The sequence below is a fragment of the Diadema setosum genome, chromosome 21, assembly GCF_964275005.1.
Source record: "Diadema setosum chromosome 21, eeDiaSeto1, whole genome shotgun sequence".
NCBI classification, from domain to species: domain Eukaryota; kingdom Metazoa; phylum Echinodermata; class Echinoidea; order Diadematoida; family Diadematidae; genus Diadema; species Diadema setosum.
Window position 1 is genome coordinate 6,479,300 of NC_092705.1, and position 60,948 is coordinate 6,540,247.

Genomic DNA, 60,948 nt, shown 5'->3' on the forward strand with positions numbered 1-60,948 from the left:
GAGATCGTCACCTTTAGTGCTTACTGGCAGTAGAGATTACTCATGTTAACCAACCAAAGAGGAAAATGGCATAAATTCAAAGCACAATTTTTTGGTTTCTGGTAGCCATGGAGAGTATCTTGATCAGATATTCTCTCATCTTCTCATGTTAGACTTTAACAAAGATAAACTGCAAATGTTGTTTAAATTTGTTAATTGTCCCATTAAAGAAGTCTAGATGGTATTACAAATGTTGCATAAAGGTGATTGAGTTTTCAGGTACCATTGAACTATAAAAATCTTGAGCTTCTACTTCAACAGATGTCATGATGAATAGCTTATGTTTACACAATATCAGAGGGATTGCCTAAAATATGGTGCATATATCTTGTGTGTATTTTTACACTAACAATGCATTTTTTTTTTAAATTATCCAGATGATATCTCTGTGGCAATTTAGAAGAAATTGTTCAATTCATGTACATTGTAATGAAGGCAGTAAATACATTATGCAGAAGAGATGACTGGTGAAGGCAGACATGCTCTTTAAAGCGGAAATCCACATACACACACAAAAAAAAAAACTCCCAAAGAAAGTAAGAAAAAAAAAACTACAGAACATTCCAAAAATGATAAAAAGTGAATAAGAAATAAAGAAGATGTGACAGTTTGAAATTTCAATTTTTTAAAGCATTTCTTGACCAGTCCTTATATTCATATGAGCGAGTTGATGATGTCGTACACTCACAATATTTCATATGTATGTTATATATGAATTTCAGAAAATTTTTTACTTTTAGCTAATACAGGTAAAGGCATATTCCCATACTAAAAACATATCAGAGGTAACATTTGTTCTCTTTTATTTTGAGTGGTTGTATGGCAAGTTTTATATTTATACAGCTGAAATGTAAAAATTTTTGTCATTTCTCTATGTGAAATTAATAAGAGATTGTGAGAGCATGACATCATCAACTTGCTGATTTGAATATTCATAATGACTGGTCAAAAAGTGTTTAAAAAAAAAATTCAACACTTCAACACAATGGCATAACTTCCTTATTTTATCAGATTTTGATCAAATTTTGAAGTGGATTTCTTCTTTCATGGCTGGAGATATCATCAATCCCCATCTCAACAATGTCACAAGCAATGTATACAGTAAGGTAATGACAAACTGGTGCTAACAATAACAATAAAATCAAAGAAACGTATCAACCTTCTCAAAAGCTACTCCACCCTTGCTCAAATGTTTTTATCTTTGCCACTATACACCACTCACATCAGCTCATCCAGCCTTTAATTTCTGATTTTATTCATCTGTATTTTCTAAATTTCTCAGAAATTGAGAGATCATAAATATTAGTTGAGCTCACAAGAATTTGAAGTGGGAACACTTGACTAGAGGTTCAACCCTCCCCCTAAAGTGTCCCTGACTTTATCATTTTGAAAGTTGAGATAACAGCATAATATCAACAAAATTTTATAGCAAGCAGGCCCTCGATGTACCGGCACTTGTGAAAAAAAAAGTATGTTTAGTGGAAACAGAAGTTGTCAGTTACAGGGAAGTAAAAATCACAACGTTAAAAATTTCAGTGTTTCAGCTTTCCATTCATGTGGAAAAAGAAAACTTTAAGATTTGAATATTGGATGCTATTTCACATGTGTGATTGGCTCAGCAGTCTGCTTCACTACTGCTGGGACAGGACAGGGAGGTATCACCTCCCTGGACAGGACTATAGGTTTGGCATTTCCTGTGTTGCCACAGGGAGGTGTCAATCGCATGTCATGCGACATATATATAATAATTATTACATCACATTATGTATTATCCTTTATATATCACAATTCTGCTGTATGGTGAGCATTCTCCTTGCAAAAACTCTCTCTTTAGTAAGTGATTTCCCTTAGCAGTATTATAAAGGTATATCTAGGTAGATAGATAGATAGATAGATAGATAGATAGATAGATAGATAGATAGATAGATAGATAGATAGATATACTCAGATACTTCAATAGACAGATGATACATCACCCACCAAATTCTCTTACACAAAATGTCAAGATATATTATCATATTCATTCTTGCTACAAGCTGTGCTGTATAATAGTTCTACATGTAGGTGCCTACATGTTAGTGGCTTTTTTCTTGAACTTTTTGTGTGCCACATTCACGCACGTGACTCAGTCGTCATCTTGCCAACTTCGCATATTTTGCTCAAATGCACAAAAGCGCATGAACTGATCGATAGATTGTGATATGCTACAGTGCATTGAAAGCATCATAGCCTTGGCTTTGTCCTAATATTTACATCCCATCAAAGCTTGCACAACTTTGCTGTATTGCATTTGATGCAGTTTTTGGTCCCCTGAATTACCGGATAAAAAACAGACAATGTTTTCCAAAGGCACTTGTGCGTTGCAGTCTCAAAATAATGTCAGTGGCACACAGGCAGTTTACACCATGGCACACAAAGATAGGTGCAAACAACTTTTTGCAAAATTACAATTGGGTTTGTGTTTTTCTCTCCACAGGGTAACTACTCCAAAAGCAACATTTTTAGATCCAGTGAGCTTGGATCACAAAGGCAAATCTGAAGGGGATCTCTGAAAGTTGGTTTGAAAAACTTTAAAAATGGCTCACATTGCATTTAGTGTTGCCATGGAAATGTAGTAAACAAGGCTGGCTACCAGACTTTAGCTAACTTAATTCCCAATACTGTACCAGCAGTGGGACTTGTGGTTGCTAGGCAACCATAGGCTGCAGCAATATGATAGTTTTGATGTTTGGGCTCATATAGTCTTCTCATTCATACCACACCCCAGCATGTTGTGGCACAGAGTATTGAGATGTGGAATAAAATAATTGAATCTGTGGAATACAGGGGTGTATTCGCAAACTACCGCACTGAGACTTTTACCATTAGTTGCAGATATCACAATCATCACCTCTCACTTAATTTATACATTTTTTTGTTAATTTATACATATTTCTTTTCTGTTGCCCTTGTTCACCTGTGATGTCAGGTATTAAATATCAGTCTACAGCCGTGTCTCACTAGCTTCAGGGTAAATGTCTCTTTGTCCATCAATTCAACTCTCTATTTTTCCGTATCTATCTAGCTACTGTATAGGCCATATTTGTTGTAAGCATGATATTATTCAGATTTACATTGTATACCCCTTACCTATAGGATAATTTACAAAGAACTACTCAAATGAAATGAGGAGTATTATAATTAACCTTTTTTTTTCAGGAGAAAAGGTAGTGAGATGAGATAAAGTACATTTTCTTTATGGGAGGCAATATTTTTCATAAGTGCCTAACTCTGCTAATATCAGTCAACTAGTGAAATTTGTGACAGTAAAAGATAAACACTGCAAACTATACCGTACGCACAGTGTCTATCTTCATTGTTGTACTGTGTATGCAGGGATGTCTTTTCCAGAGCTGTTGATTGCATCTTCATAATCAGCAGCAACAACAACAACAACAACAACAACAACAACAACAACAACAACAACATCAACACAGAAATAACTCTATGATGAGTGGAGCACTTGTACTGTGTGTATTGACAGAGCTGCCAGCTTGTTTGCTTTTACAAAATCTAGTATATATTTCTTCATCAAAGTCAAGAAAATATAGGCCTGATTATTTCTTTTCATGAAAGAAACAACTCTTTTTAGGATGTATTTTGAATGCTTTTTTGTGTGCAATTTTTCAATTTGTAAATGTGACAATGAATTTTACTTAAAAAGAAGAAAAAATATATATATACATATATTTTTAGTATGTATCAATATTTTATCTTTTTTTTTTTTTTTTTTTTTTTTTTTTGAGAGGTTGATAGCCCAGTATATTGCATTCATCCTCAGCTCCTCTGTACATTACTGAAGGGGAAAATAGAGTGAATGTCCAATCATACCTGGGCAGGCTACATGAGATTGGATAAAGGTGTGCATACACTGGCAACCAAATTATGGCCTCTACCCAAGGAGGTGTGTCAATCCCACCTCCCTGCCTCTACCCCATGCATCTCTATGGCAGTGGATGTGTGCACCTTACCCTCTCACCCGTAACCATGATCGCAATAATCATAATAAAAAAACAACACTACGCAACTAGTGTTTTTTCTGGGGAAAACACCTCCTGAACTCACAACAAAGCGAGGCTGACGTCCCCTACTGTGATCCAGACAATCATGCGCACCCCCTTGTCCCCTCTTCTCCACACCTATGGGGGTATGATCAACAAAATCCCCGGGGAGGAAAATTCATCTGTTAGATACAGTGCTTCCTTTAAAGGTAGGGGATACCTTTCACAGACCTCCCAAAATGCAGCAAAACATTAAATATGAACCTCAGGGGACTTGGTTAGGCCACTGCTGAGAAATTTGGAAGTCAACAGTAATCTACAATTTGAATAATGCACAAAACTCAACTACTCAGTAGTTCTGTGTGTCAGCCACACTTAAGCCTTTTTGTTGCAGTCTTCTGTATTTTTTATCTATAAACACAAATCTAAAAGTAAGAGCTGATGTAATAACATATAGAGTGTGTGGCAAGAATGTATATAGAAATGTTTGTGAGTTTTGATGAACTTTCTTCACAAAATATACATGATGGACACACATGCAGTGCATGGGTCTGCAAAGGTAGCCTAGTAATGTACTGGAATTTACGGTGAGCCCCGAAAAAAATTCAATTCAAAATCTAACGGTCAATAAAAATGTACTAAATGTTACCTTCCACTTTCAATACTTTATGGGAGTTTCTAAAATGATACTCTCTTCAACATACCACTGTATTTATAAAACTCTTCATTTAAGGCATGCAAATGGGATTCCCTACCTTTAAATAAAGTCTGTACCATGTAATATTTAGAGATGAATGCCATAACTTATACTCTTTTTACTTCTTTTGATGTTATTAATGCACGGCTCTTATTTTCAGCATGGAAGGGTCCATGTTTTCATCATAGATGCATTTCAAGGGGGGCACCACGTGATCTTCACGTGTGGATTGTCATGCTATTGTACCCCTACAACAGTCGTTTCTGGAGAAGGGGCACTGGGGTCGTGATCTCGCCCAGGTTGTTCTAAAGTGAGCGGTCTGCCAGGTGGTGGAGCTAAAAATTAGGGATTGACTGATGGATGAGTGCAGTATGGATGTCGTTAAAAGTTTGCTTAACCCTCTGTGTGCCACAGTACTTTTCTGTCCGTTTGTTTGTTTGTTTGTGAAATTTGAATCATTGGCATAGAGAAGGTTAATAGGCTTCACTGAATTCAGGCCCTTTCTTTGAAAAACCATGGTAGATCCACAAAATAGTTGGTGATGTGAAAAAAAGGTGAGACTTACATGTTCTTCTACTTGGAGTCCCATACATGCACACCCCAAATTAACTCTTTAAGAATGTGTGTTTTTTTTCGATGCGGTGGAAAAACTGGATGCAAGAAAAAAAAAACACTAACTTTTGCGACCTGCATTAAAAGGATAATCGGTCCTTCTTGATTTTTGTTGGATACCCCGGGCTTATTTGTCTGTGGTAAGAAAATAGAAATGTAGCAACAGTTTCATGCCAAAGGTACATAACGAAAGAGAAAATGTAGTCTTATAGTGCTCAAATATGTCTTTCCAGATGCCCATAAAATGTTATGTCAGTATGCCAGAGTTGAAATGGTAATATAGTGCTAGGGGCATACATACGTCCATCTTGCCCAACCATTCAGGAAGTTTGAGCATGGATCTATATACATGTAGCTCCATATGGTTTGAGGTATAGCTATGTTTACCTACTTCATGGAGTATGCATGTTTCTTCAATGTTCGTTGTTAATTTTACCAAGAATTTTTCTACCAAGTCAGGAAAGCATGTAGCATATGTCTGCAGAATAGTGATGAGGTCTTTTAAGTTTCCATCTGATGAGAGGAACACACAAGCATGTCACTAAAACAGTTAAATGATGATGATGACTTTTCCAGGAACCAAAAGAATGATCTCCCTGACAATGCTTTGATGAACAGTTGATGTGTGTTTGTGATTCACTACATTGCTATGTCAACACCATCCTCCTACCCCCATCCCCTTCCCACCCCACCCCTGCCTCCTCATCCCTTCTTTCTGCCTCCCCCCCCCCCCCCTCTCGATCACAAATGATGTCCCAGTCTGGATAAAGATGGATGTTTGTGGTAGGACACCGTGCATGCTTCCATCCCCAAGTGTCACAAGTGGATCCTGGTCTGTTCAATATCAGGCAATCATCCAAGAATGATGGAGGCAGTGGTATGTTCCATGTCTGGAGAGCGAGAGTCATGCATTCTCTGTTACCCCCTCCCCACCCCCAACTCCCCCCCCCCCCCCCAATCCTCTGCTAAGCTGCAAGGAGCAGGATGCGGGAGACAGAAGAAGGTCAATGCCATTGATGAAGAGACAAAATTCATGGAATCCGGGAATCATATGAGGTCGAGAGGATTTTTGAGACAATGGAAGAAACAAACATAGAGTTGGAATTTGAGAGGTATCTGTGATTGATTTGGCTTCAGACAGGCAGAATTATGATGTAGATAAGTTCTTACAGCTGTGGTGCTGCTAATGACAATGTTGTGGTGATGATGTTGACTGAGTGGTCATGGTGGTGGTAGTAGTTGTGGTTGCTGTGGTGATGATCAGGGTGCTTGAGGTACGTGTGGATACCAAGTACACTTGTAGTAGCTATATGATGATGATGGTAATGTTCTATAATCTGTTTGAGATATGAAGTCTTCCAAGCTGATAAGGCACTGTACTACTTCTACTGGTGATGATGATGATACACTATTTAGTTGTGTTCTTTGCTAGTTAGGTTTATGGTGATGATATGGTGATGATATTAATAAGAGATGATGAGTTGGTGGTAATGGTGATGATGAAGATGTAAATAATAATAATGATGGCAGCCATTATGATAAAAACTTTGATAGCGAGAGTGATGGCAGTAATGAAGATGGTAGTGATAATGACGAATGTTAGCTCATTACCTACCACTTTTGAATATGATACTTATGAGTGTTCTGTGTCAGTATAAGGATGATGGTGATGATGATGATGGCAATGATGATGATGGTGATGATGATGATGATGATGACGATAAGATGATGATGATCATTGTAAGATGACGATAAGATGATGATGAGAGCTGCAGGGAATATTGTCATTGTAGTGATATGGAACTGGGTATTGAGAAAAGAATGCAATGAATGAGGTTGTAAGACCATTCTTGTGGTTACTTTAAAACATAATATATTCGCGGCACGAAACTTTCGCGAATTGGAGCCGACGGCCTTTTTCGTGGCATGAAATTTTCGCAAATTGCCACTGGCGTTCATTGCATATAGTGTAGACAAGAAATTTTGCGTGCATTTTAATTTTGCGTTAATCTGTAAGTTTCTATCAAATTGTGATAATGAAGACTTTTCAAGCACTGCTCATAGATGTTATAAGCACTTAATATTATTCATTCATAGCAGATAGGATAATGTCTTGCATTGTCTTTCAAACCATATAACAAAGCATGTAGATGTTTATGCTTAAAAAAGCAGAAATCCAACCAAATCAAGTTAAGCAACATCGAATACTATGAAATGAAGGTTCATCACATTTTTCCATCCTTACAGTCTGGATACATTTCATGTGTGGTTTAGCATCTCGACCCTTATCAGAGCCATTTCTAATTCCAACCAGAGAAGTTTGGCATCTTTCTATTTATGCTGCTTTCAATCTTGGTTTAATGGTTGCCATGGAGCACATCTCAGACCCTGGTAGCTGTTGTAAGAGTCTCGATAGCGGTGTGCATGTGAGTGCTACGTGTGCACATCAAGACTTTTGTGGGATGAACTTGACTCTCGGGCCCATAAATCGTCCCTCGCCTCAGTCTTAATGTTCGAGTAACGTACACGTAGCTCTTGAAATTCCTGCAAATGAGCATGACGCCAAAGTGTTCCAGGGGGATCACGACTTGGAGGCGGATGGAATCGAATGCCGTCACTTCCACTCCAAGAGGCCGTTCTCGTGGTCGTGAAATTTCTTCCACCCTAAGCCTTGGAGAATTACTCTGCATGCTAAGAAATTACTTACCAAACATGGACATTTTTTTTAAAGAACATCAAACCTCTCAGTGACTAAATGCTGCCCGCAAAAGTGTTTAGTGTGTGTGTGTGTGTGTGTTTCAATATGACATTGAATCATGAAACCAGCAAAACAAAAAGGTTGCCACATGCATTCTTGTTTATTTTGAGATTCTCAGCATTGAATTAGAGTGCGCATACTTGTCAAAAAGGCCATAAGGTTGACCAATTTCACACGCGATGCTGAAATCTCAATAGGCTTTGCATAGTGTGACATCCCAGGTTCTAGAAGATAATGTGTTTTGCTAGCACATAAACACAGAAGTTGAAGTACGAAAAAGTAATTATGTCAGTGAACAAGGATTTCTTAAACTTCAAAATTCCTGCTGTGTCATGGTAAGGCCCTTCTGTTGGACTGGGGTTCATTGCAAAACCTGAGTGGGCTGGCTAAGTTTATGAATAGGTAAAGTTTTGGAGGATTGACTGAGTGCTGATGAAAATGCTTGACAAGTTATATCTATTATAAGTATCTGAGCACATACAAAAGGTTAATACTGTAAAAGTGGAAATTTTTGCGCTTGACCTAGTAAGATGAATTTCACATGCTTTTGCATCCATGGAATCATAACTCTGAATAGTCTTGCATATAACAAGCAAAATAATTTACATGCTTTTATTTTTGCACTATTTTCTTGTTGCACAGAATGTATGCAAATTTCCACACAGCAAAAATATTGAACTAAATTTTATGCTTCAAAAAATCCAGATTTAGAGATGTATAGAAGAACACATAAATTATGAAACATTATACCCTTTGATGAAAGAAAGAAAGAAAGATATTATTCAGAGGGGTGAATACCCTTTGTTACTCGTTGTACTTTATAATTTTCATCTTGAAATGATGCTAACTTATCTCTCATGATTTGGTGTGCAACTGTGCATTTAAATATTTCATTTATTTAAAAAGAATGTGAAAACATATTCTGTTGAAAAAAAAAAATGGCAACAAAGTTTTAATTTGAATTTTGGCATGCAGGAACAATAAATCATATATTAAGCCACTTGATTATTGTGCATTTTGAATTACAAAGAAATATCTGACGTATCCTTCGTGGTCACTTTTCCTCATAATGACAATAGAACAGGAAATTAGTGTCTGCTATTGCTTTGCTACAGTTTTGCACGGAGAAGTGAAAGTACACAAACTTGAATTCCTATCAGCATCAGACAATATTACGCCTGTTTACCTTGAAAACATGCAACAATGTATTACATGAATGTTCATGTAGGTGCCAAGTTATTTTTAGGGAAATCTGACAGTGTTTTGTTCCTGGACGGTTCCTGTTTTGGGAATTGTAGATTGTTGTTTTTGCTGTTTTGTTGTTGTGTTTTGTAAGGAGAGAAGCTTCGACATGATTTCCATGCTTTTTTTATGAGGAAAACATGGAAAGTTCAGGTGATAGGCTTGTAAAATGCTGATATGCCAACTTTGCACATACAATTTGTATAAAGACACAATGAATGAATTGACACACATACGCACACACACACGCACACACATACACCAACAAACAAACACATATAGCAGTGGCGGATCCAGAGGGGGGTGCACCGGGCGCGCACCCCCTCTTCATTTTTGTTAAAACAAAAGAAATACGAAGGAAAAAATGGGGGGCTTAATTTTGTAAAGGCGCCTCCCCTTTACAGAATTCCTGGATCCACCCCCACATAGCACATGTGTGTGTGTGTATTCTAGCTGTAGGTCCTACACAAATTTGAATTCCAGGGTATCGTTACACTTTAAATGGTAATACAGCTAGATCCCAGTTCTTCCCCACTGCAGCTGAAGTATTCCTTTCCAAGAGATTGGATGATTCATACCCTGCACCCATCTGCATGATGCATGTTTCGTGGAAAGTCAGAACAGACCAGAACACAACAAAGTAACCAAAATGCTGCCTCGGTGAGGTCTTCCATTTGCAATGACTTGTTCGACAAGCTGTTGATGGACACAGCTGTCTCAGTCTGTTCAATAAGTATTCTTGTGGAGTACATCAAGAGTTGTTTGTTTTGTTTTTGTTTTTGTTTGTTTGTTTGTTTGTTTGTTTGGTTGGTTTTTTGTTTTTGTTTTTGTTTTTGTTTTTTTTTTTTGGGGGGGGACAAAAAGATGGGTGTTACAAGACACTATGCAGCTGGTATGATAAGGGAATCAGCTGTAACACACCATGCCTTGGATGGGTGTGATCCTCACCCTTGGTAGGCCCAGTGTTCATCATCAACATCGTCAACATCGGGATTCGAGAGAGTATGTGGTTTCTGGAAAATCATATCCTCTCACTGGTTCACTGAAATCAGTGCTTGCCACTCCATGTGATATATCAGTGACCTTCTTGAGTGATTCAGAGAGTTATAAAAGGAAAAGAACAACAACAACACTGAAAAGAAAAGAAATGAGGCAGCTAGGGCAGTGACACTTGAGATTTCCTGTTATGTGTGCCTACTTGTTTCACTTCTGCTGCTGCCCCCCTCCCCCCCCCCCCCCCCCCACACACACACACACACACGCACATTCATAAAACTTTCTGTACCACTGTTTCAGGGAATAAAATTGTCCATAAAACCACACAGGTTTGAAAGTAAACATCTAGTCATCTTGTATGCAATGAATGATTAAGTTGAGAGTGTATACAGATTTAACCTCTTTTCTCCCCACTCCCCCCCCCCCCCCAAAAGAAAAAAAAAAAAAAAAGAAATGACACATGGCAATGATTAGCTAAGTCTTGCAATGAGTAAAATTATTTGTTTTGACTGTAATGGAAAGGTATTTGATATGGGGGTTCTGAAGCATTCTGGAATGACAAGATTTTTTTTTTTCCAAATTGAATCATAGTCATTATCTGAATGTACTCAACTGTACCACTTCAAGATGTAAATGTGTATTTTCATTTAATTGTCTTTCACATATGTTTAAGCTGTATAATAATTATAATAATTGTGGCCTTTTATAAATCACTGAAGTCCATCAAAAGTGATGCTCATGTCGTCATGTATGAGATATTTTTTTTTTTTTCTGGGTTGATATATTTCACAGAAATCAGTAGCATAACAGTGAACCTTGAGTGGAAAGAGCAAATAATGGAAAGATATAAATAGCTCAGAAGACAAATACTTCCTGCTTGTCAATATATCTGCTCTCAATTCAATATATGATAATGATACGATTCCACATTCTTATTCTAGGCCCTATATATTATTTTTTTAATCCATTTTTTCTTCCTTCCCTTCCCTCCGTCCTCCTCCTCTTCCTCCTCCTCCACTCATTATTGCAGGAAACTGATTCACGGCCTACTCGTGATCGACAGAACGAAGAGGTTAGGTTGCATGCGGGCCGGATCGGCGGACATCAAGAATGCAGAATGGTTTGAAAACATCGACTGGGATCACGTTCGAGAGAGACAGCTCACGGTAAGAGTACCTCGCACTTGACGCTTGTCGTTCGATGTTCTGTCAATCCCTCTCTCCCATCAAACCAGAATAAATCAGAATCATGAATAAAGCTCACTATTATTCATATTTCTGCGTATTTCAGTTATTTGATGAAAATTGGTTTTGGAATGGCCGAGATATCCAAATACAGAGAGATCTTAATAAAAAGGTTAGGACCACTTTGTGTACTTTGTTTTGGATATCTCAGCCATTTCAAAAGCTTTTTGCATCAAATGTACTTTGAATTTCTCTTAGAATTGTATGCTCTGTAATATTTCATAAGTAGTTTCTGATTATCTTGCAAAAAGCTAAAATCTGAATCCCCCATCTCAGCCAAAACTATGCTGTTTTGGATATCTCAGTCATTTCAAAACCGCTTTTCATCAAATGTACTTTGAATTTGTTATATAATTGTATGCTCTGTAATATTACATATTTTAAAGTAGTTTGTAATTATCTTGCAAAAAGCTAAATCTGAATCTCTCATCTCAACCAAAGCTATACCATCCCTTTAAAGTAGGTTTCATGTTATCTGAGACTTCATACACTCAGGCACATTTCATTTGCACCGTGTTTGCCACGCAATCATCCTTAATTAAATCTTAAGCTTTATGGCAGTCTAATGATAAACATAAGGTCTTATTTCTACCCAGGATGTCCCCTTTAACATAAGCAATTTTCTCTGAGACGGGCTCTGCTATTATAATTACCCCAGCAATACTTTAGGTGACACAACATTTGCTCCTGCGATAATTGCTTCTAATCAGTCTTATTTTCTCCAAGGTCTTAGGGTTAGGGTTGTGAGAGGGTTTGGGGGTTTACTTTGATGTGAGGATTAATACTGGGGTTAGGGCAATGTTTCTGAGTGGATAGAATTTATGTCAGGCTTAGCATACAGATATTTCATGGGAGCAATTGTCACAGGAGCAAATGTTATGGAACCATACTGTGCAACCATTCAACCCACTTCCTATTTGTTGCTGAGTTACATTTCAGTTAAGATAAATTTTGCTGTGGAGGATGTAGATTGTCGTCATGTTTTATGCAGATTGCAGCTAGAGCCTAGCCCTCCAGACAATGGTCCTCATCATCTCTCTCATTTACAAACACTAGGCCCTTTCACTCAAGCCCAAAATAAATGTTTATTTTTTTTCATTAAATAGATTTGTGCAATGCAATACAAAAACAGAGAAGCTTGTGTGTGTGCACACACACTCACACACACAAATCGCTATTGCAATTCAGTGCAAAAATTGTTTTGTCTTGATGCGCTATATGAATGTAGTATTATTTTTTTGGGTTGGGTGGGTGAGTGGGGTAAACGCTCACAAAAGTTTTCCTTGCATGTTGTGCTTGAATGTCACATGAAAAATGAAAATGAGTTCTTTTTTTTACCCCGTGATGCAGCTTGCCACACTAGATTCAAGGTGTGCTCTATTTTATTTTCAAGCCGTTTGGTTCGGAAATTTGAATGCCTGGCTTGCTGTTAAGAATGAGATTTTTTTTTTTTTCTGCCATGTATGAATGGAGGCAAATAAGAACAATTTGTCCACCATGATAACTCTTGTGCATGAAAATGACTGTTAAACCCTCATATTATGCTCATCTCTTTCTAACAGCCCCCCATCGTTCCCAAACTATCTCACCCCGGCGACACGAGAAACTTCGACGAGTATCCCGAGGAGAACTGGCAGTCTGCCCCCTCGGTCAAGGCGGACGTTCTCAAACTCTTCAAGGACTTTTGACAGCGTTGAGGAGGAGCCATTATGGTGCATGAATCTGTCGCTATGACAACGACCAGCACATGAAATTCAAACTGAAACATGATTGCAGAGTTACCCCCTGGCAGCTTAAGCGGTTGTGTGCTTTTTTCTTCTTCTTCTTCTTCTTCTTTTTGTTTTTGCTTCAGACTCAGTGCAGAACTCTTTTTTTTTTTGTAAGTGTGTGGAGCATTTTAAGCAGGAACCTCACTCGCAGAATTTCGGATGGAGATGCACAATTGTGGATTTTGATGGTGGAAGTCTTCTGCAAAGATGCTTTCGATGTCATCATCCTCCCTAGTGCCCAAGTGGAAGAATGCAATGGATCTCTTGAACAGAAACAACTGAAAGTCCCCCAGAGCACTTTGGGGAATGAGGAAACTTTTAATACTTGTACAACTAACTATATGCATATGAAAGATATTTGTGTTTTGTTTTATTGTTGCCAGTGTGTAAATTTTTATGTAATGTATTATCAGTGTTCAGTACTGAAGAGGAACTGTAGAGTAGATGAATTGTGTTTTGGAAAAGTTTTTTTACTTTTTTGTGTGAGTGTAGTTTTCTTAGCATGCTCTAAAAATGGAAAGGAGATGGACTTTTTGAAAACCTACAGGTAGTGATAAAGTAGATTTGTATACTGTTTAGTGCCTATTAAAGAAAAATGCTACCTCTACTCCTACTTTTCTCAATGAAGTATCACTATTAAAAATGAGAATATCGTGATACATGTCATTGAAGAGCGTTCTAAATTTAGCTATCATAATGGTCCTCTTAATGCTGAGATTTTTCTTTGGAATAAAATAGGTAAAGCACTGTGCTTTTTGTTGTAAAAGCGAAAGAATGACATGCAGTGAATTATATGTAATCAGTCCAGAGCTTTGGCTAACTCTTCATTCTGTTTTACAGGAAAATTTAATTGAGCAAACATCGCAGAAAATTGTTATATTGTGCTGCTCGGTCACACCATGATATTAGCAATCTCCAGTGTAAACAGTTCTACCAAAAGCATCAAACTTCTGTTTTTTCTTGTTGAATGACATCACAAAACTGCACTGAATGACACCTCATTGGAGGGATCAAAGGTCAAAATGATTACATATCCCCCCCCCCCAAAAAAAAAAAAAAGGGTTATCTAGACAAAATTTTATTCAGATCTAGCTGGAAAGTGTGGGCTGACAGTACTAAATATATCGTAATCTATTTGACTAGCTCGTAAAATTCCCTAAAAAGCAAGTTGGAAATCTTTGAAGAGCAGCCTAACACTGCTGAAAGATGTTATTAGCCCTGTGTTTGCCGAGGAAATTTCTGGTCAGTAGGATTTCCTTTTTATAAGTAATGATGATGATGATTTTTTTTTTTTCCTGAAGTAAGGAAATCTGTTGGTAGTTTGACAAAAGCAGCTCAAGTTTGTTTTTTCTTTTCTTTATGCCAAGAGAAGATATGGGGCCTTGATATAATGTATACATGGTTTGGGGTATTTTAATGATTATGGTGCATCATTGTTCCCACTTGCACAGATCATGATTTTGTGAGCATCACAAAAGATTTTCAACATCGCCCATAAAATCTACACATACATGTAAGTAATAAGTGCATGTAAGTCTCTGAAAAATGTCTTCCTAAGATGATTTTATGTCAGATTTGTCCTGTTCTGCCACAGCAACTGAAGAAGAAGTACATTTTATGTATTGCCCTAGTTTCAAATTTTCCGTTTGGAGTTTGTGTATCAAACATGATAGTATATTTTGCCGCGGTGGTAATTTCGTCAAAAGATCACCATGAAATACAGTCTTCACAGTAAAGATACTGTGTTTGTGGCACTATGAGCATGGTCTACTGAATGTGGACATTAAACACACTCATTCTGTAAGCAATGCTATACTTTGAACATGCCTAATTGTCCAAATGACAAAACAGAAAGTTATAATCATGCTAATTCAAGTTTGGGAAAACCACCTTCAATATTGATCAAAATTTAATTCATTTTTAAATTTTTTTGCTAGTATATTCAGAGTAAGCACACATTTGTAACAATTAGTCCTGTTTTCTTATAACAGATACACATTTGTATGTGTGTGTGTGTGTTTTGTGTAAATACTTTTTTTCCAAGTTTGTACATTTTAATCTCTGTGTTAGATACTGTGATAGATGGAAGGTTTCCATGTATTTATTAGTCTTGCCAATGGGAAAACAGTGTGATTACGGTACGACTCCTCATTCTGTAAATGTAGTGTAAGTCTAAGCTGAAACTTTTACTTGTTGTACACTTTGTATCATGCCATGGACAATTTTGACATACCCCAAACATACTACCCATTTTAAAGTGCTGAAAACATTATGTTATATAAGACTAGGTGGAATTGTGTCTGCTAGGTCCATAAAGAGGCCGCACTATGTGACCTAAAACCTGTTGCCATGTTAATACTCAATTCAAGTCACCAATATATTTAACATACAAACTGCTATATGGGGGTTTGACTGAAAAAATGTATAGGAATTTGGATTGTTTAAAAACTGAAAGTTTGATATCTTGAAACTACCTCCTGTGCAAAATTTTAAGGTCCAAAAATATTTGAAAATTTTGAACGTTTTGGTTTTCATGAAGCATATTTCAGTGGTGTCCTCAATGTCAGTAATCTGGCCATTATAAAAAATTCTTCTTTTACCTAGTGGATTCAGATGCTAAGTCTCCCACAAGCTTGGATTTCAACTTCCAAGCTGATATCATCAGAATTGTGTGTTCATCTGCACAGCTGCCAGCTTTCTCACAGCTTCTGCGGTGTGTTTTAAATGTAGAGAGTTTCTTTAATTTATTGCAGTGATCATACTCAAGAAATGGTTGCGCTGTACTGAGAATTTATGTCACAATATGCATGTTTGTTGTAATCACCATTTTCCACCATAGATTTCAGTGATGGGGCCCAATGATTGTGGAATTTGTACTCTGACTTTGTTCAGAGTTTATTGTATCCATTTTCATTACAATGAGAGTACCATGGAAAGTATTTTGAATTTTATTCTTCTTCCAATACAGCAACTACAAACCAAAAGTGTAAGTGAGCCCTCAGTTCTTTCCCTTTCACTCCCTCAATGTCTTCTTTCAGTCAAGCAGGGCTTTGCTCCGATGCTGACATGTTTTATTTATTAGTGAAGAACGTAGGAGGAGAATCAGGGAGCTTTTTAGATTTGCGATGCGGATGTTTGAGACCACGATTGCATTGGCTGCTCTTCTCTCTCCCTGTGGCACGTTGCAAAGTAGCTTTAGATTACACGAGGACGCAGTCTACACAAAGTAAAGCGGCGCCCGTAGGATCATTGCATCAAGTAGCTTTTTCGCTCTGAATTTAAGCAGATGTAAAAATGGCCCAGAACTGACCGTCCAAACTCAGACGGTGCGAGGTCGATTTTTATGAGCGAATTTACACAAACACAAAACATTTTTTTTTCCTCTGGACGTCTACAACGTGAAAGTCTAAAGCTCCCTACTTTCTTGATGGATAACTTTTCACATGATATTGATATAATAACTCAAAAAATCACACTGCACAAGGCTTTGAAGACAACAACTCCCCAAATGATCAACCCAGTGCTAGCAGAGAAAGCTGTCCATGCATTTGTTGATGTACATTAAAACTCTTTTCATTACAGTCTCTAATTTGTTACAGATGGGCTGATTTTGCTATAACACAAGTTTTCCATAGCTTACACCTGCCCAAGTATACTTGGGACTAGTCTTCAACAAATTAAGCTGCAAGGACCTGGAATTCTAGGATGGCGTGATGATCACTACCATCCTCGTTACAAAGATCGACGATGTAAATCTTATGCGATTGTCAATCAAAGTAGATCACATATTAGACAAAAAGATCCGTCTGTCTGGAGGAGTCTTTTTTTTTTTTTTTTTTTTTGACGTTATCACTCTCCTCCGGAGACATGCATGGGAGGGGATCTGTGAAGCCAGACGCAGTCTTCGCAGAACATATCCCGGACGACCAGATACAGACCGATCTTTCGGTCAAATCACATATCTGCATGCAAGGCTTGCAGCTATCTGGAAAAAGCAAGTCTCTCCGCTAGCTAGCAAAAGCAAATTATAAGTCTTTGAAGGATCTGTTCAGATGATTCTACTTTGGATTTGAAGATTCCAGTTTTAAATATGGTGGGTGTGATTGGACAGTTAGTATGGGAGCAGTGCAGGAGACACTGATTTAAATATTTAGGACTCTTGATTGTTATCTTTTGTTTTAAATAATAGAAATTTTTTAAACAGACTAACAAGGGATTGTAATCAGTCTTGTGGATGTGTGTTTACCAATTATAGCAGGATTTCACAGTACTAGCATTAGGTGATTTCTAGTAAATGCGTTTTTACATTTAATAGGGCTTGGCTCTGCGACTCCATTCAATATTGCTTGTGATGCAGCGAAGTGTTGTGGAAAAAAAAAATAGTTATCATCTGCAAAATCACTTTTGCAGCTAGCTCTTTGGCCAGAGTTATTGTCCAAGCCTGTAAGATGGACAGGATTTTGTGTCAGATTTTATCAACATGTCATCCCCGAGTTTTTAGTTGTTGTTGTTGTTTTTATATATATATATGCTTGGTTACTCAGTGCCTTGCGGGAGAAAGAAGAAAAAAACATACAAGAGGCGTATAGGTTTTGTAATGCTGAGTTGCAAAGAACAAAGGAAACAAATGACTGCCATGTATAGAAATATGATATGTTGATATTGGAGAAGATCATTGAGTATGATCTGCTCTGTATGCTATGTGAACAGATTTTTTTAGGTATTTCATTATTTGTTGCCACATTTTAGGGTAAACAGATAATGACATTGATTTGTAATCACAGTTTATATCCAGTGTACTGTATTTATTTTGTGTGTGTGTGTGTTGAGTGCCTTAAATTACAAAAAGCATTGTTTCTTGAATGCTTTAGGATGCATTTATGATAAATTTATCTGACATGTACTGTATCAGACAATTCATGATTATTGAAGAATGGACTTTCTTTTTTTTCTTTTTCTTTTTGGAAAAAAAGAGACATTTCAGATGTTCTAGAAGCAACTTAGATTTGTGTGTATCTGGTGTTGGGGGTAGGTTTCTCCCAATTTTGTGTTTTTCTCAAGAAGATACTGAAAAGTAATAAAGATTATATCGGTTGATGACAGAGAAAAATCTGTCACCAAGCAACATGTCCGATTCATTTTTGTTTTCTTTTTTGTGACTCTTTTTGTGCCATGTTTCGCATGCCTAATTCAGTCGACGGTGTGCCAAGTTCGCATATTTTGCTCAAATGCACAAACCCACCCAAACCAATTGATATAAATTGCCAAATGCCAGAGTACATTATACAGGTTCAATGATTTAAGTTTCACTCTATTCCTCCCTATTTCATTCCTCGCACAGCTTGTGTTGCTCAGTGGTTGAATAGCTGTGTTCCATATGTTTGTTTTTTTTCTTCTTTTTTTTTAAATTCAATTGAGGGTATCGCCAATACGTAGGTGCCGTGCGCAGAGCAGCGTTTTAGATGCATTATGGGATAGCTCATGGGACAAACTTGCCCCGGTTTTGGCTGCACATGCACTTACATCACGCCCTGTCTTTATAAAGAGGTATTTTTTGTTGAAGATTTCTTCGCTTTCCATCATGTGACCAGCACATTGAAGCCTTGCAGTAGTGAACCATGACTCTAGTGACCGCAAATCAGTAAAGCTTAGACACTTTCAACTCTTTCAAGCTGAATTATAGCCACGAAAAAAAAGGGCTAACAACAGAAAAGCAAACAAAGAACTCCATTGAATCGTATGGGAACTGCGACTTCGCGTGAGACAACCGGAAGCGAATAAGGGACCGAGGAATCCCACAGTGCACCTGTGACAGAGCTCTTCGGCGTGCGCAGGAGTTTTTTACGTCATTGGCGATAACGAGAATTCTGTTTTTGTCTCGGCTGTGCACATGTGTTCCAAATTCATGCCTCCTAGACATGGCAAAAACAAAACGACACTGGGCATTTGCAAGAAAAATAATCCTAGCTTTGTCATACGATTTACATCACAGCAAAACTGAGGAATTTTTTCTCCAACTTTGCTCACTGCATATCTAGCATTTCTATGAAAAGTTACACAGTTTTTAAATGCAGAATGTTTTCCATTCCACCCCCAAGCACTTCATTGCTTCCCTATAAAATCACCGTTTCACACTCCAAACCAAACCAGTTGAGAAACCTGGCATCTCTGCTTGAGCCAATGTCATTTGCATTTGACACAATCCATGGCCAACTGTAACAACCTATTCAGCCAATTATTTGGACACACATTCGTGTCCACACGGTCAGCAGGTATGAATGATTACCTCAAAATAATTATTGCACACAGCATTACGAAAATCTCCACATTCTCGCATTCTACATCATAACAGGTACGCATTTTGTTACTATTGTACCATACTATAACAACATTTGATGATAAGACACCACTGTCATCAAAATGTATCATCATTTATTGTATCAAAATTGTGAAACAAATATCACAAGCCTTGCTTGAAAGACAGAAATCAATTCTATGCTTAATTTGTCAAGTGGATGTAATCATACAGGAACTATAAATGTACAATATTGTATGCATAAAAAGTGCAAGCTCCATGATGTTCAGGCCTGAAATGTAAAAAATTAGAAAATAATAAAAAAAATCCACAGATCTTTCACTTTTTACGTAATATTCAAAACTAATGACCATTATCACTACTGTGTACAATTCATAATCACCTGCATGTACAATGTGCCATTACTTGTCAATATTCCAACAGTCTTCCATTGCATTGTAATTTTCAATCTCTTTGGTATTAATCAAAAACTAAAAAACCTGATGATTACACTGTTTTGTCTACTTGTTCACCCTTTTTTCACTCATTTGCAACCAATCCTTTGTGCAGAGATGTAAAAGAAAAAGAAGGCAATGTACAAACTTGCAGATTATTGTACATCTTATTTCCAGCAGTTGCATGAACATGATTGCAACATGATACAGTAGTTTCCTCTTCCATGCAACACAGAGCCTCCAACGAGATCTTTCCCCATTCTTTGGTGAGATATGTGGATGTGTTGGCAAAATATAATTTTAAATATACTTAAGGATAATTCTGAAAATAATATACAAAAAATGCTGCAAAGCATCAGCTCATGAAATATGAAAGTTCTCAGAATAGCTATTCAAAAGGTCATGTACTCGGTGATCAAATGTCAAAATATGTGACAACGTTTTTGATTTCATGAACTTTATGCGCTAAACATTTCAACTTGGCAATAACATGGCTGAATGAAAGATATATAAACAATAGTATGAGAAATTACTTTCTTGTTAATTCAATGTCATAAAAGAATTTGCACAGCTCTCTTCTTAAATACATAATATAAAATATCCAAATCTGTTCATAGTTTAAAGAATTGACAAACTAAAATAAAGAAATTACATGTAGGCCTATATGAATTGTGTGCTCACACAAATTGAGTTGATAGAAGTAGGGTGTGTTTTTTTCCCCAAGAAATAATGCATACACCATATATTTCATGAGATTTTTACTTTAAAAGTCATATATTTCATGAGGGCTTTTTTCCCACAAATTTCACACGTCAGGGCGCTCTTTGCAAATTGAACCACACATGAACATATTGCAAATAACACATTATTTGTAACTCTTATCCCGACATGAAAGTGGCGTGCACACATACATTTTCCCCTCCATTTCGGTCCTCCCAAATCATGGATTCTACCACTATCGAAATTGTCACGAAGTCCCCATTAGTGACAAATTAAACTCAATAAATACAGTCAACCTTGCTCAAGGCGATCTCCATAAGTCGAGTTTTCTCGTAGCTATTAAAGGTTGAGTGTATAGGGCGTATACAGTAAATGACAAGTATAATAAGTGAAACCTCTTGGTAATGAGAATAATATAACAAAAAGTGGATGATGTGAGATGTACAATGATATCTACTGTCAGTACAACATATTCTTAGTATAACTTATCAAATCCTTTCAGTACATTTGTTCTAAAGTCAATATAAAACTCATTGTTAGTAAGGTTTCACGATCACATTTGTGCTTGGGCCTTTCTGAACCATATCAGGATTTTTTTTTTTTTTCACTTTTTTGTTTTTTCAAACATATCTTTTACAAAAGCAATGTCAGCTGATGCAACATGGCATCTGTTCATCATGTTTCAACATGCATGATTCAGAAGTCTGCTTGTGACATTGTTTTCTGCGTCCATGATCTCCATTTTTAATTCCTCCCAATCACCACAATACCTGAGACACACAAATTGCAGGTACACACTTTGACCTTCTCTTTTCTGTGTTTTTTTTTTTCTTACACACTACACTAGGAATGTTTTGTTTTCATACGAAAATAATGATTCTATCAAAATAAGTCATACAATGTGTACAACTGTTTCACATAGTTCGTCTAAAACATTTGTGCAGAAGTGTCGCAAGGAAGGCCTGAAATAGTTACAAAACATTAATTTCCAGATATGGGCACTTCTACAATCTCCTCACACCAGAACTTCCACTGGAGTATAATTTGCCTTGCGAATTTCCCAGCAACCACAATGTTCAGAATGTTTGTCACCAGACCAATATTTTTTCTTGAAACATCTCTGAAATTTTGATAGAGTCAAGTACTAAGGAGATTCTATACTTTAACACAAAACCAAAATACAACAGGAACACTTTGCATAAAACCAGAGAGTTTTGAATTTCAGAACATTTAAAGGTTTTGAAATTCTGACAGAAACAAACCATAATGACCATTTTTTTAAGTTTTAGTGAAATTTCATGCAAGACTTAACAACCAGACCCCACAAGGCGTGTGTGAAGATATCAACCTCTGGATTTTGAAATACGTCTCAAAGTTCTTCCTTTTTGGCAAAATTACCTTACTATCCAGAATTCTCAGTTTTTATGTATTAAATGCAATTTCATCAGGCTATAACGGTGAACCATAAACTCTACACCCTTACATTCATTCCACCATGCAAACTACCTCTTTCTTGGAATATGTTCATCGGGGTACCCCAATGACTCGTCACATCTCATCTTTCTTCTCTCTCCATCACAGTTGCTTTCCAACATGGGCCTTGAGCAAAAAAGTATAAAAGTTATAAAAAAAGTAGGGCTCCCTCTGCAGGGCTATTGAAGCACACCATGTCGAGACAGCGCCAGTGTGTGGGGATTGTAGGAGTCTGGAAGCTGCAGAGAGATGAAGAAAACAGTAACTATATGAGACAGCATGTACAATACAACATTAATAACAAATTTCACAGCAGTGTTTATGCTCACAAGAGTAATGGTATGTTTTGAATAGAATAGTATGTTTGTCTAGAATTCCAGAACATTTCTAATTTGCGGTCACTATTAACCCATTAAGGACAGGCTGATTTTGCTACAACATGCATTTCCCATAGACACTTGCCCGAGTATACTCGGGACTCGTCCTCAATGGGTTAAACATTCATTAAAGACAACTATGATGTGGTGTGGAATTACAAGTATTTGTGCTTGAAAGGAGACTAGGAAAACCTTTGTGAAGTACACAGATGCTAAATGAAAAGTGGAGAGGTGACAGAAAAACTATATACTGTAAAATGAGGAATGTTTGCGTGCATTTTAATTTCATGAATTTCGCGAGAGCCAAGATACGCGAAATCAAAATGCACGCGAAAGTTCTTGTCTACACTATATGAATTGAATGTTAGAGGCAACTCGCGAAAATTTCACGCTGCGAATAAAAGGCCGTCGGCTCAAATTTGTAAAAATTTCATGCCGCAAAAATATCAGTTTTAGAATATTGACAAGGGGGAATAGAAGGCAGAATAAGAACTGGGCAACAGCACTTTAGCCATAGACAGACAGGAGGAAGAGTGAAAAGGGGAGAGGCACTGTGATCAAGAGAACGAAACTTACCTTGGCTCCCAGTCGGGACAAGTATCTGTTGCGAAGGGCGAAAGCGCTCCGTGGCGTGATCGCACCGGATGTGCTCGGCATGTCGGCTCCACTCTTCTCCCTGAAACGGTACAAACGCCGCAAGACATCAAAACCATCACCAAATGTCATAAATGCATCAAAGTGATATCAAAGTACATTGTAACTTGAGACCTGCACCTGATAACCGCTACCAACTGCTCATTCTTTTCATTTCTATCAACATGTGTGAGTCATAAGATACAAACATTGATCTGCAAAGCATAGAGGAAATTGCATATAAGTGTACACCACTTCATATACTGTCCAATAATGTGATCAACAAGGACAAGGAAACATACAATTGACTTCAATCCAGGTATCAAGAAAGAATTATCAAACAAACTGTAAAGAATTAGACACAAAATATTTTGAAATCACTGTGCAAAGTGATTGCTTGGCAAAGTTATAATATGACAAAACATAGTTTATCACCTATTTAAAGGGGAAGGCTAGTAACTGATCAGTGGGAATCAGTGGAAATGCTGGGAGATGATTGTTCCAATCCTTATGGGATTCATTCAAGAGTTCATTGTATATCTATTGTTGTGTGAAAATGATTTGCTTCAGAATGGTCTCATATTCAAGTAATGTGCAGTTTAATGCTTCCAGGTTAGCGTCCCTGGTCAGTGACGGAGCATTAATCTGCACATTACTTGAATATGAGACCGTTCTGAAACAAATCATTTTCACACAACAATAGATATACAATGAACTCTTGAATGAATCCCATAAGGATTGGAACAATCAACTTCCAGCATTTCCACTGATTCCCACTGATCAGTTACTAGCCTTCCCCTTTAAGTACAGGAGAACTTTTTTTTTTCCAATACAAGATTACGAATAACCAAGACACATTTATTGCTAGACATGCCTTGTGAAGACATGTACACAACAAGGACTCTCCTTCCAATTCTATGCTGATCCTCCGAGATGCACATAAACACACCCACACACACATCTCCATGGCAACAACGAGGTCATACTCACTGCGCCAGCTCGGCCTCCTTCTTCGCTATCTTCTTCCTCTCGCCCGTGGACATGTTGAGGGCACCTCCTCTTGAGGAGTCAATAAGGTAGAGCAGCACACAGCAGATCATGGCCACTTTGAGAAGGAGGGAGAGGAGGAGCACCATCAGGGTAACATCAAATTTTCACTAAAAACTAGGTTACCTTTTTTTTCCCCTCAAAGTTTGTATATCTATCCCATCTACTATCCAATCTTATGGTCTCCAGATATCAACTCTAGTCACAGTTGACAAAACAATCCTACGAATCCCACAAACAAAAACACACATTCTCATATGCTGGGTCTGTTGTCTGGAATACTTTACCAAAACAACTATGCCTATGTGTTTCAAAGAAATGTTTAAAAGGAAAATTTAATTTATGATGTTCTTATATTTTGTGAATGTTGTATGTTAACTGTACAGCACTTTGATTAGGTCTCTGTAAAAGCGCTCAATAAGAAATAGTTATTATATCCCTTTTGCAAATGTCACAAAATATCACACAGTTGAAGAATAATATCTCCCAACATCGTGTATGAAATCTTTCTGTAATACACGTCTAAGCGTTTTGTTTTTGCACATGTCACTGAGAATATGCTCCCCTTATAAAGTTTTGTACAAATAGTCATGGTTGGGCTTTGGGGGGTTTTGCACATAAATTCACTGGAAAATATATACTTTTTAATCCCCCTCCATGATACAGAAGTTTCCAGTTGTATGATTTTGAGGAAAGGCCTACCTCTACAATATTGCAGCTTATGAAAGGAATCTAATTTCAAGGGTTACAAAAGGGACACACAAACTTTAACCCATAGCATCTCAGAAATTATACTTCTGTGGTTTGGTACCTTATCTTTTTATTATAGATTTTTACGACTCATTATGCATGTTTCAAATATCAAGAATTATAACAACAAAAAATCCTTTCTTGAGCCCTACAAAACATGTGGAGGGTACATGATCTTAACAGAAGGGGTCATTTCAGAAAAATGATTTCATATTGAAAAGAATGCAGCAAATGAAGAACTATTTTAGCACTGCTGTCAAAAAGCTGCAGCCTGCATGTATCCAGAGGACATCGTGTCTACACAACATCCTAAAAAATAATGATATGAAAATCTCTTGATTGCCAGAAGTTTACTCAACATCCTTAGAATTAAACAAAAAAAAAATTCCCTTGCTTGGTAGGAACGAGACTGCTGTCTTGTTCTCGGAATTCAGATTCTGTCTCTGTCTGGCTTGAGAGTCTTACCACACAGGCAGGTGAGGTTGAAGACCTCGTAGAGCAGGTAGCCGTTCCCGTCCACGAGGAGTCCAGCGATGACCGCCACCACGGCCAGACCAAGGTTCTGGATGGACTGCATGCTGCATGATTGATGCAAGGGGACAGGATTTAGTAGATGCGGTATGAAAATCAATAGTAATTTGAGTTTGTCATTCCTCTATTATACAACACCTAAAGAGAATTGAGCTTTCCAATTGGTTGATTACTCATCAAGAGATGTGCAATTAAAAGTTCCATTGCACGCTGTTGCTGTCAGCCTTGAAATTTTGTTTGGGAGGTCCCGATTCGCGAAAAATTAGACTCGCTACACATATGGTGCATAGAGTATCTTCTATATAAAGAAATTTACTCATGGAGAAAATTTATTGCCATTATTATCTTTATTTCGCAGCACAACGAATGCATTCATTACAAATATAATTGTAATTATGACTGTTATTGTTTCCATCCACCCCCTCACCATTGTTGAAGTCGCGATCATCATCACCACCATCACCATCATCATTATCATAATCATCATCACCATCATAATAATCATCACCATAATTACTATTGAACCTTGAACCTTGGTTAAAATCACTTTCAGCAGCTCTTTGAAGTTATCCCAAGATGGAATTATTATCATCATCTTCATCGTCATCGTGAGAATCACCATCATCACCATCATCTCCATCACCACCATCGCCACCATCGCCACAAACGCCAACATCGCCATCATCACCATCATCATCCCTATCACCATCCTTTCTCACAAAACCCTGGCAGTGCTCACCATCCATACGACGTGCCTAGTTGATGCTCGGGCATGATGAAGGCTACTATGGGCCACAGTGCACAAGCCAAGATGGAGTAGGCAATACCCATTAGCGTCTGATAGCAAGAAAGACAGATACAACATTAAAATATATACCGTATTGCTGATGGCAACATATTTGGAGAACTAAAGGAAGGGCATATAATGAATAAAGGAGGAAAATATTGCATATTATAAAGCATCTTATTAAGCACACTGAAAAAGCATTTCTGCTACAGGGGATGATAACTGTTACATGTTATCACTCTACATTGTCTTGACAGAAATATATTTTTATTTGATAACGTCCAATAGGTTAATTATAAAAATCCTTCAATGGTACAGCTAGACAATTTAATCTAAAATTTAGGGACATTATTCAAGTTGTTTATAGCTTATTACATCACGAATGATTATTTGATGTTACTCAACATTAACTGATACAGTCGGTTTTTGTTCAGGCATTCAATTACAGCTTCTTTGTTTTTTTGATGTACATTTTCGCATCATACATATCTATCAGTCAAACTGCATAGAACATACTACATGAAAAAAGGCTTTATCAAGAAACTAGAAATGTCGCTTTGGCGACTGGTATGCCTCCGCCATAATGCATGATTTTCCCAATAGGTCTAGATAGTACATGTGGACAATGTGTGATTACATTTGCACAAAATTGGCAAAATATTGAAGTGACAAGTTTGTCACAAATGTGTTGAATGTTCACCTTCCTTGACCTAGGTTTAATTGGATGAATAGGAGAGCATGTATCTAGGGATTTAAGGACTTTAACTTGACTTTGACCCATTCATACATTTAGGCATTGAGTAATTTTAAAGGTACAGGTGTGGAGAAAAAGTGCAATTTCTGAATTGAATAGTAAATTGTTACCATTTTCATCTGGCCCTTGACCCTAAAATTCATAAGATAATCACTTTCAGGTAGAACATGCATAATATGTACTAAGTTTCAAGATAATTTGAGCCACTTCGAGATATGTAGGAAAAAGTTAGTTCAGCACTTTCACTTGATCTTTGACCTTTTGACCTTTGAGGCAAAAAAAAGAAGAAAAAAAAACTTTCCAGAGAAATTCTATTAGGTTACACATGCATACACCAAGTGTAAAAAACTAATAACCCTGCTGGCATTGCATAAATATGAGGGAAATAGTAAAATTTTGAAGTGTTGCACTTGACCCTTGACCCCTGACCTTTGACCCCATGAATCCTACATTCTCTAGATAATCACTTCCAGTCAGTACATGTATATACTATGTTCCATGAAGATACCTTGAACAATTTTCCAAGGCACGGAGAAAAAAAAGAAGAAGTTTGATATTTTTACTTGACCTTTTGACCTTTGACCTTTGACCCAAACTTTCACCAGAGAATCTTAATTGGGTAATACATGTATACACTAAGTTTCAGGAAAATATCTTCAGGCATTCAATAGATATGGCGAAAATAGTGAAATTTCATGTATTTGACCTTGACCTTTTGACCTTTGACCTTTGACCTCATGACCCAAACTTTCACCAGAGAATCTTAATTGGGTAATACATGTATACACTAAGTTTCAAGAAAATATCTTCAGGCATTCAATAGATATGGTGGAAAAAGTGAAATTTTATGTATTTGACCTTGACCTTTTGACCTTTGACCTTGAGCATGTGCACCCAAAAGTTGATAGGCACAACTTCACCCCCTAATACACATACATGCCAAGTTTCATTAGGATACCTCAACAGGTTTTGATAGTTACCTTGTCCACAAAATTCATTACGGACGGACGGAAGGACGGACGGACGGACAACCCGAAAACATAATGCCTCCGGCACCACAACGTGGCGGAGGCATAAAAAACTTAAATAAAAATGACTAAGTTTCAGCTCACCATTGTGACAAACGGATTAAGAAACGTAAAGGCAAGAGCACCATGAGACACCAAGGTTAACAAAATGCCAAGGCCAACCCAGAATATATTTTTGCCTGTTCTGTCGACAACGAACCCCAGAACAGGTGATGCTGCCGCGGAAATGAAGTACACAAGGCTGTGCGGGGAAATGTCATAAAAGAACACAAAATTAAAGGGGTTGTGGAAAGTGGAAAAGGAAGGGGGAAAAAGACAGAACATACATGTTTACATGTATTATATCATTTAAGAACAGTTAAGAGCTTGAGGAGACTTCAATAGCAAGATGATATTTACACACTTTTTTTTTTTTTTTTGAAGTTTGCACATGTTTTTTAGCATAATTGGAGTTGTCAGTGTATGGATTCAGCTATTGAGGAGAACTCTGCCAAGAAGTAGAACACTCGGGTCATATGGTCCAGACTGTGACCAATGGGGCCTAAAGGGAGTTCTGCTAACAACTTTTCGGGTTTGGAGTTCAGAAATCTCCCACCTACTCTCAAAGTGGTCTCTGTCACAACAGACTGCATGATGTTTGTTTCAGAACGACCAAACGATGTAACAGAGCTACACTTGTAGAATAGAGAAATTTCATCCCACAGCGTATCCTTTAACGTTTTCCTTTATAAAATAAATAAGACTGCAATCATGAAGATTATTGTGAAGACTTTGGGGTCACTGTGTTACTAGAACACAGGGCCAGAAGATTACCTCCACTTTACCGAGTCTCTGACAATTCAGAGAATTTGCAAATCTGGGTGATAAGTACAAATGGTCTCTAAATTTCTGATTTTGTCACTACTGCTGTGATTATGGCACTGCATCTGGACCTACTCCCAGGTACAAGCTTTGTCCCCTTTGCAATCACTGAAGGGTAAACTTCATAATTGAATAGTGAGCAGCCAGTACAGTACTACTGGCATTGTTGCATACCTGTTGACCAAGCTGGCTTGAGCAGTTGACATGTTGAATTTATCCTGGAAGAATACCCTGGAGGGCCAAAACAGAAAAAGCATAATTCACTCACAACTGGAAGTATTAAATGGAGGCAAGGGGCTTTCACTTATCATTACGAAGATGTTTAGACATGGGCTACAGATACTAGAGAACAAACTAAAGCAAGTCAAAGAAATAAAACAACAACTCTGAATACAGGCAATTAGACTTTATAACACTGATTTCATGAAAAGTGACTGCCAATTTCCAAATCACATTTATACTTTATACATGTGCACATATGTCACTACAATCAATTAGTTTCAACATAAGAGTGCCCCTTTTTTCACAGTAAAGCCAAGATAGTGTCATTTAAAGTTTTAGTCCCACTTCAACGAATCTCTTTTATCCCTGAACTTCTCAACACTCCCCCTCCCCAAAAAAATCTACAAATAAACATTTAAAAATGCGGCTTTCTCCTGCCACTATACATGTACCAAACAGCATGTCTATCCCACATCTCGTAACCCTCAAATAATCTAAACATTCTCAGTCAAATCTAATTTTCGTCAAATTCCAGCACAAATCCTGATCGAAACAGCCCAAAATATTTCATTTCCCCCCTGCCCCGGGATACCTACACTCCAAGACCGATAAATGGGAAGACAGTCACATAGTAGAAGACGCAGATGAGGAAGATCAGCCAGAGCGTGGCGGGGAAGTCTTTGATGTCCGACAGCTTGATCGTTTCACCTGATGTACAGCATTCAACACATTCAAATTACTTCATACAGTCTTTTTTCTTTCTTTTTTTTTTTTTACAAAATAACATTTGACAGTTCTTTAGAAAAGACCTGTTATGTTTTTGTCACCTCTCATTCAATTTTTACTGGTGACTTTATATCTTACTATAAACGGGTATTCACTCTACATCCAGAATTTCAGTTTATTTTCCAAGATTCAAAAATATCATCTTGTTGTCTTTTCATCATGAGCTTCAGTTTTCCAGGTTTACTTAGTGCTTTCTTGCCATTTATAATAGTGATGGATGTTTCATGTATAATCCCTCCATATATAGCAAATGGGACTTGTTTATACTTATCTTCATATTTTCATTACTTAGCAACTATTTGGCATTACTGTTACATCTTTATCTATTCATTAATCTATCGATTGATTTGTATTATTTACAAGTGCATTCATTCACTATGTGTTTGTTCCTGTCTGGTTCTAAAATACTATGGGATAAGACGGGGGGGGGGGGGGGGAACTAGACTAACCTTAAAGAATACCAAAATGCAGAAGTGTTTTATGCTCTTTGGAATGGATTTATTACTCGTATATACATATTGTACATTTATGTGCATCTCACTGAACAGTCAAAATCATATGAACGGTATAATATATGATACCGCTGCCACTATTATAAAACTTTGGCCGTCTCATATACTCCGTATGCCAGCAATCATAATCTTGGCCATCCCCACCACTTTACAACTCCTACCTGGTTGTAACCCTTTACCACAAAACCCACAAGAATTCATGAGATAGGATTATCAGTTATCTAGCTAGGGTTAGATTATGTGAGAAAAGAGTAACACCTTGAATTTGATGATAAGTATATTCATCAAATACAAATGACTATTCCTAAACCATCAAAAGAGATGGTAGAAAATCAAATAGGTGTCAATGCTCATTTTGAGAAAAGGCGTACTCCTGCTGGAGATTAATGGAAACCCCAAATCAATCAATCAGACCCAAAATGTGTATTTTCATAGACTTTGGAAAATCAACCAATGGAAGTTCTTATTGGCTTTGTGATGCATGGTCACTCACATTCACAATGCCAAGGGTTGACTGACCCATTATGATGAAAAAAAAAAAAAAAAAAGATATTAAGTTTACCACACAAATCTGTGTATTTACTGTTCAGTCACTTGCAACAAACTGATCATCTACCAGATGTGCAAATACAGTGTACTTGTCTGACCACTGCATGATTTTCTTGCATTCTTTCTAACTGGTTATTAGATATGGTTGTAGATGTTTTCTGGATGGGAAACTTCGGACATTTTCAGACAGGGTCATGCTGCCAATATGTGTTGTGGGTTTAATTCTGTGCCTCTTCGTAATGCCTCACCTGTTTTTCCAGCATCACGTTTCAATATTCTTGCAGCTCGGATGTCAAAGTAGCCGAGCAGCGAGGCACAGAAAATAGAGAACACGCACATTCCGGCTCCTATTATTGTGATGTGATACAAAGAAAGAAATAACTAACAAAAACAAAAACATGAGGGGATATTCACTCACTGTACAGCTAGTGAATATCTTATACTGCCGTTGTATTGCAGTCGCCAATTATGTGCTCTGGTGAACAATGAAGCATTAAACACATCTACACAATGACTTGTCAAGAGTTCACAAATATTGAAAGGATTCATTCAACAATGATATTCAATAGGCGTTCAAGCAATAACATGAACACATTCACAGGTCTGTGTCGTCATGAATTGGAACCAAACATTAAATAAACGGTAATACAAGGGGTTACAAGAACAATTCATTTAAAATTAGGCTACATGCATTACACATTAAAGCATACAGCAACAATACTCTGATTTAGACACAATACTCTATCAGGTATAATACTGCAATTACCATAAGTGTCAAAACAGCCACTCACTAAAGTAGGGTCCAACTTTATACTATCATCATTTTCATGACTCACATCAATCATGTGTATTTTTGAATTCTTTGTGATAGTAATGTTGGTGAAGCTGCTAAGACTATCAAGAAGATATACAGCTGTATTTCCTATTACTGTACATCCTGATAGCCTTCCAACAGGGATACGTGAAAACGGGAGTCGAATCTGTACCACCTTGTTCTTTTAACCCATTGAAGAATGACCCGCTTATTTTGCTATACAACGTATTTCCCATAGATATCATGTACCTGCCTGGGTATACTCAGGACTAGTCTTCAACAGGTTAAGGGACTAAACTAGGGCTTGCTTGATGACAAGCAATGGTATAATCTGTAATCTATCACCTGAAACCAGTCTTGAACATTTTGATCCTTTCAGGTAACATGTACCATGTGTGCCTGTTCAACGTCAGGGGCTGAGCTGCAAATATGCTGTGTGCAGACATTACACATCTAACAGGGTTTCCATGCATCTAGGGCACACACACAATAATTTGATATGGTTTATGTACTTCATTATCCATGGTAGTGTGTGCTCAGTTCACAGCCATAAGATAGAAACCAATTAATCAAACAGAAGCATCTTATATACTCACCGACCCACAGAGCAAAAGCTAGTTTCGTGTTGCTGGGCAGGCTGGGATCCAGCTTGTTGTAAATGGGGACTTCTGCGTTCATGTTCAGCGTGCTACCCTGAAAGAGACAGACAGTTTAACAACACTAATAAGATCACTTTCACATTTACATCAGAATGATTGGTACATCCTCGGATAACACCCACTATTGAAACCATCTAAATGCACACATAGACACTTTCTTTAGGACATGAGATATGCATCATTCATGGCATGTTAATTTCCAGAAGACTGCAACACACTTCTTTATACTTTCTGACTTTCAACAAGGGGGCTGCAAAAATTGGTTGCATGGTAGGCAGACCTCCCATTTTTAATAATAGATTATTATTGCCAAGTTCTTTTGTATGCCGGAGTGCTTGCATTTAAATGAGTGATATTTTTGTATTTTGATTGATTCAAAGATGAAACCTAAATTACAATTGTGAGTTCCTGGTACTCTACTTCTCATGATTCAATATATAACAGTAGTTGAGCATTATGTAAACTCAAATCACTCACTTCATGTCTGAGGTATAGCCTGTCATACTTCACCCGTGTACTCAGTTCAATGGGCCATAAAAAAAAAAAAATGAAGACTAATGTCACTTTTCTGTTCCTCATGAACAAAACAAGTCTAGAATGAATAACAACCAAGAGACTTGGTATCTCTACAACCTTTACTGCACAATGTGCATGAAAACAACCACAATCTATTCAAAAAAGAGAGAAAAGAAAAAAACAGAGAAAAGTTGTTACCACTCGTGAAAAGCTCAGCTGCAGACCAAAGACCATGTTGAGTTCTTTGCCCTTAAACCAAGCCACTGAGTATGTGTTCTGTGCCACAGCAAGATTTTCCCCTCCAAGGCTGCACCAAAATATGAAGGAAGAAAGAACATAAAGCATGGGCATGAATAATACCCTCTTATATATGAGGGGGGGGGGGATAAAAACAATTCAAAACATGCCAATTCTGCACGAGTTCTAACAGATAGCCCTCTGAATGTGTCCTCCAAACAAGCGTCCGGCTCATAAGTGATGCCCTGTTACGTGAATATTGTACAAACATATCTTGCGTTCCTACCTGTCTCTGTTCTTACTTGTACCTGTCTACTTGAATGAATGGCATGATTTTTCTGTATGTCTTCTATCTTTTTTAATAACTAAGATGTGGAAATATATACAAAAAATGAATGATGAATGAGTGCTTATTCTTTGTTTGTACGATCAAGATTTGATTGAAACAGCAATACATGCAGTGGGGCATTGAGTCCCTACAGTTGTGTTTTTTTGTGGGGTTTTTTTGCTGCCCTCTTTGGTCAAGAATGGACAAGACCAAGGCAAGAAGAATGCTGCAATTCTCACCCAAAGATGAATCGTCCAACCAGCATGGTTGTGTAGCTGTCAATTGTTGCTCCCAGGGCAAATATGCACTGTCCGACCAGGACAAACATGCCAAATATCAGTGTGCCAAGCCTGAAAACAAAAGAGACACAAAAACAGTGACACAAATATCGACAAAACTTTGTTACTGACTGTCTACCAGAGGGTGAAATGATCACAAGACAAAACCAAGTTACTGCCACATATATATTACACCGTATTAACCCATCCTGGATAGACTGTGTGATAGACTGATCAGTAATCATGAACTGCTGTAAACTACATGAATATCAAATTCTCTTTAGACAGCAAGCACTGCTCAATGAGGAAAAGGGATTTTCACATACATAGGCTACACCCAAAATTATACATAATATCTCATTCATACATTGTACCATCACCAAGAGTATGTTTGGATGAGGGTCGCACAAGTTATGTATACACACAGTATAGAATACAAGTATACACACAGTATAGAATACAAGTATACACATGTGTAAAACTAGAAAACTGCCACAGATAGACTGGCTAGTTGCATATCTAGTCATGGTCATCCTGGTTATAGTGTCACAAAAACTATTGACTCTTAACAGTTTTGTAACCTTGTTCAAAGTGTGCACATTACCAGTTCATACATTTGATAGATCTTTGAATGAGGAGTTTTTGCAAAGTTTTGCAACCTTGTTCAAAGAATGCACTTGCATGTATACATTTTGGTGTTTTTTTTTCACACAATGTACCTTTGATAGTTCTTGTAATAAGGGGGGGGGGGTATATATCCACAAAGTTGAATATCACAAGTGAATACTTCCACATGCAAGAAAATACTTACACTTGAATTTTAACACTTTATAAAGCACCAAGTCCCAATACTACACAAATTTAATTCTTTTGATGCAAATTCTAGAACTGTCAATATAAATGTGTTTTTTTGTTTTTTTTTTTGAGAATTGACATATGTATGCAAAAAGACTCGAGTTAGTACATGAACTCATCAATCGGGGAACCTGGCACCAGCAGTGATAACAAATTCATGGGCCGTAGATTGTATAATGACCATTTGTGGTTGACAAGAAAACAACATCAATGTACTTTCTAGGGCTTTGGCACTCACATGAAGGCAATGAATTAAACAAAAACAACAAAATGATTTTTCCACTTGCCAAAGTGAGCATCTGAGCAAGTTTCTGTAACCTTTAACATGTGAGTACCCTTCATTTCACTTGCCCAACTGCAAGTTGCCCCCAGCATGCAGAGATGATGGTTTGAAGCACCCTGCTCATTTAGTTCGAGGTTTACCTGATGCCGAAAACTTTGTCCAGCAGGAATCCACCACAGAAGCAGAGCACAACATTGGGCCATGAGTAAAGTGAGTACAGCAGCATGAATCTTGTGGTGTCTACATTCATTGCCTGTATGAAAGATACACACAAACGTGGACTGCAAAGTACATGTACAAGTTGTTGGACGGCAAGCCTGAACAAAGACTTCCGGTACTGTAAATTGGGTTATGGGAGGTTCTTATAAAAGATCACACAGCGTTATGGATATTATACCGGCACTTGTTCTTTAAGTTTGTTTGTAAATTGATGTACAGGTAACGCAACATTACAGTTGAGTGAAATGTGACAATGTGACAACATGCAAATGCAATAGAGTATTTTGTCATCTTACTTCACCGACTGTAACAGCTGGACAACCATTATCAAGGTGACTTGCTACAGTGTACATAAAAGAGTACATGTACTACTGGTAACCCACTTTATTACACAAGAGGTCATTAAAACTGTCACTGCAAAACTAGGGACAATGCAACATGCTTTCTTAAGCACATCATTTGAAAAGAAATTCCCCCCTCGAACCATTTTATATTGTATACTTTATTGAACTGAATAATGAATCATTTTACATGACCACTAAAGAGGTAATGACTACTACAGTGGACTCCCGTTACAACGAACACGGTTATAACGAAATTTTCGTTACAACGAAGTCTTTTCCGAGCACCACTGACAAAGAAAAATAAAAGAAATGTGCTCCGTTATAACGAACTGAGGATCGCTTTCGAAAATACGTAGCGGAACAAGCATTTTTAGCGTCTCTGCATGGGCGAACGCGTCACATCACTGTGTGTTCGCTTGGTGTGTCACGCACTGTTTTCGAGGGAAATTTGCGTTATATGGTAATACAATAATCTGAAATTGAATAACTACTCGTTTTATTTTCAGTGTATGACAAGTATGCGACAAACAGAATATCATATATGCTTGGCTTCCTTGTTTTCGTTATATATTGTATTTGTTCGGTTATAACGAAATTTCGTTATAACGAAAGAAAACTGCCGGTCCCGAGCATTTCGTTATAACGGGAGTGCACTGTAGTAAGCTAGCAACAATGGGACCAACATTTCTGGTCACCTCCGAAGGACGAAAAGCAACAAGGTTAAAGTGCCTTGACAGAAGACACAATCACTGCTGCCACATGATTCAAACCAGTGACCTCTAGCTTTATAGTCCATGATATATCTACTGAGCCACAACTCCCTAGTACTCAAGGTACTCAACCAACAGTCCCAACCACACAAACACAAACAAATATACATCATGTTCTTGTATACGAGGTACATCAAAAGATGTAGAAATGCAAATTATGTTTAATAATATTATAGCACATTTTGTATGGATTGTGTGTCAAAACATTGAATTGTTTCCAAGGCATGTTGTGTATTCTGTACCATATTTGACAAAGCTTGACACCACTGAGACTCAATATAGTACCACAATGTGAAAGTAATTTGAAGCACGTCATGATATACTCAGACAAGTCCTTTCTCTGCTACTGTTAATGCTTTTGCCTTATTTTGTCCCATTTAATTTTTCTCTCTTTTAAAAAATTCTATCACCCTTCTCTCCTCTAGATCTCTCCCTCTTTCTTACTCCCTTTTTCTCTCTTTCTCTTTCCTTATCACTCTATTCCACGAGGATCATGTAGGACCCCTTGTTTTATTGTACTGATGTTATGTATCATCTGTTACAAAAGAGCCAAACTGTAACTAGCTTATATGCAACTGTTCAGTATGGAAATATATCACACACGTAATTGTGTTACATATGTGCATGAGTAAAGAAAATTGTTGAAATTGTAGGAGTTAGCCATGGTGTACAGCACCATGTTTGATGATATTGCTGAAAATATGGAATTGTTAAGTGTTGCCAGACACAGAATAAATAAATCAAATAAGCAAATCAATCAATCAATCAATCAATCAATCAATCAATCAATCAATCAATCAATCAATCATCAAATCAATAAATTATCAAATCAATCAATCATCAGATCATATCAAATCAAATCAACTCAAATCAAATGAGATTTTTATGTACCTCTTTGATCTGGTCTTGAAGGGCTGCTGGGTTGTCATAGCAGAAATAGCTTCCTGTGTAAAGTGATAAGGAAAAAAAAAATGATAATAATATACAAGTATATACAAACCTTCAAAAAACACAAGTTTGCGTTTTTTGAAGGTTTGTAGTGCAGATAGGCCTACTTGTAGTACATTTGTATGCAGATCCTGACCACATGATGGTACAGTACTCCTTTGCACATGACTCATGTTCAATGAAATAGAATCTTCCAGGTCAAGAGGGCTTCAAATAAAAGATGGTGGTATAAAGTTAACCCGTTGAGGACGAGTCCCGAGTATACTCGGGCAGGTGTCTATGGGAAATGCGTGTTGTAGCAAAATCAGTCCGTCCTCAACAGGTTAAGGATGCATACAACCAGCACACACACACACACACACACACACACACACATGCACATGCACATACAACTGTGTATACTTTAGATACAATTTCTACAAATACCTTGCTTTGTTTAAAATATTAATATAAATTGATATGTGTACAATTAAGATACATGCTTGTTGTGCTCATTTCAGTTAAAAAATGTAATCCTTTCAAAAGTAATTCCATACTGTTAATAGTTCTTCAAAATCTACATTACTATAGCATAGGCCTATTAATACTTTGTAGAGTCTACAGAGCAAAGGCTCACATGGTAGTTTGGACACCCCTCAATTTTCAATTCTTATCACACAACTGTAAAACCTACGATTAGATTCTCCACATCCACATGTAAATTTATTTCTTGGACTTCACAAGTATTCGGTCTGCAACTATTTGTCTAATTCCAATGACATTATTATCATGGTGTACCATAACTATAAATGTAATAGAAAATCTTCTTTACAATTATACAAGATTTTAAATCTAGCAATTAAACACACTATAAATCTCAGTCTTAAACTCTTACCCAAAATCTTATCTTTTAATAATCAATATAAATAACAAACTGACTAGTTTAGGGCCTTATCTACTACCAGACAGAAAGTAGAGACACCCTCTCTTACATTTTACTCTGCACCATGCACCTCAAACACAACCACTGCATTTCACACCCAACACCAAACACATCCACAAAGTTTGCTAGAATCCAGTTCAAGTTTGAAGACTGCAGACTGAACCAGAAGATTTATTTCATTTGAGTGGTGGATTTATCCATAGAAATTAATTTATCACAAATACCAATTGGCAAGAAAAGTAGACTTCTAAATCAAGGCAATAACATAACTTACAATCCCATGGCCATATTCCAATATGTTTTACAATCTTTATCGTGTTTATTCTGAAGAGTTAACTTTGATAGTTCTAAAATTAGTGGCTTTAATAAACAAACGCAAGCGATGCTTAGTTCTCACCAAAACTAAGAAAACAGATGAGAATAAGCATGAGATATCGATGAAGAGGTTTCCGGGGATCGCAGGCCGCTGTCGCTCCGCAGCCTGTCAGTTCCACGTCGTCGTCGTCGTCGTGTTCCTCTTCCTCGACAACCCTCCCATCATTTGATGCATGATGATTTCTGTCGGGCCTACCACTGACAAGCGGGGAGTTCCCGTCATCGTAATTGTAGTCACCGTCTGCCATGATTAGGTCGACTAAGTCTCCCAGACTTCTATCCGATATCGTAGAGTTCTAGATCCCTAACTTACGAAGTAGCAGAGATAGTAGACAGTCAACATACGCCTTCAAAATCCGTCAATTGTCACGACATTGGTAATCAGAGCAGGACAACTTTCTTACTGACCTGCATACACTCGAGTGCAACTCACGGTACTGACTGGTTGCTGGTAAATTCACTCTACAATGCACACATCACAGTGCAGAGTCAAGTTCTCTTCCTCCTACGGCTCCACTCGTGGTAGGCCTACATGTACGATCCACTGCTCCTCCACTGTTGTTGATTGTTGCAGCTGCAGCTGGTCACGAGTCAGGATGGAGCACAGACATCTCGACCCTTTATCTATTCAACGTTTCCCGATAAACACATCGACACAATACATCAACATACATGTCCCGAGGAGATCGTGATCAAGAGATACAGGGACTGTCATGAACAAGAAATCTGTAGGGTTTTAAAGTATCGCAAAATTCAAACCATACAACTATTTTAAGTAGCAGTGAATAGCTACATTTATCCTAAAGTCTCTTGGTTTAGTCTGGATAAGAAAAGAATGGTGTTTCGCTAATTAAATTCCCTTTTATGAAGCATGTGAAGAGAAAAAAAAAAGAAGAATAAGAGACATTCCTTTCATCATATCAGTGATAGGCCCTATGTGCCACTACTACGGCAGTGAGTTCTTGGATTATTGGCAGGAAACATCTTGTGTGATAATTTGAATTTTCTAAATGTCGGTTAAACCCAAACAATGGGTGGGTGGGGGCTAAAAAAAAAAAAAAAAAAAAAAAAAAAAAAGAAGAAAAAAGAACCCGCACAAGAGATCCAGGGGTGGCAATCCTCGCCTTTTGAAGTTGTTTGTGGACCCTAATATTTTCATGGATGCATGCCAACAAGAATTGGCTACAAGTTTGTAGGTGAGCGGCTGGCACCAGCTAAGAATAACAAGATTATGAGCGATTACATTTGCCTATTCAGCTTCAAGTGGCCGGCCTCCCTGTCAATTCAAGTGTCATATTTCATTATTTCAGGAGATATATGGCCTATCGCATGCAGGGGCGGATCCAGAATTCCGTAAAGGGGAAGCACCTTTAGAAAATTAAAGGGGGTGCACGCATCTCTCCCTTTTTTTTTTCTTTTTTTTTTTTTTCAAGTATAGGTTTTCCCGGCCAATTTTGCACTTTTTTCAGTCCAATTCCTAATTGCTGCATTCAATTTAGCACAATTTAGTCTAGATGGCATGTTCGGTATTTCAATTTTATAATCTTTTCATTCAAATTCATTTTGGAGCATTCAAATTACCTTTAACATCATTCGAATCAGCACTTTTTTGGTTCAAATTCGCAAGACAAGCATCATTTCGCAAATTGTTCATTCAATTTAGCATGATATAGTCACGTGATCACGTATACGCTGCGCTCGTTCATTCGAATTCATTCTTGCAGTGGGCATCCAATTTCGCATTTACTGCAGTCAATTTAGCAGACACGTTTATGCTTTGATTCCTTTCTTCATTTTCATTAGGTATTGTTTGCAAGCATCTTGACATTTCATATTTTCGTATTCATTCTTTATTCTTATATAATCTTTGCAATAGTACTTTCAAAATATGTGTATTTGTTTATAATGTTCGATAGCATTATTTCATCCACAGATACATTAATCTTAAGTTTGTTTTGACATTGATTGGGCGGAGGTTTCAATTTACATCGTAGTTATTTCCTTCATCTGCATGTTTCATTATTTTCATTTGGTGGGTGCTATATTGCGTTAATCATCATTAGAAATAGAGTTCTTGGATCAGCTCTAGAGATCAATTTGTCAAGGTTATTACCCTCAAATGCTTCTATGATTCTTTCCCTGTCTTCTTGAGAGATACGCCTGTATCTAACTTGTGCTGCCATGACTGGACATAAGAAAGTGAAGTGAATCTATGGTACTGGTGCATGTATAACATGTATGAAAGAAGAGGGGCGTTACAGAACAATAAACTTGAGTTCTTAAGGATCAAAGATACCTTTACTATACTTAATAGTGTGTGGATGAAACAAAAATTCACATTTAAATACGTATAAATCACGGTTCTCAACTTTTAAAAACAGAAATAACTACGCCAATTTGAATGAACATGTTTGGAATTTGACTGCCCATACGCGAAATTGAATGACTGAAATACCATTTGCCGCAAGTGCTGGCGAATTTGAATGACTGAAGAGCACGTGCCAATTTGAATGCCCGTTTTACGAATTCGAAAAGGCACATGCGCGAATTTCATTGATCGAAATGCTGAATTGAACGAACAAGTTGCAATTTTGAAGAATGTGCAGTGAGGAGGATTTTCGCTAAATTGAATGAACCTTTTATCAAATGGACTGACAAAAGTGCGAAATTGGCCGGGAAAACCTATATTTCTTTTGTTTTAACCAAAACTAATGAGGGCGCGTGCGCCTGATGCTCCCACATCTGGATTCGCCACGGTATCACACTTTTCTCAGAAGAATAGCAGCTCAGTAAGGAGTAGATGATAACTTAAATTTGACTGATGGACAGCCTCTGCTCTATCGATCCGGAAAAATAAACGTTCAAAAAAAAAAAATAATAACAATAATGATACTCGTAAGTAGGGCCTACAGAAAAAAGGAGCACACCGATGTAGGGCATAGTGTTCAGCAGCCGAGTTGTTTAGTAACTTAAATAACCTAATTCCATATATGGTTGAGGGGTCTAGATATCGCGCACGAAAATTTGAAATGCTCTTATAATAGAAGTTATTCCATAATTGTACCTGAATTTCTCAATGAATATCACGAAAATGCAGAAAAATCACCTCCCAGAATCTCCTGATGATACGATGACGGAGTAGTGCGCTGTCGCCGTTTGTATGTCGGACTTTTTTTTCTGCGTTCAATTTCTCGGGGTATGTAAAGATCGCGCAGCTGCCCTCTGTAGTTTCATACGTGAAAGTGTCTGCCCCTCTGCGGCTGTAACGTGCTCCGGCTTAACGTTTCGTAGAATATTTTTTCACTTGATATTAAATTTGTCCCTGTTAAGCAACAGCAGTTTTACCTAACTTGTGTATATTATTCTTATTATTATTATATGTGTTATTATTATTATTATTATTATTATTATTATTATTATTATTATTATTATTATTATTATCATATGTGTTATTATTATTACTATTATTGTTATCATTATTACTGTTATCACCACCACCATCATCGATCATCATAATCATCATCATTATCATTTTCATTATTATCATTATCACTTCCACCACCATCATCATTTTATCATTCTTATAATCATTATTTTCATCATTGATATTTTCATAATCGTTAATGTTGTGATATGCGCCGCGCGGGTTCTTTTTCACCTTTCTTCTTCTCTTCAATCTCAGTTTATCGATCGAGTCCTCACGCATATCAAAAACAAATGGGAGATTCAACTTGTGTTTTATGCCTTGTTGCTTTTATTGCAGCACAAGTTTTCAAAATACAGGTACATTCCGCAACACTAACATTGTGAACAAGATACATCCGGCCTGAGAGCTAGCTATCCCATGTCTGTCCTCTCCGAACTCCAGGTTCAGACTCTCCTTTCCTCTAAGAAATCTAGCCCACAACAACTCTAAACAAAAGATCCTACAGACAAAGTTCATTCCCCTAGAGTTAATCCCGCTATGTACAGACCCAATTACATTCAGGGTGGCCATTCAATTCCAAACAATGCAACCCCAACCTGTGCACATAAAAATGTTCATGGCCCCAAGATACAAAAGAGTTGTAGATCCCTCTAAACACATCTATATACAAAAGCTACTTGATTCCTCTGGGAACACAACTTTATTACCTACCCTGACAAATCCAAGAAACCGTACAAACCCATGAGTCAACTTCACTAACAATACAGGCACATAATTAAAAGCTACACTAACTTTGTAATTTCCTGCAGGAAGTTTACACACTCTAGTCTATTTGCAACCCGAACTCTGCTGCTATCATCCACAAAATTGTGATTTACTACAAATTCCCCCCAATTAATGTCATTACACCTACAATGTATATGCATTAATTCTCAACACACGTTACCGTAAATCACAACTTACAAATAATTATCTAGATCCAGAATACAATAAAGAAAGCAGATAAATACTCCAAGCAGCTACGTTCTGCTGCAATCTAACAAAACACTCCAATATTAATTTATCTACCACCTAGCACGTCTTTAATTTACAGTGTCACTCAACACCATCAATAACTGAGAACAGCACATCGATGCATATGATACAGTCTTAGTCCTCACATTGCTTAAAACTGAATAAAAAAATCATACAACTGCATGCGGAAATATGACAAATCACTGGTGATCGCATACTATACTAAAATATCACACACCAACAAATTACATCAGAAATAATCAATGTCTCTGAATAGCCGTCATCAAATAATTGTAAAATTTTTGTCAGCATGCATTCCAGCTCTTGTAAATGGAGTACATAACTTATCACAGCATGCCATATAAATGCCATCCCTGTCAACCATTTGCTCATTTACAAAATTTTACACAAAAGTAATCATTCAAATACACAATGATCCTTTAAACACCAAATACATGCATACTAATCTTGTCAAGACGGTTTGTATACTGTATTAACAAAGGATTGATTCATTGATCTTACCCAATACCATAATTTCCAATTAAATAATCCTTTAAACATCTCAATTTTTATCCATATCAGTTTTCATCATGAAAATAATAATTCCAGCAAACCACTGAATTACTTCTAAACACATTCATGTGAACAAACTGATTAAAAAATTGATTTTTTTTTTTTTTATTCAAACAATCGAAGCTTTCTCCTCCTTTTACCCTGTTTACATCCCTTGTCACAACTTACACACTCATTTGTGAAATAATCTAAACAAAATATACTTCACTATCAAGGGATTACCTTAGTTTTGTGTATAACATTCAAATGATAAAACCCCGTTATGCATTCACCAAGCAATCCACATCTATTTAGAAAAATGGATTTCTATTAACAGAATTATTATCGAATTTATCCACACTAACAACAAAATACTAAGTAGCCTTAATTAACAGGGCTATATTCAAAACAGAATAATCTACAAAATATATACTTGCAGTGTAGACTAACACCATGAGAAATATCCATCATTCTCAAAGCACACACTTCATCATTAAAACATGTTTGAAACTGGCATTATCATTTCACTTAACTGATGAAGTTGCATAACTACACAAAACCTTATTTTTCTTATCTCAGTGTCAAAGTTTTGTGCTCTCAACACAAATTTACATTAAGAGTCAAATATTGTTTGACCGCAACAAAAATATCCAGATGAACACATCAAATTCTCACTTGACAACCAAACTTATTTACCATTGATGATAATGGGGAATAAATCTATCCTGCAGCCAAGAGATATTTAACACAATCTGGTCTCCAATTCGACTCCCAGGGACCCCAAACTATTCTCTGAACATTTACATGATCCCATACATTATTCTGAGGTGGGCGCACCTCAGTCATCACAAAGATACTGGCATCCATATCAACGTCAGTGATCTTCCCCCCTTTTGAAGCCAACCGCAACTTGTGTGCTACCGGAGTGCTTGGTGACTGCCTATTTACATGCTCTTGGACATCATGATATGACAAAGTGGGATCCGTCATGGTATCCCCGTCCAAGGATTCTACCATTAGATGCACCCCAGCATCCAATTCCTCCTTGGCATCAAACCATTTGTCACCCTTATCATGGCCCTGTCCCCCTGCATCAAATTTTGCACCACCCCCACTTGCACTAACACAACCTTCCCTTTGCGACTGTTCTCTCAAAAGAGCAGATGCTTCTTCATTCACCTCCATGGTAGCTGTACCCGAGAGATCTTGCTTCTGAATGACTGGCTCAGTGAACACATCATGTGTTCCAGCATCTACATTCACATCATTCAGCCCATCTCTCCTCGGCATACGACCACCATAGAGTATGAACAATGCTTCCCTCCGAAGCACTTCAAACTTGCCGCCCTGATTTTGGAAATACAGGCGCCTCAACATGACCCGTTCCCTCACATCTCGTGTCCCATTGATAAACTGACTTGACAGAGCTTCATCTCTCAGCTGCCCCAATGCTGCAGCTTCTGTCTCATGGTCTGCAGCATCCACTATTTTTGCATAGAGACGCATGAGAGCTCTGCTGAAGTCTGCCAAGTCCTCATTATCATGCTGGACACGATTGTGGAACAAGCATTGCAAATAGTGAGAATTCTCCCTACTAAAACATGAACGGAGAGCCTTAACTACCGCTTTAAAACTCCTCTGTTCCTCCTTCGACAAGCAATATATTATCTCCTCTCTTGCTGGCCCCGTGAGGTTGCTCACCAAAACCCAAGCCTTCTCCTCATCACTGAAATGGAAAGGTTCAATAACGAAATTGAATCCTTCCAACCAGTTAGAAAAAGGTGTTTCAGTGCCATCTTCACAACACCCACCAAACTTTTCAAATTGTGAATGGCCTAGAGCGAGATTACAAAACTCAAATGTTGCTTGTCGAAATGTAGTCAGAGAGCAATTATCAATTTGCAAACCCTCCATTATTGTGGCTCACACAATAATGAACACAATCATATCAATGAAGCAATTTTACTAACCTCATTCTTGGTTGCTGTGTAAACAATGCTATTACACAGAAACTGCTCACACATGACTACTGGTATGCCTAATACCAGTAAAACTGACTTAGACATCTCACTTTCAAATACAAAACACAATGATATCATAAATCAAAATCTGCATGAAGTCCACTCAATCCTTCAGACAGATAAAACTTCAGCAGTTATCAAATATGTGTTCACTGCATGAAATGTACGTCAGCTCCCATCGTCACGGCCTGATCGATGTCCAGGTGCCCCCGACGTATGCCAGCACTCCGACGTCTACAGCAAACTCTCCACGAGCCATCAGATCCAGTCTCCAGTCTGCTACAAGCCTGCCCAGCTTGAAGTTGCCCATCACTCCTGCATACTCCTGTCCCTCAGTAAGGCACCAGTCAAAACAGCAGGTTTGCAACTCCATCACAGGCCAGCTTGCCTTATCAGAGCGTTAAACACCAGGTCACCCCAAGTGATCTATCCACACTTGAAACCTCTCTGGAGACTGCCACATGAATGACCACAACTTGATAATGCAGATGCATTGTTCACTGGCACAGTCAACTAAATCCTCATGCTGGTACTCCTTGTGTTACTACAGCAAATCACAGTCAGCCATCAGTGGAATATATTGTGTCCATGCCTCCAAACTTTGCTGCAACAATCCTCCATATAACACTTCGTTGAAGTAATTCCCATCCCACTCCTGACACCAAAAACTGTTGTGATATGCGCCGCGCGGGTTCTTTTTCACCTTTCTTCTTCTCTTCAATCTCAGTTTATCGATCGAGTCCTCACGCATATCAAAAACAAATGGGAGATTCAACTTGTGTTTTATGCCTTGTTGCTTTTATTGCAGCACAAGTTTTCAAAATACAGGTACATTCCGCAACACTAACATTGTGAACAAGATACATCCGGCCTGAGAGCTAGCTATCCCATGTCTGTCCTCTCCGAACTCCAGGTTCAGACTCTCCTTTCCTCTAAGAAATCTAGCCCACAACAACTCTAAACAAAAGATCCTACAGACAAAGTTCATTCCCCTAGAGTTAATCCCGCTATGTACAGACCCAATTACATTCAGGGTGGCCATTCAATTCCAAACAATGCAACCCCAACCTGTGCACATAAAAATGTTCATGGCCCCAAGATACAAAAGAGTTGTAGATCCCTCTAAACACATCTATATACAAAAGCTACTTGATTCCTCTGGGAACACAACTTTATTACCTACCCTGACAAATCCAAGAAACCGTACAAACCCATGAGTCAACTTCACTAACAATACAGGCACATAATTAAAAGCTACACTAACTTTGTAATTTCCTGCAGGAAGTTTACACACTCTAGTCTATTTGCAACCCGAACTCTGCTGCTATCATCCACAAAATTGTGATTTACTACATTAATGATTTTCATTTATAAAGTTTTCTTACAATATTTCTAATCACTTTAACCAATAATATACACGTAACATAAAATGGAAAATAGTAAAATATGAACATAATCCAAATTATATTTTGTGTGTGTGTGTGTGTGTGTGTGTGTGTTTGTGTGTTTGCTTACCCATTCGTCACCCTCTCATTTTCGTCACCCATTTGTCACACTCTCATCTAATTTGTTTTCTTCAGTATCATTATGGCCCTCCCCTGTCACAAATATATCACAAGTTAGCGCAAGAAATCACAAGCAAATTCAAATTGAAATCACACTTCAACTTCGATAGACTGAAATATTTATTCCTTTGTAATATTATAATCGTTGTGTTAAAATTTGACTTAAAACAACATTTATTAACAGTATTTCAGCGTAGCTGGCAGCATACATTGTTCTTGTGTATGATGACGTCACGTGGTAAACGATCGATCGAACAAATTACGAATTCTATCGACTACGAACGAGACAAGCGAGACGACACGTCTAGGCTACAACATCCTTAGAACAGATTTTAAGGGACCGGAAGGTAGGTTTGTACAAGGTAAAAAATTGGAAATTTAGTGGAAAATTTGTTGGAAATCAAAATTTCTTTCCTGCTTCCTTCTCATGTTGAGCGGTAAGTCAGGTATGTTTATTCCATGGGCGTATCGGCAAATTTTGCGCTTAGTCCTACGCGTAATATCGCTTTCTATACGCAGTTACGCTATGCGCGATCATTAGGTCCCTGCGCGAGACCTAGTACCCTTACTATACATGTAATAAAATTCGCTTCTCTTATTTTTTTTTTTTTTATCTCTCTATAGTGAACTTTGTCAGAAAGAGAAATGCCTCTATTTGCCTGACCTGTCGGCTGATCTATCTTTCATATTATTGCATTAACGACAACCTATCAAGGCAATCGAAAGTGGACCGAAATTCTTCGTATGTAACCGGGGGGGTGTTTCATAAAGCTGTTCGTAAAGTTACGAACAACTTATGAGAGACTGGTGATCAGTTCTTGTGCTGAATTATGGAAATTCTGATAAGTATAGCACACAATCAGAACTGATCACCAGTCGCTCGTAAGTTGTTCGTAACTTTACGAACAGCTTTATGAAACAGGGCCCTGGTACGTTTATCACGTCTGAATTTATGGGGATTAGGTTGTGATCTCCCACGACTGGAACGTCGTGCGTGGGAAAGGATTCCAATTTTTTCCCGCGAAGCGCGCGCTCGCGAAAAATATAAATCCCATAAACAACGGTGCAGGGCACAGTACAGTTCTAGCAACCACGTCACAGATCGGAAACAACACTGACAATCAACGACTCTGTTCCACTCCTGTATTTTGGGGTGTCCAGACAGGTTTCTTGACAGTATGCCTAAGGATTCCAAAAAGCGCAAAAAGCATGTATCCACGAAGAAAGATAGAAACCAATGGGTGATCATCGCTCCAGGTAAGTCGGTATCAAATATGTCATAGCCACACACAGCATAGGAAAATATGTTGTCCCGTACCTTTACTTTGGTGTTTGTTACTAATGGCAATGCCATGCCATGCCAGCAATGGCCAATACTGTCTAGAATCTAAATGCTACCGTAAAGGGCCTCCTAGAAAACTTGTAGTGGTAGCATAGCACAACTAGAAGAACGAATCACTCTCATCTATCTCTCACCATGCATACCTAACGTTAGTAGTATCATACAAATATCATTTTGAAAAATATAATTCAAATTTAGCTTTTTTTAACTTAAAAAATTTCATAGACTCTAGTTTCTAGATTGCTACTGCGTCAGTAAGCGGCCGTGCAGCCGTTCGCGGCAGGTACAACATACACGGTAATATACAGCTAAACACAGCATTGCACTGTTACATGCACACTACACATATACTAACACACTAGCAATCAACAAAAACCAACCGATAAAATGGGCACGATCTCTGACGAAAGTGAAATTTTCTCACCTAAATGACAACATATCGCATCCAAAATGAAATTTTCGGTACTTCTCAAGTTCTTAACAAAACAGTTAAGAAACAATGGTCCAAGAAACTGGATTTTTTTTCGTTTTCTCGATGTTCATGGATTTTGAAAACATATCCTCACGTAAAATAGAATTTTTGCGAGCCGATGTGGGCCGCCATTTTTTTCAGAAAGTGGATGTTACCATCGAAAAAAATGAGAAAAACACGAGAAAGACATCAACAACACCGCCAGAAGTGCGATCTTGTTTGCGGCCAATGCATGTGCGCACGCTATTTTCACGTGCTTTCGCAATGGGAATTGGCGCTTATGCAATGTTCGCGAGACATGTGAAGGCGTTCAGCTAAAGATCGCGGAGCACGCGCGTATTGCATAGGGATTGTACATCGTGCTGCAAGCAGAAATACTACGTCGCATATCGCCCTTATCGGCGAAAATTGTGCCGGGTTTTGCCATGGTAAATCATGAAAACTGCATTGGTCAATGGTAAATTTCTTTCATGAAAACAATTGCGTTAATGAATAATCTTGTCTATGATATATGAAATGGTTGAAAATAATTTGCCTGATTTGTTTACAAGTTGGAAAAACTCTTAACAATGCTTAAACTGCCGCAAACGGGATATTTTACTCTATTCTATTTCTAAATCATGACACTTTACTAGAATCACTGGAACTAGTTTTACAATGTCATTGAAGAAAAAGAATGCAAGTTTTTCGATGATCTATGAGACTCTAACGGTTAGTTGTACTCAAGTATGCGAGTCTTGTTTAATCGATGCATGCTGCACTGCCACCAGCACAGCCACTCATTTGTGAAGCCTGAACAAAACAATTTAGTTGTGATAATTAATGGTAGAAATTTTAAAGGAAACAACCTACATTGCACTGCACTGTGGAGTGTAGAATTTAAATGTAAGAATTAGATATCAACATATTTCATTTTGTGATTTTAATATTGTTGAATGCATGCCACCCACGAGTTAATGACACCATTCAAATTATGTTGGTGAAAGGAGGGTGTTTATTCAAATTTATGAAATTCTTCCGTCAGGATGTTTTCATTGCAAGTGATTGACATTCGATGGAGGGCAATTTGTCAATCGGTTGCAAAGGGAGTTTGTTTATGAATATTTTGAATATGAAATTGCACTCATTCTCATGATTAGTAGGGCCTACCTGAATCTCATTCTTAGCATGCCACCAACCATCCCATCTTTGAATACAACTAGAGCTTCTACCTGTGTTTACCAGCCCTGTCAAGATTAATATGAATTTACGTAACCTGTCCCATTGCCAAAAAGTAAAAGAAAAAAAAAAAGTGACTCTGAGCTCTCTTATCATTTAATGAGCTTTGAACATTTTTTTGAGATATCATCTTACATGTATGTAATAGGCCATTACATGTAAAACCCTTTTGTGAGTTTTGTACATTTGTTGTGTTATATCCTTTTACGTCATTTGACATTTACTGATGTAAATACATGTACTCCCTTTTGTTTGCAATCAGACACTTCATTAGAATGTGCTGTGGATGGATGCCCAGACCCTGCATTTGTGAAACTGAGACACCCCAAGACAGGTGAGATATGTGACAGAGTTACTGTAGTCTTACAAATCTTGAGACTGTCCACAGGTTCAGGGACATGGTAACCTTAGTATCTGCTTCCCATGTGTCTATAAATTGATATTGACAATACTTGCTTTCAAATAGCTCAAGGTGTCACAGAGTGAAGGATTGTCTGTCATTGTGGTATGGTGTGCCTTGTAATGTAATCTGCATGCTGATCATATTTTGGGCTTTCCAGACATATACAAATTGAAGTTATGTTGAACCGAAATATAAAACCCTTGTTATTGTTTACCCTTAACTTAACACATTCATCTTTAAGTGTGTATGCCTACATCTTACAGAGTGCAGCATTTACATTAATGCTAGCAAACGGAGTTTCCTAAGTGTTTTCAAGCTGCTGTTATTTGCCCATCGGTTTTGATGCATTGTATTGTATACGAGACTGATTTTACTCTTAGACTTCAGTTCCCTTTTATCTAAGAAGGACTTTGTACTATTATTTGCCTATTGATTCTAACACGTATTGTATACATGATGACTTATTTCACTCTTAGACTTCACATACAGTGTAATTCCCTTTCATCCAAGTTTTATATATTTCTCTGTTTAAGGATTTTTCCTATTTTTTATCTAATTTGTTTGTTTGTATATTTTACAGAAAATAAGTAAAACAATATCAACATTACAGTGCACAATAATGAAATAATTATGCACATAATAAGGTGTACAGTGTAATTACAGGCTTTCATTTCTCTTTTTAAGTGTTAGATTTTGCATAATTACACACGTACAATTGTACTTCAGTTATTCAGATGTTGTGTAAAGGAAAGAGGGTCACTTTTATTTGTAACAAGATATATGTTTGTGTGAATGCTCTTTTTATGCCTCCGCCACGAAGTGGTGCCGGAGGCATTATGTTTTCGGGTTGTCCGTCCGTCCGTCCGTCCTTCCGTCCGTCCGTATTGAATTTTGTGGACAAGGTAACTATCGAAACCTGTTGAGGTATCCTAATGAAACTTGGCATGTATGTGTATTAGGGGGTGAAGTTGTGCCTATCAACTTTTGGGTCCACATGCTCAAGGTCAAAGGTCAAAAGGTCAAGGTCAAATACATAAAATTTCACTATTTCCAACATATCTATTGAATGCCTGAAGAGATTTTCTTGAAACTTAGTGTATACATGTATTACCCAATTAAGATTCTCTGGTGAAAGTTTGGGTCATTAGGTCAAAGGTCAAAGGTCAAAAGGTCAGGGTCAAATACATAAAATTTCACTATTTCCACCATATCTATTGAATGCCTGAAGATATTTTCTTGAAACTTAGTGTATACATGTATTACCCAATTAAGATTCTCTGGTGAAAGTTTGGGTCATGAGGTCAAAGGTCAAAGGTCAAAAGGTCAAGTAAAAATATTAAAACTTCTTTTTTTTCTCCGTACCTTGGAAAATTGTTCAAGGTATCTTCATGGAACATAGTATATACATGTACTGACTGGAAGTGATTATCTAGAGAATGTAGGGTTCATGGGGTCAAAGTTCAGGGGTCAAAGGTCAAGTGCAAGACTTCAAAATTTTACTATTACCCTCATATTTATGCAATGCCAGCAGGGTTATTTTTTTTACACTTGGTGTATGCGTGTGTAACCTAATAGAAATTCCCTGGAAAGTTTTTTTTTTTTTCTCTTTTTGCCTCAAAGGTCAAAAGGTCAAAGATCAAGTGAAAGTGCTGAACTAACTTTTTCCTCCATATCTCGGAAGTGGCTCAAGTTACCTTGAAACTTAGTACATATTATGCATGTTCTACCTGAAAGTAATTATCTTATGAATTTTAGGGTCAAGGGCCAGATGAAAATGGTAACAATTTACTATTCAATTCAGAAATTGCACTTTTTTTCCACACCTGTACCTTGAAAATTACTCAATGCCTAAATGTATGAATGGGTCAAATTCAAGTTAAAGTCCTTAAATCCCTAGATACATGCTCTCTTATTCATCCAATTAAACCTACGTCAAGGAAGGTGAACATTCAACACATTTGTGACAAACTTGTCATTCCAATATTTGCCAATTTTGTGGAAATGTAATCACACAGTGTCCACATGTACTATCTAGACCTATTGGGAAAATCATGCATTATGGCGGAGGCATACCAGTCGCCAAAGCGACATTTCTAGTTGATATATGATATCAGAATAATTTATCAAATACCTCCATTGTGTGTAGCCCGCTCTACCAAGAAGATATCATGATGATGGTTTTGTATTCCTTTTATTACTTTACATCCAGATAAAGGTGCCATGTTCTTCTTCAGCAGTGATGGTAGCAGCGTCCATGAGGTGATGCAATTCAAAAGACCATGTGGATCATGGTTCATCAATGATACTGTCCAGGAAGGTAAAGCTCACATACTGGTAGTCAGTGTAACTTGTTTTTCGAAGATCCCAGATCTTATCCTTTTGCTGAACATAGCCCCCCTCTCCTTCACCCTCTTCAAATGGATTGTTTTAAACCTATCCATTGATGCATTACATTAGGCTTATGATGCAGAATAATAAACGTAATGACTATGAAGGATAAAAGAGCTCAAAATATTCTTTGCCCATTTTGTGTGATATGCATTGCCATGAAGGATCAATTCACATGCACACTAACCCAACAAGACATGTAATATTTTTTGAATGATGTTCGTGAGAATGACTCATTCTTCTAGCAGGGATGCCTGTTTTTAGGCAAATGCCTGAATTCAGGCTCTGGTTGTATCGTAACTTTAGGCCCTTCTCTGTAGAATGTAGCTTTATGTATTTCGGGCATTGTCTTTTATTCTAACTGGTGGACTAGAGTCACAGATAATGGCACAGGTATGTAATGATGTGCCATTTTCACAAAGGTCTTTAACGGCTCATAGGTCATTTTTGAAATGTAACTCTTTTGTATTTGCTTCATTCTGATATTTTTCCGCCGTTTGTTTCCCCCATAGATGGGTCTTTAGAAGTAGTCACCCCTGTGGACCCAGTCTTCTTACTCCTTCCATACCTCAAGAAGTCCAGTCAAGAGGTGAGTGTCCCTAAATACAGACTTCCCAAAAAGGGGGGGGGGGGGGCGACTTCCAATTGAAGTCACAGATGCATTATTGCCCTACATTTTTTTGTCTTTTATGTCACACTTCTAAAACATTCCAGTGGTACACTAGAATTATCAGGACAGTTTAATTCATTTTTTGTTGCTCGTTGTTTGCTAAAGGACTGTACCTCAAGCTGCATTAGCTGTGTTTCAGCAATAATTTGGGTGCAGATATAGATATTGTATTTATTTTGTCAAGATATCATGCTGCAAATTACATCTTCAAAGCATGCCATTTCCAATTACTTGTATGCAACCCAAGAAGAAAGGCGTTACAACTTTCAGAGATCTGTTCTACCGAGGCTTCCATTGTAGCAATTGAAAAGAACGATGCTATAAAGGCAGGGGGAAAAAAAATGTTCAGTAATATCTTTACTCCAGAGGTTCATACATTGTAGTTCATGCGATTCAGTCATTCAAATATCTTGCTCTTTTGTTTGATTGTTTTTTCAGCGTAACAAGTTCATGACCCTTGATCAGATTGTCTACGATGAAGACTACCCACAGTGTGTCAGATTGCTCCAGTGCACTGGTATATCTGCAGTAGAAAACATCTCGGAGGTTAAAGGTCAGTTTAAGTCCTCAGTTTTGTGTCAATGGCTTAATAGTCAATTAATTGCTTGTTACTAAGACAGAAAGTTGTAAAATTTTCATTAAAAATAAAAACAACTGAATTTCCCTAACTATATAGTTAATGAAGTAGATAGTGTGTGTCTATGCTTTGAAAACAGTATTAGTCATATGTCATATGATGTCATATGATTTGGTCTGGAATGCAGGGAACAGATGAGAGTCAGAATTTAACTGACAGAATTATACTATAGATGTCCAGTATTTGGTCACTAAATTACATTGACTTCAAGCAGTTCGACTCATCTGTAGAGCTAAAGATCAGGGTTTGTTTCTCCCAAGTGAAAGCTTGAATGCGTAGTTAAGAAGATGAGTTAAATTGATAGACATTCTGTTTTTCCATTTCTTATCATTGAACCATGGGGCCATTCATTTGATTCAATTCGATCTTTATGTCTGATTCAATATATAGATGTAAAAATACATGTGAATTAAGCATATTATATGCCAAAATATAGACACATAAAACAATTAAAACTGATTAAAAGGGTCAGATTATGAAAAAGAAAAAAACGTCAACATGGTAAAACATATACATATGTACACTGTAGCATGGGTACATAAAGAACACAACCTCATTATCATTATTTTGTGTGACTCTGTAGTTGATCGAAAAATGGTATCTGCATAGAAAGCTAAAACATGTCAGTCTTATGCTTGATATTTCCATACCCGAATGTCATCTGTTGATAAAATACATCTGAAAAGCTTGCGAGGGAAGACCCACAATATGTGAAGATCGTTACCGTTTTGTTTTGAGTTCTAATTTTCCGCTCATTCGTCTACTGATATGCTGTTATTTTCGCGCACAGATATTTTTGGTAATGAGAAGGTCACAGACATTTTCGTAAGATGTTATTTTTGTTAATTGACACAGAGGCCTTCAGAAGTGCAGTAATATCCTACACGTAGCTCATGGTGACATTTTTGCGTGTTGTTAAATTCATGGTCCAACTGTGATTTGTGAAATTCGCGAAAATTAAATCCTTGCAAAAAGAACAGCTTAATACAGTATTGCAACCATTATGAGACATTGTGATCCTCATCCACAGGAAGTGGCGACATGAGGGCATACCGCTATGATGAGACGAAGACCCTGGATTGGCTGAGAGCGAAAGTCGAGCAGACCACGGCCTGCCTGGAAGGAACAGACATCCACGTGGGCAGTGGGGCACAGTCGATGACGTTTGTCAGGAGCACCAAGGACCAAGCAGCCACTGATGGTATGTTATGAAATGCCATGATGTAGTTTGAAATCAGCATATTTTTTTTTTTCTCGCTAGTTTTCCTCTTTCTCCCTTTCCTTTTCTCATAATAAATAAATAATGAGAGATGCAAACAGATCCAAGACAAGATAATTTATGGCTCAATTCAATTCAATTCAATTCAATTCATTACAAATATAGTTTTATTTCCATCCAACAAAAGGGATAAATGTAATACAAATTATACATTTCACAAGTCATGTTATTTCGACGTTTAATTTATGACTGTATTCAATTCAATTCAATTTAAGTAATTATAGTCTTATTTCCATCCAACAAACGGTTAAATATAATACAAAGCATACATTTCACAAATCATGTTATTTCGACATTTTGTGAGAAGTATGTCTCGTACAAAATGCATCATAATGTAGATTACAAAATATACATCCGAATGAATTGAATGGTTGGAAAAAACAATGTATACTTTGCAGGGTTGACAGAAAAGTAAATATAGCCAAGGTCACTTTTGCAAAAGATCATGAAGTTTAAGATCGCGACCTTTCAGATCTCAAAGTTTGCTAATGTGACTCTAAGCTTCCCAAGGAACTTCTTGCAAAATTTCTTGCGAAACTTCCCACTCAAACTAGGGAAATTTCCAGGGCCCCCGCCAATCTAGTGCAGTGTGAATGGTAGAAATTGAAACTTTACACAGTTTGTTACTTGAGCAGTCCACCATCTGTTCACGGGCTGTGCATCTGAAATGCACTTTCATTGTGATGTACGTGTGTACATTGTCACATCGCAATCATTAGTTGTCATATGGTGCGCTTTTTCTTCGCCAGTCTTCGCGATATTTTGCCTGTGTGACCGCAGCTTATGATGATGGAAAAGAGTGATCCACTATTAAAAGACATAGCGTAGAAAATGTGAGTCACTCAATAAATAAAATAACATATCATCCAAAATCTATTTATTTGCAGCTAAGGTATGTCTGTTAAATATAATGCAAAATCTGTAAAAACATTGTAAATAGCAATCATTTCAAAGTTCAGAGGAAATACAAACTATGAATACAGAGTTGTGGGGGGGGGGGGGTTTATTCTTTGCCTTGATTTGAAAGGACTTAAAATGGGGGTGTCCAGGAGTGTGCGAGAAAGTCACAACTCGTGCATTTCATAAAAGATTTCACAGCACATCTGTTCATAAGTCTCAAACTGGTTCAAGGGCAATTACCCCACACCCTTTGCCTGACACTTCACCTTATCCTAATCCTTAAAGTAATCCTAACCCAAACCTTATCACTAACCAGTATTTAGCTGAGGAGTAATTGTCCTTGTGGGGTAATTGCCCTGATACGCTCAAACTGTATCAATGAGGCACATTGTAATGTTTAAACAAAATTGTTGAATTGATCAATGAATAAATTACACTTCATCTGATATTGCCCCAGAAGATTGCCTGAGAGTAAACAAGTTGAAAATTCTCTCTATGCAGAGAGCATATTCAAGGACTTTACCTCATCGCATGATTTCAGACAGTGTGTGTTTGTCTGTCTGTCTGTCTATCTGTCTGTCTGTCTGTCTGTTTCAACTTTTATGCAATCCAGAACTTGTGTACAACACGTGCACATTATGAATGCTTTCCTGTGCACACAAATAACGCGAATGCGTTCTTCGTGTTCTCACAAAAAATTGTTCATATTTTTGTAACGTCAACAGAAGACTACAAGAGGTACGCCGCTGGTTTGGTCTCCGACTACCTCAGCCCAGAACTCAGCAAACAGATGTTTGAACTCTTGGGGTGAGTTAAGATGGATCCCGTGATTTTGAATAACCAGAGGCTTCAGCATCAATTTGATTTGATCTGATTTATTTTGTTGTTCATGATGCCAATGTATGAAGCCTGTGGTCAATGATGTATGATTCCATACTACATTGGCCTTTTATATTATGAATGTTTAATGAATTGCACCAACTGTCAGTGAGGCCTGAAAATGGTGATTGCTATCCTCATATTTTCAGTTTAGTTTAGTTAGTCCATTAAATTTCTATGAGAAATACATATTGCAAATGGTTTTACACAACTACACAAGGTACAAGTTGTTTGATATTGATGCAATACAAAACTGGTAGGATGATACAGATATTGTACTGTGGTGTATTTGATGATTTCCTTTTTTTAATTCATTTTGATGATATCGTAGCATGTACTTTCAGAAATTATATCACCTGAGAAACAAGTAAATTTCATAGTAATATGTGTTTAATGTGTAGTCTAAAGAATTCTCTTATAACCGAATTCAAATGAGTATGGCACCATTCTTCTATTAGAAATACTCACCTTGAATAATCATTTAGCACATGTTTCTTCATCACAAAGGAACTGTGTTTGTGGTGTTTTATTGAAGATAACCAAGAAGCAACTTTTGTCTCATTGGCAGAATCAAGGAACTCTCAGCAAAGATGACGACAAAAACAACCACGCCTGTAGAAAATGGAGATGAACCTCCATTAAAGGTAAATTGCTGCTCTATCACTCTCACCAAAATATGGATGGATGTTGGAACGTTGTTTTCCTCTGCCTGGAGTTGCAAAAGTTGAAACATCCTGAATACATTTGATTTGTTTTTGTTGTTTTGTTTTTTACTTGCTCATTCATATTCTAATGCACAAACATTACTGTAAACCGAGGAATGTTTGCATGCATTTTAATTTCCCGAATTTTGCAAGCGCCAAGATTCACGAAATAAAAATGCAGGCAAAAGTTCTTGTCTACACTATATGCATTGAATGCCAGTGGCAGTTCGCGAAAATTTAATGCCACAAAAAAGGCTGTTGGCTCCAATTCACAAAACATTAATGCCGCGAATATATCGTGTTTTACAGTAAATGGAGATATAGAGGAGATATAAAACAACACATTTTCTGCCCGACACTGATGAATAAAAAAGTAGATAGACTCATGAATGGGAGTGAAAAAAAAAAATCTTGTTGGCTTTGTATATTATGATTTCTCATCATGTTAATTTTTGCAGTGTAAAGACGTGTTGTAGTGGTGAATTACAGTGATTTATGTAACCAGTTTGCAAAGAAATTTCATCGACATAAACTTTCTTTCTGTCCACAGAAAGCCAGACTTTCCTCGGGGAAGTCTGAACCCGAAGAAGACTATTCTATGTCATTTAAAACAGATGATGTCAAACAGGAGAAGAAGGTGAGAAGGAGATGAATTTTGTGCAAGCTTGTTTCTTATTTCCTCACACATCAACTGCAGTAGTGAGCAAAGGCAACCAAAGCTGTAGCTTTCAGAGGGTTGATCATTAGTTCGCCGCTACACAACTGAAATTGAATACTGGTATATCATGTATTTTGAAAGTACGGACATCGTTACCTCCGCCAAGGGGGGAGGTTATGTTTTCGTTACCGTTGGTTTGTGTGTTTGTCGGTGTGCAAAATAGCTCAAAAAGTTGTGCACAGATTTGAATGAAACTTGCAGGAAAGATTTAGAATGATACAAGTAACAATTGATTAACTTTCGGTAGTGATCCAAGAATTTTTGGGGAATTTATGAAGGATTTTTGACAGTTTGGCAGGTAGGGTCTATGAACTTGGGAGTTCAGGCGGCGCGTATTTGAGGTTTGCATGCGCGCACTAAAGTAAGTGCTCCACTTTCTGCTAGGGCGAGGCGCACCGCACAGCTAAGGATTTATGACGTAACAAAGTCTTCTATATTGGGAAATCGGGCAATTTTTCAGCATGTATACCTATGGGTGAAAATCACTGATGTCTATGGGAGAGCCCAAAGAGCTTTCCCCCAGTGGTGGAGAGGAGAAAAAAAATCTCTTTGGGAAGAGCAAGATCATCGGTGGAAAGTAATTGCTTGGCGGAGGTCTGCGCTCTAAGAGTGCTTTTCTAGTTTTATGTGTATTATCTATAGGCAGGGCTCAATGCTAGATATTTTTTCTGGTTGCCCATTCAGGCCAGTAACATCTATAAATTTGAATGTTTGGTGGCCTAAAGAGGAAGTGTATCTACCCAAAATAAAATGAAATGTAACAATTCATTTGGACCTTAGTTTCTCCATTGGGGCACCAAAAAGTAACCCTTTTGAAAATTTGGTTGCCCGACATCAATTTCTAGAGGCCACAGGCCACTGCTAATGTCTCACCCTATCTTGAGTGATAACAAACAGTCCATGAAATTATATTTCAATACAAGCACTACGTACACCATGCATTTCGAGCATGTAGTTTGTCGCAAGTCGCAACTTTCGTGGCAATGTCATGAGTAGTTAGATTCGCATTATTGGTTGAGTGCTGTGTTGTTGATTCCTTGAATACATAAGTGTATCAATGAACTCGCAAAATTGATGAGCATAAACCTGCAGCAAAACATGTTGCATGTCCAGTGTCTCTCCTATTTCAATATTGAATAAATGGACACACCCACCTGTCTTCCACCCTGCAGCCAGGAAAGATGACCGCTGGTCAGCGTGCCCTTAGCAAGGTTAACACCAAAGGGATGAAGAGTATCTCCAGCTTCTTTGCCAAGAAACAGAAATGAGGCTGACCGACTGACCAGCCACGCCTCTCCGGAAACACCGTCAGGTGATGCCCACTGGGTGTTTCAGCCACCGGTCACCTGCCACCCTACTGCAATGTCTCAACAGTATGATGTGTCTGGGTAGTGAGGCCAATGACTGTTTGTTGCGTGGAACGCCGCAACTCTCCCAGCCACACGAACAATCCGGTGCATTGGAGACTAGTGCAAATCATCACAGTGTGTGCAACAGGGCGTCAATAACTTCCTTTACTGCATCCAGATTTCCCCCCTTTTCAATCACAATACTGTATACAGTTGAACCTCTCTTATCCGGCCTCCCTTTATCCGGATCTCTCTATTATACGGACGCAATCTCGCCGTGATTTTTTTTTTTTTTATAATTACGGGAGGAAAGGGGGATTCCCAGCTCCTTGAGAACTCCTACACAAACACACATGAATTGCATATTACTTCCAACATTAACATACACCTCTATTTTGGGGTCTGTTACTGAGTGTAACAATGAAAAGGTTGCAGTATTCACATTACTACATGTGGTACTACAATGGGCTACATCAGTACATGTGTATGTACGAGTATATGTACATGTATAAAGCATTGAGTCTCCCGTATCCGGCCAAATCCCTTATCCGGATGAGCCCCAGTCCCGACTTGTCCGGATACGAGAGGTTCAACTGTATGTCTTTTCTGAGGTAGATTTTGTGCACCATGTTGAGGAATACCTCATGATATTGCACTCAGTAGTCACTGAAAGCTTTGAGCGACC

The 60,948-nt window shown here is 37.6% G+C and overlaps 3 protein-coding genes across 3 annotated transcripts in view; 2 read left to right on the plus strand and 1 right to left on the minus strand.

Annotated features, from left to right (window-relative positions):
• LOC140244619 (cAMP-dependent protein kinase catalytic subunit PRKX-like) overlaps nt 1-13,316 on the plus strand; it is a 74,916-nt gene extending 61,600 nt beyond the window's left edge. Inside the window, exons 6-7 of the mRNA XM_072324239.1 lie at nt 11,415-11,550; nt 13,191-13,316. Coding sequence (XP_072180340.1) covers nt 11,415-11,550; nt 13,191-13,316 — 262 coding nt within the window. The remainder of the gene's footprint in view (nt 1-11,414; nt 11,551-13,190) is intronic.
• A 6,493-nt stretch (nt 13,317-19,809) lies between these two features.
• On the minus strand, nt 19,810-39,204 carry LOC140244720 (lysosomal dipeptide transporter MFSD1-like). The gene is made up of 15 exons (XM_072324334.1): nt 38,748-39,204; nt 37,372-37,424; nt 35,288-35,400; nt 33,971-34,081; nt 33,365-33,473; nt 32,588-32,684; nt 31,426-31,524; nt 29,927-30,038; nt 29,283-29,339; nt 28,332-28,488; nt 26,418-26,515; nt 25,613-25,725; nt 24,341-24,455; nt 23,294-23,393; nt 19,810-22,579 (listed from the first exon to the last, which is right to left on the minus strand). The coding sequence occupies exons 1-15, from the start codon at nt 38,971-38,973 to the stop codon at nt 22,520-22,522; spliced, it is 1,620 nt and encodes a 539-aa protein (XP_072180435.1). The 5' UTR covers nt 38,974-39,204; the 3' UTR covers nt 19,810-22,519.
• Nucleotides 39,205-48,401: 9,197 nt separating this feature from the next.
• LOC140244715 (ribonuclease H2 subunit B-like) lies at nt 48,402-60,213 on the plus strand. The gene is made up of 10 exons (XM_072324331.1): nt 48,402-48,561; nt 50,599-50,670; nt 52,949-53,056; nt 53,640-53,716; nt 54,236-54,350; nt 55,465-55,635; nt 57,339-57,420; nt 58,061-58,136; nt 58,747-58,833; nt 60,087-60,213. The coding sequence occupies exons 1-10, from the start codon at nt 48,483-48,485 to the stop codon at nt 60,180-60,182; spliced, it is 963 nt and encodes a 320-aa protein (XP_072180432.1). The 5' UTR covers nt 48,402-48,482; the 3' UTR covers nt 60,183-60,213.
• Nucleotides 60,214-60,948: the final 735 nt, after the last annotated feature.

What these genes read in the sequence shown, in the direction of transcription:
- LOC140244720 (XM_072324334.1), bottom strand. Translation starts at nt 38,973, where the DNA reads ATGGCAGACGGTGACTACAATTACGATGACGGGAACTCCCCGCTTGTC. An exon ending in GTTGGACGATTCATCTTTGG is followed by an intron (nt 33,474 to 33,970) that starts GTGAGAATTGCA and finishes ATTTTGGTGCAG; the next exon opens with CCTTGGAGGGGAAAATCTTG. An exon ending in CCATTTATCGGTCTTGGAGT is followed by an intron (nt 29,340 to 29,926) that starts GTAGGTATCCCG and finishes TTGGCCCTCCAG; the next exon opens with GGTATTCTTCCAGGATAAAT.
- LOC140244715 (XM_072324331.1), top strand. Translation starts at nt 48,483, where the DNA reads ATGCCTAAGGATTCCAAAAAGCGCAAAAAGCATGTATCCACGAAGAAA. An exon ending in CAATGATACTGTCCAGGAAG is followed by an intron (nt 53,057 to 53,639) that starts GTAAAGCTCACA and finishes TTTCCCCCATAG; the next exon opens with ATGGGTCTTTAGAAGTAGTC. An exon ending in ATGTCAAACAGGAGAAGAAG is followed by an intron (nt 58,834 to 60,086) that starts GTGAGAAGGAGA and finishes TCCACCCTGCAG; the next exon opens with CCAGGAAAGATGACCGCTGG.